This window comes from Pristiophorus japonicus, chromosome 15 (genome assembly GCF_044704955.1).
Source record: "Pristiophorus japonicus isolate sPriJap1 chromosome 15, sPriJap1.hap1, whole genome shotgun sequence".
Taxonomy (NCBI): domain Eukaryota; kingdom Metazoa; phylum Chordata; class Chondrichthyes; family Pristiophoridae; genus Pristiophorus; species Pristiophorus japonicus.
In genome coordinates, this window is record NC_091991.1 from 159,436,184 (window position 1) to 159,508,272 (window position 72,089).

Consider the following 72,089-nt stretch of genomic DNA (forward strand, 5'->3'; position numbering starts at 1 on the left):
TCCATGAGTTCTAACTCACATGCTGCAATGCTCAATTTCAATCAACAACATGTGTGGGAGTTTGGATGCATTTGAATAAATGCATGTCTAAAGATAGTAATATCAAGAGCTCAACTCATTCTAAAAATAAATAAATTGTGTTGGAAAACAAGAATAACACTCATTCACTGCATAAATAAACAGACATATTTGGAAACTAATGAGTGTTTATCAGCTTTGCTGTGTTTTGTTTTAATGTACTCTTTCTCTTCCTTTTGGCCCAAAGACTGATCCACTAGCTGAGAGGTAATCTTTGACCATTCCACTCATAGATGCGGCACTCGCTGTTAACATGCCAGATGTTTATTTCCATCTGCAATAAGCCAAACATCTGCACTTTGCCTTTTTCTGGAAAGCAACATCTGGGTTAAGATTCACTGATAAGCTGCTGCGTCTGCAAATAACTGTGTGTGACCTGGCATTGAATTACTTTATAGATAGATAGAATACAAGCTTGACTGAAAGAGATCCTGCAAAATGATAATAACGCTTTAGCTGTCCTAAATCATTTCTATTAAAAATTTCAAATAAAAGTTTCATAGAATCATAGAATGGTTACAGCACAGAAGAAGGCCATTCAGCCCATTGAGCCCGTGCTGGCTCGCTGCAAAGGCACTTTAGCTAGTCGCACTCCCTCACCCTTTCCCCGTAGCCCTGCAATTTTTTTCCCTTTAGGTACTATCCAATTCCCTTTTGAAAGCCGTGATTGAGTCTGCCTCCACCACCCTTTCAGGCTATGAATTCCAGAGCCTAAACACGCGCTGTGTAAAAAAGTATTTTCTTACATCGCCTTTGGTTCTTCTGCCAATCACCTTAAATCTGTGTCCTCTGGTTCTGTCCAGACCCCTCGTGATTTTGAACACCTCTATCAAATCTCCTCTCAATCTTCTCTGCTCTGAGGGTTTGATATAATATGAAATAGAGCCTTGGTGGTGGGAACAGCTGCTGACATAACGTCACAACGCCAGTAATGGCTGTATTCATGTGTAATCATCGGTGCTGCTGATCTGACTGTGTCTAGGTCAGCTTGATTCTGATATTCAGCAGGACAGTTCAGAATAGGCATGATTGAAATCACAAGTGTGCAGGAATGAGAGAAGGGAACTACTGTAGTTTGCAGTGAGAACATAGGAGTGACACAGTCCAAGAGAGGGAGAGGCAGTTGAGAGAACCTGCAGACATTTGCCATTCTGCAACTTGTACCTTCATTTCACTGTCATTGTTTATTATGCTCTTGCAGCAAAATTAATATGCACAAGAATAAATAAACTAAATAGAGAATAATGGATACCTAGGAGTGACTGAATCTAATATGGGATGCGTGTTCCCCTGTTGACTATTTTTTATTAAAAAATAAACATGCAATTATTGTGAGGCAGCGACTTTATCGTCACATCTTGTATTTCACTGCATAAATTGTGAGAAAAGCTCCAATATTTTCTAACCGTCATTGTGACCCAGAATTAGTGCCTTAATTACTGTTAATTTGATGAGAGCTTTTATCATTTTGAGGTCTGGTTTTGTGCTATTGCTGGCTGCCATTGCACTTTGAATAGCTGATATATGATGACATTCATTCTCATCCTTGTTTACAAATCCCTCCATGGCCTCATCCCCATCCTGTCTCTGTAATCTCCTCCAGCCCCACAACCTCCCACCCTCCCATGATATCTGCGCTCCTCTAATTCTGCCCTCTTGAGCATTCCTGATTATAATCGCTCAACCAATGGTGGCCGTGACTTCTGTTGCCTAGGCCCTAAGCTTTGCAATTCCCTGCCTAAATCTTTCTACCTCTCTTTCCTCCTTCAACACACTCCTTAAACCTACCTCATTGATCAAGCTTTTGGTCACCTGCCCTAATTTCTCCCTATGTGGCTCAGTGTCAATTTATTTTGTCTCATTATACTCCTGTGAAGCACCATGGGACATTTCACTACATTAAAGGCGCTATATAAATACAAGTTGTTGTTGAAGAACTGCCATGTCACTATTGAACATTTATTGGTGCTCAGAACCATTGGTGTTGAGCCTGCACTCACTGCTGTTCTTGTGCCCCTTGTAGTGTCCAGTCTCAAAAGTTGGCTGTCTTCTCTTTCAGTCACAGACTGTGTCTTTCATTGCACAGGGAGTTAGGGTGGGAGACGGAGAAAGAATTAGAAAGGAAAGGAATTTTCTCTCCTCTTTAACCCAAAATAAAATGCTGTGCATTTTGGTCAGCCGTGGTTCAGTTGGTAATGTTATGTTCAGAGTAACTCCACAAGACTGTATACTGTAAGCTCAAACTGTTGTGACTTTGGTCTCTTTAATGTAACTCCAGAGTGAGGAGGCAGTATGGTAGACTGCCTTTTATACCTGCTTGCCCACGGTGTGCAGGTGACCCTTGGGTCTCCCACAGGTGCGCCTCCTGGTGGCAAATCTTACATATTGGTAATGTTTACATACATATCATCATTCCTCTCCCCAAAGTCTTAGATACAAGTTATTTACAAGTTGAGGCGATCCGGGGCTCTGCGTTCCCAGGTTGATCGCCTGAGTTAAAGTCCTGGCATGGGTGAGTCGGTCGGATTATTGCTGCACTGCAGTGTGGCTGGTCTGATCAGACTGTCGGGCATGGTGGGTTCATCCTCATGGTTGACCGCGAGGTTGATTGCTGGTTGGGTGTGTGTGGGTGGATCAATGATGGTAATGTCCTCTTCAAACTATTCTTGGTTGTCAGTGAATCACAGTTTGGTCTGATCCAAGTGCTTCCTGCATGTTTGTCCATTCAAAAGTTTGACAACAAACACTCTATTCCCCTCCTTGGCTAACACAATGCCAGCAACCCATTTGGGACCATGACCATAATTAAGGGCAGGGTCATTAATCTCAATGTCACGTGATACAGCCGTGCGATCGTGGTACACGTTATGTTGGTGACGCCGGGTTTCAAGATGATCATTGAGATCCGGGTGGACTGGTTTTGAGTGCTCTCTTCATTAGCAATTCTGCAGGGGGAACCCCGGTAAGCGAGTGGCGTCACGTGCGATAGCTGAGCAGGATCCGAGATAATCGGGTCTGCAGAGAACCGTCCGTCACGTGTTTCTGGTTTGGACTGTGCCTTTCCGCTTGACCATTGGATGCGGGCTTAAACGGCACAGATCTGACATGCTTGATGCCATTGCAGGTCATGAACTCGTTGAATTCCGAGCTGGTGAAACATGGTCCATTGTCACTAACAAGGACATCGGGCAAACCATGAGTGGCGAACATGGCCCGGAGGCTTTCAATGGTGGCAGTGGACGTACATGACATTATTGTACATTCAATCCATTTAGAGTAAGCATCCACTACTACTAGGAACATTTTTCCTAGAAAGGTGCCAGCGAAATCTACATGGACCCTGGACCACGGTTTGGGGGGCAATGACCACAGACTCAGTGGGACCTCCCTTGGTGCATTGCTCAACTGTGAGCAAGTGTTACATTGGTTTACGCATGACTCCAATTCCAGGTCAATGCCGGGCCACCAAACGTGCGACCTGGCGATAGCCTTCATCATGATTATGCCTGGGGGGTGGGTACTGTGTGGGTCGCATATAAACGTTTCCCTGCCTTTTTTTGGCAAAACTACACGATTTCCCCATAGGAGACAGTCCGAATGGATGGACATTTCATCCTTGCATCGGTGAAACGGTTTAATTTCGCCTTGCATTTCCCTGGGAACCGCCGACCAGCTCCCATTGAGGACGCCCTGATCTGGCGAGCCTTGACGGGTGACCCCTCGCTCTCAAAAGCATCCATTACAAAAAGCAAGTCTACGGGTTGCGCCATTTCCACCCCGGTGGTGGGCAGTGGTAGCCGACTGAGGGCATCAGCACAGTTCTCAGTGCCTGGTCTGTGACGGATTACATAGTAATAACCAGATAACGTTAGTGCCCATCTTTGGATGCGGGACGAAGCATTGGAGTTAATACCTTTGCTTTCTGAGAACAGCAAAATGAGCAGCTTTTGGTCGGTTTCGAGCTTGAACCGGATTCCTAATAGGTATTGGTGCATTTTCTTAACCCCGTATGCGCATGCTATAATGCTTCTTTCTCAACCATACTATAGGCTCTTTCAGCCTTAGATAAACTTCTGGACGCATATGCAACCGGTTGCAGTTTGCCTGGCACACAACCGATCCCGTACGAAGATGCATCACAAGCTAGCACTAAACGTTTACATGGGTCATACAATACAAGTAACTTGTTAGAATATAGCAGGTTTCTGGCCTTCTTAAAGGTTGTCTGTTGAGATTTACCCTAAACCCAGTCATCATTCTTGTGTAGCAATAAATGCAATGGTTCCAGCAAAGTGCTCAACCCCGGTAGAAAGTTACCAAAATAGTTGAGGAGTCCCAGGAACGAATACAGCTCCATCACATTCTGCGATCTGGGTGCATTCTTGATGGCCTCTGTCTTGGAGTCCGTGGGTCTGATGCTGTCCGCTGCAATCTTTCTCCCCAGGAATTCGACCTCTGGCACCAGGAAAACACACTTGGCGCGTTTCAGCCTGAGTCCCACTCTGTCCAATCGCTTTAGAACCTCTTCCAGGTTGTGCAAGTGTTCGATGGTATTGCGGCCAGTGATCAAGATGTCGTCTTGAAACACCATGGTGCACGGAACTGATTTCAGCAGACTCTCCATGTTCCTCTGGAAGATGGCTGCACCCGAGTGAATCCCAAAGGGGCGTCTGTGGTATATGAATATTCTTTTGTGCGTGTTGATGCACGTCAATTTTTTCGAAGGTTCAACCAGCTCCTGTGTCATGTAAGCAGAGCTTAGATCCAGCTTGGTGAATGATTTCCCCCCCTGCTAGCATTGCAAACAGCTCATCTGCTTTGGGTAGTGGGTACTGGTCCTGTAACAAGACTCGGTTGATCGTTACCTTGTAGTCCCCGCAGATTCTGACCGTCCCATCGCTTCTCAACACTGGAACAATTGGACTGGTCCACTCATTGAACTTGACTGGCGATATGATCCCCTCTCATTGAAGTCTGTCCAGCTCGATCTCGACTTTCTCTTGCATTATGTATGGAACCGCTCGGGCCTTGTGATGAACGGGTTGCGCATCAGGGACTAGATGGATCTGCACTTTGGCGCCTGTGAATTTGCCGATGCCTGGCTCGAATAACGACGGGAATTTGTTTAGCACTTGGGCACATGAGGCGTCATCCACTGAAAACAGTGCTTTGATGTCGTCCCAGTTCCATCGGATCTTTTCTAGCCAGCTTCTGCCGAACAGCGTTGGGCCATCGACTGGTACAATCCATCGTGGTAAATCATGCACAGCTCCATCATACGATACCTTCACTGCCGCACTGCCAATGACTGGTATGAGCTCTTTGGTGTTAGTGTGCAGCTTGGTGTGGATCAGGCTTGGTTTTGGCCTTTGTGCCTTGTTGCCCCACAGTTTCTCAAAAGCCTTCTGGCTCATAATTGACTGACTCGCCCCCGTGTCCAATTCCATGGAAACTGGAATGCCGTTTAATTTGACTTTTAACATTAACGGAGGGCTTTTGGTGGTGAAGGTGTGTTCCCCATACACTTCCTCTTCAGCCTCGGGTTGAGTTGCCTCTTTTACTCGTTCAGCGTGATCCACGCCGGATCGGTCATCTTCTGCCGACTCTGCCACGTGGTGAGTCGCAGCGCGTCTGCACATTCGCTGGAGGTGCCCCATTGTTCCACAGCCCTTGCACACATAATGCTTGAATCGACATTGATGGGCTCGATGATTACCCCCGCAGCGCCAACATGGTGTTAATGGATTTGCATTCACGCCCCACAGCGGACTCTGAGTCATCCTAGATCTGGCTTCTGCGGGCATGTAGGCCCTGCCATGTACAGATCTGCCTGCTGAAGGTGTTATTTTATGCACATTACTTGCTAGTGAGCTTCGATGCTGCAATGATGTCTGTTTAGTATTATCGTTTGTGGACATGAAAGCCTGGGCTATCGTGATGGCCTTGCTCAGATCTAGGGATTCGGCAGGCAGCAGTTTGCGAAGAATGACCTCGTGGTCGATTCCAAGCATGAAAAAGTCCCGCAACACTTCCCCCCAAAAATCCAGCAAATACACACGGTCCTGCAAGGCGTCTTAGGTCGGCGACATAGCTCACCACGTCCTGGCCCTCGGAGCAGTGGTGCGTATAAAAGCAATACCTGGCCATCAAGATGCTCTCCTTCGGCTTGAGGTGTTCCCGAACCAACGTACACAATTCTTCATGTTTTCTCCATTGGTGTCATCGGTGCTAGCAGATTTTTGATGAGGCCATATATCGTGGACCCGCAAATGGTGAGGAGATTCGCCCTGTGCTTTCTTATCCAGCTCGTTGGCCATGAAGTACTGGTCAAGACGCTCAACGAAGGCTTCTCAATCATCCCCCTCAACAAATCTCTCAAGAATATCAACGGCAGCCATAGCCGCTTGAAAGTTTGTGATCTGTTACTCATCGCCAATTGTTATGTTCAGAATAACTCCACAAGACTGTATATTATAAGCTCAAACTGTTGTGACCTTAGTCTTTTTAATGTAACTCCAGAGTGAGTAGGCAGCATGATAGATTGCCTTTTATACCTGCTTGCCCAGGGTGTGCAGATGACCCTTGGGTCTCCCACAGGTGTGTCCCATGGTGGCAAGTCTTACACATTGATAATGTTTACATACATAACAGGTAACACTCTCACTTCTGAGTCACAAGGTGGTGAGTTCACTCCACTCCAGACACCTGAGCATAACATGTAGGCAGTACCGAGGGAGTGCTGCACTATCTGAAGTGCCATCTTTTGGATGAATTTGCACTCTCAGGTGAACGTAAAAGATCCCATGGCACTATTTCGAAGAAGAGCAGGGGAGGTCTCCCTGGTATCCTGACAAATATTTATCCTTCGACCAACATCGCCAAAAAAACAGATTTTATCTGGTTATTATCATATTGCTGTTTGTGGAACATTGCTGTGTGTAAAATTGACCGTGTTTCCGACATTACAACAGCGACTGGAACTCAAAAAGTATTTAATTGGCTTTAAAGCGTTTATTGACTTCCTGAGGTCTTAAAAGGCGCTATATAAATGCAAGTTCTTCTTATCAATACTGATCACGGGGAAATTTGATGGCAAGAATACATCCGAAGATTGTCTTTTACTTTTGTGTATTGTTTTTTCTGTACACGATAGAGGACAGCTCTTAATACCTCTCGTTCAGTATGGTTTTACAGTGAGCCTTTTTGGGCAGGATAGAAGAATAAAAGAATTGAAAACACTGCCTGAGTTTAGCCCTGACAATTGCTGTTGGATGGAGCAGTCAGACAAATCAGAGCAGGCATACCTTACTTCAAATACTTTGCCAGAATTTATGCTTTGATTTCAACCCAATCCTTTTTCAGTGCAGTAATCCATGAAACACAGCGAACCCGATGCTCCCATTTGTGAAATCCTCCACAGAATGCAGCAAAGTCCCTAGGTTCTCAAGCATTGAAATGCGTGAGACCGCTATTTTGCTGCAGTGTGTGAGAGTGGAGTCTGCTGTGTCGGAAACCTTGAATCTCGTGCCAGATTCATGAGACTGGTGGGGAGAGAGGGGCGATCTCTTCACAGAGTGGTAACTGATTCACTGTTTATCCATTTATGAATTTGACACGAAAATGAAATGAGATCATTGAAAAGGGATCCAGGGTACTATCAGCCTGCAGAGCGACTGCATTTTACAGCCTTTGCAAGAATGTTGGCTTTTACCCTAGTGTGATTAAGTTCACGAAACCTTGCTTAACCATTTTCTCTTATTTTGTTGCACAATTTTCGTTGTAAACTATTGAACAATAATTTGATTTGCATCAGAATATCTGGGTCAGACAGCTTATATTTCCCAAAGTTAAATTTTTTTTTATCTTACTTTGCATTCATAAGTTCTCTATGCTCATTTGCTTCACTGAAACAATATCTCGGTGAGAATGAAGTGCCTTAAACAGGCATGATCGTGTTTTTATTGCTAGTGATAAAAGGGAAAATGGCGTCGGGCTGGTTTATTAAGAAAATGTGCTGCCAATGTGGCACTCAGCCATTCAGATCAGAAGGCCCCAATGTTCAATCCCAAGCCTGTGCTGAGTTATCTGATCTCAGCTGGGGTGATGGTTGTAGTGTTACAATTGAACATAGTGCTTTGTACTGGTGGGGGGCAGTGCGGGGTGGTGGGGGGGAGGCGGTTGAGGGGGCGGGGGGGGGGTGGTGTGTGGAGAACATCACCCATTCCTGAACCACTGTCCCCTCTGGAATGTGTGAGTGTGGAACGTCGGCTGAGGACAGCGTTAATATGTCCTTGACAGATGTTCTTCTGGGGGAGTGTTTGCTAGTGCTGTTGGGGAGGAGTTAAACTAATATGGCAGGGGGATGGGAACCAATGCAGGGAGACAGAGGGAAACAAAATGGAGATAAAAGCAAAAGACAGAAAGGAGATGAGTAAAAGTGGAGGGCAGAGAAACCCAAGGCAAAAACAAAAAGGGCCACTGTACAGCAAAATTCTAAATGGTCAAAGTGTAATAATAAGGCAAGCATGAAAGCTCGGTGCCTCAATTCGAGGAGTATTCGGATCCCAGGAGAGGGCTCTGAGCTAGTTAGAGTGGGTGAAAGCTCAGATGAACAGGACCCCAAGAAAGAATGCAAAAGGCAGGAGGCAACAGAGCAGAGTAGCACTGGGGTAAGTGTAAACCACAAGGTGATAGGAAGGGACAATATGTATGAATATAAAGGGGCTGCAGGAGGGGTCAAAACTAAAAATCATGGTTTAAAAACTAGTATTAAAGCACTGTACCTAAACGCACGCAGCATTCGAAATAAAGTAAATGAGTTGACGGCACAAATCATTACAACTGGGTATGATTTGGTGACCATTTCAGAATCGTGGTTGCAGGGTGGCCAAGACTGGGAATTAAACATACAGGGGTATCTGACAATTCGGAAAGATAGACAAGAAGGGAAAGGAGGTGGGGTAGCTCTGTTAATAAAGGATGATATCAGGGCAGTTGTGAGAGACGATATTGGCTCGAATGAACAAAATGTTGAATCATTGTGGGTGGAGATTAGAGATAGTAAGGGGAAAAAGTCACTGGTGGGCCTAGTTTATAGGCCCCCAAATAATAACTTCACAGTGGGGCAGGCAATAATCAAGGGAATAATGGAGGCATGTGAAAAAGGAACGGCAGTAATCATGGGGGATTTTAACCTACATATCGATTGGTCAAATCAAATCGCACGGGGTAACCTTGAGGAGGAATTCATAGAATGCATACGGGATTGTTTCTTAGAACAGTATGTTACAGAACCTACAAGGAAGCAAGCTATCTTAGATCTGGTCCTGTGTCATGAGACAGGAATAATAAACGATCTCCAAGTAAAAGATCCTCTCAAAATGAGTGATCACAGTATGGTTGAATTTGTAATACAGATTGAGGGTGAGGAAGTAGTGTCTCAAATGAGCGTACTATGCTTAAACAAAGGGGACTACAGTGGGATGAGGGCAGAGTTGACTAAAGTAGGCTGGAAACACAGACTAAACGGTGGCACAATTGAGGAACAGTGGAGGACTTTTAAGGAGCTCTTTCATAGTGCTCAACAAAAAGAAGGGTGGTAAGAGAAGGGATAACCAGCCGTGGATAACCAAGGAGAGTATCAAATTAAAAACCAATGCGTATAAGGTGGCCAAGGTTAGTGGGAAACTAGAAGATTGGGAAAATTTTAAACGACAGCAAAGAATGACGAAGAAAGCAATAAAGAAAGGAAAGATAGATTACGAAAGTAAACTTGCGCAAAACATAAAAACAGATAGTAAAAGCTTTTACCGATATATAAAACAGAAAAGAGTGACTAAAGTACATGTTGGTCCCTTAGAAGATGAGAAGGGGGATTTAATAATGGGAAATGTGGAAATGGCTGAGACCTTAAACAATTATTTTGCTTCGGTCTTCACAGTGGAAGACACTAAAACCATGCCAAAAATTGCTGGTCACGGGAATGTAGGAAGGGAGGACCTTGAGATAATCACTATTACTAGGGGGGTGGTGCTGGACAGGCTAATGGGACTCAAGGTAGACAAGTCCCCTGGTCTGGATGAAATGCATCCCAGGGTATTAAAAGAGATGGCAGAAGTTATAACAGATGCATTCGTTATAATCTACCAAAATTCTCTGGATTCTGGAGAGGTACCAGCGGATTGGAAAGCAGCTAATGTAACGCCTCTGTTTAAAAAAGGGGGCAGACAAAAGGCAGGTAAGTATAGGCCGGTTAGTTTAACATCTGTAGTGGGGAAAATGCTTGAAGCTATCATTAAGGAAGAAATAGCGGGACATCTAGATAGGAATAGTGCAATCAAGCACACGCAACATGGATTCATGAAGGGGAAATCATGTTTAACTAATTTACTGGAATTCTTTGAGGATATAATGAGCATGGTGGATAGAGGTGTACCGATGGATGTGGTGTATTTAGATTTCCAAAAGGCATTCGATAAGGTGCCACACAAAAGGTTACTGCAGAAGATAAAGGTACGCGGAGTTAGAGGAAATGTATTAGCATGGATAGAGAATTGGCTGGCTAACAGAAAGCAGAGAGTCGGGATAAATGGGTCCTTTTCGGGTTGGAAATCGGTGGTTAGTGGTGTGCCACAGGGATCGGTGCTGGGACCACAACTGTTTACAATATACATAGATGACCTGGAAGAGGGGACAGAGTGTAGTGTAACAAAATTTGCAGATGACACAAAGATTAGTGGGAAAGCGGGTTGTGTAGAGGACACAGAGAGGCTGCAAAGAGATTTAGATAGGTTAAGCGAATGGGCTAAGGTTTGGCAGATGGAATACAATGTCGGAAAATGTGAGGTCATCCACCTTGGAAAAAAAAACAGTAAAAGGGAATATTATTTGAATGGGGAGAAATTACAACATGCTGCGGTGCAGAGGGACCTGGGGGTCCTTATGCATGAATCCCAAAAAGTTAGTTTGCAGGTGCAGCAGGTAATCAGGAAGGTGAATGGAATGTTGGCCTTCATTGTGAGAGGGATGGAGTACAAAAGCAGGGAGGTCCTGCTGCAACTGTACAGGGTATTAGTGAGGCCGCATCTGGAGTACTGCGTGCAGTTTTGGTCACCTTACTTAAGGAAGGATATACTAGCTTTGGAGGGGGTACAGAGACGATTCACTAGGCTGATTCCGGAGATGAGAGGGTTACCTTATGATGATAGATTGAGTAGACTGGGTCTTTACTCGTTGGAGTTCAGAAGGATGAGGGGTGATCTTATAGAAACATTTAAAATAATGAAAGGGATAGACAAGATAGAGGCAGAGAGGTTGTTTCCACTGGTCGGGGAGACTCGAACTAGGGGGCACAGCCTCAAAATATGGGGGAGCCAATTTAAAACCGAGTTGAGAAGGAATTTCTTCTCCCAGAGGGTTGTGAATCTGTGGAATTCTCTGCCCAAGGAAGCAGTTGAGGCTAGCTCATTGAATGTATTCAAGTCACAGATAGATAGATTTTTAACCAATAAGGGAATTAAGGGTTACAGGGAGCGGGCGGGTAAGTGGAGCTGAGTCCACGGCCAGATCAGCCATGATCTTATTGAATGGCGGAGCAGGCTCGAGGGGCTAGATGGCCTACTCCTGTTCCTAATTCTTATGTTCTTATGTTCCGGTAATTGGGAAAAATTCTAAAGAAAGGATTGTTTTGGCTAGTAGAAGTTAATTATTTTGAATTGCAGCGCCTGATTCCAACACTGGAACCCGGACAGCAGTCCTCCCAACCCTTGAGGCTTTAAAGCATGCCCATGCTGTGTGCCGGAGGGGGACAGTTCTGCATTCGATGTATTGATTCAGTTGTTGGAGGATGTGAAATAGTGCGCTGCCTCTGCAACACAAATCATGGAGATCAGTACCTGCTAGCGCGCCTCCCCAGTCCATAACAACCCTGTGTGAAGCCTTATGGAAGATTTACAGTCCTGAAGTATTTCCCACGATATGAAAAAACGGGAGAGCTGCCAACAAATGCTGCGTTTTTGTTTTCCACTACTGCAGATGTCTCATTTGATAAATTTATTAGAAACTGTACGGAGCTTTATCTGAAGCCCCTTTATCATACCTCTTAACTTGTTGATTTAACAGAACAGTGATTTGTCTTGTGTAGCCAGCGGCACAGAAGCGGATTTTCCAGGCATATTAGATTACAGCCCTTGAGACTTAGCACTGAAACTTACTCCTGTGAATGACGCATCGTGCTCACTTTTTGTCAAGCATTTTGTAAAAAAGTTGTTTTAATATTAGGTTGTGGATGACAGATTTCACACCTAATTCTGCCCAATTGCAGTCTTGATAATTCAACTCCGCAAATTACACATTTCAATAGCCATACGTTATGACATTTAACGTTTGCATATTTTGAAAGGCCCAGCCTAATTCTGTAATATATTATTGCGCACAAGACTGCTTTAGGCATCAAAGCCAATCAGTCTTTGAAGCCTTAAACTGCGGCTTTCAGAGCTTACAACCTCAAATGTTTGAGTCAGCGTATTTGCCTTAAACACCGTGCAAATACTGTGCAAAAAATATACAGTGGTTAATGATTTCCTACTGTTAGTGACATTTTCTACTGTAGATTTATCATAACAGAGGATGACTGCACTACAAGGTGTGATACTGAGCCATACAGACCAGGAGGGTCCCAGTTTCAATCCCAAGTCACAGTTGGGTGAGCTGGTCAAAGTTAGGGTATTATTGAGGCACTTCAATTAGTTTCAATCTCGAGGGTCTGTGGAGGGCCAAAATATCAACCAGGTTTTCTGCACCACATTGCCACCTGGTGACCCCTGCTGGACAATTTGTGTGTGGGTGGGTTTGTTTGATGACAAGATCAGGCTTACTTATGTCGTCTCCCACAATTAAATAGCCTACCAATGCCCACTATCAGACTTGTGGTTTTATCTTCAGACAGTCTGGCAAGTAAAATAGGACGGGGGGGGGGGGCAGAAGAGGCCCTCCGCTGAAACTCCGCCCAGAAAAAATGGCCACTGCTATTTCCCTCCTGTAATCCCGCTATCATCTTGAGCTGCCAGCTAGGAGAGCATCCTGCTATATGTGAACGAAACAGAGTCGCGTAACCAAGTGCCCCACCGCACCCCCCCCCCCACCCCCCTCACCCCCAAGACTTCTCAGAGCGAAACTTTCAACTACAACCAGGGCAGGGGTAAAATGGGTGACAATGGATAGGTCGCTCAATATACACCCTGCCTATGGACTTCAATCAAAGGGAAAATCGGGCAAGTGTATATCGGGCGGACACTCGGAACCTGCTGCTTTACACCGAAGTTGAAAGTTCCACCCTTTGTGTTTCCACCCATTTACCACCTCTGAAAATCACTACCGGTATAAAGCCTGCGTGGTGCACTACAGATGGGAAGAGATTAGGAAGGTGAATGGTCACGCAGGAATGTGACCCTGCAAGCCTGCTTTGGATGGGTGCCACTTCCATTACTTTGAAGCTGCAGTTTATGAGCATTTAATGGTACTTTGTGAAGCTTTTTAAGAATTTAAAAGGAGCTCTGCATAACAGCAACAACAGCAAATTGACTATTCCAACGCACTCCAAGTTGGCCTCCTACATTCTACCCTATGTAAACTAGAGGTGATCCAAAACTCGGTTGCCCGTGTCCTAACTCGCACCAAGTCCCGCTCACCCATCACCCCTGACCTACACGAGGCTTATGTAACGCCTCGATTTCAAAATTATCATCTTTATTTTCAAATGCCTCCATGGCCTTGCCCCTCACTATCTCTGTAATCTCCTCCAGCCCCACAACCCCCCCCTGAGATGTCTGCACTCCTCTAATTCTATTCTCTTGAGCATCCCTGATTATAATCGCTCAACCATTGGTGGCTAGGCCCTAAACTCTGGAATTCCCTTCCTAAACCTCTCCGCCTCTCTACCTCTCTTTCGTCCTTTAAGATGCTCCTTAAAACCTTCCTCTTTGACCAAAGCTTTTGGTCACCTGCGCTAATTTCTATTTATGCAGCTCAGTGTCAGTTTTTTTTATCTTATAATACTTCTGTGAAGCGCCTTGGGACTTTTCACTACGTTAAAGGTGCTATATAAATACAAGATGTTGTTGTTGTCACAGGGTCTACACACCACGGAGGACCGATGGATTATTCCTGAGAAGTCTGCCTTTTCCACTGACAGAGACATGTCACCTTCTGGAACCTGACCTGTGACCTCCTTCCATCAGGTGTATGGCCTTGTCTGTGACTGTGAATTTGACAACCACACTTAATTTCTGCAAATCAGTGGTTCCAGGAAGCCTCTAGTTGCATTAGTCACATCAATCAGTCAGTAGTTCATCACTACATTGGACAGCTCAAGGAGGCCCCTTTTCAGGCACACCTCTGAGTTCAATCACTTCCATATGGATCCAGCAGAGCAGAGAAGACAAACCAGCAATTTCTTCCGAGTGGCTATATTCCCACAAATGCAGGATGCCATTGATGCCATCATTATAGTTGTAAAGGTCCATCTAAAAGCCCCATCAGCTTCATCCATAACAAGAACTTGCATTTATATAGTGCCTTTAATGTCATCATCATAGACAGTCCCTCGAAATCGAGAAAGAATTGCTTCCACTCTAAAAGTGAGTTCTCAGGTGGCTGTACAATCCAATATGGGAATCACAGTCTCTGTCACAGGTGGGACAGACAGTGGTTGAAGGGAAAGGGTGGGTGGGGAGTTTGGTTTGCTGCACGCTCCTTCCGCTGCCTGCGCTTGTTTTCTGCATACTCTCGGCAACGACATTCGAGGTGCTCAGTGCCCTCCCGGATGCTCTTCCTCCACTTAGGGCGGTCTTTGGCCAGGGACTCCCAGGTGTCGGTGGGGATGTTGCATTTTATCAAGGAGGCTTTGAGGGTATCCTTGAAACATTTCCTCTGCCCACCTGGGGCTCGCTTGCCGTGTAGGAGTTCAGAGTAGAGCGCTTGCTTTGGGAGTCTCGTGTCGGGCATGCGGACAATGTGGCCCGCCCAACGGAGCTGATCGAGTGTGGTTGCTTCGATGCTGGGGATGTTGGCCTGAATGAGGACACTAACGTTGGAGTGTCTGTCCTCCCAGTGGATTTGCAGGATCTTGCGGAGAAATGTAGTCAAAATATAGTAAAAACGTCACAAGGCGTTTCACAGGAGCTTTATCAAACATAATTTCACACTGAGCCACAGCAAGAGATATGAGGACGGGTGACCAAAAGCTTCATCAAAGAAGTAGGTTTAAAGGAACAACTTAAAGGAGGAGAGGTATAGGGTGGGAATTTCAGACCTTAGATGTAGGCAGCTGAAGGCACGGCCACCAATGGTGGGGCGAAGGAAATTGGGGATTCGCGGGAGGCCAGAATTGGAGGAGCGCGGAGATCTCGGAGGTTTGTGGGGCTGGAGGAGGTTACAGAGATAGGGAGGGGCGAGGCCATGGAGGGATTTGAACACAAGGATGAGAATTTTAAAATAGAGGCACTGCCAGATGGGAAGCCAATGCAGATCAGCGAGCACGGGGTGATTGATGGGTAACTGGGACTTGGTACGGGCAGCAGAGTTCTGGATAAGCTCAAGTTTACGGAGGGTGAAAGTTGGAAGGCCGGCCAGGAGAGCATTGGAATAGTTGAGTCAGGATTTAATTCCCTGAATGCTCCGGTAGTGAAGGAAGCTAGCCATCTCATTCTGCATGCCGATGCATGCCATCCAGTGAGTAGCCATGATTTTTTATGGTTAGGCAATCGAGGATACCTGGTGGCTGATTGGAGAAGAGGGCTACATGTTTCAGCCTTGGCTGATTAAACCTTTTCAGAATCCAAGGATTGAAATCAGGTTTAATAGGACCGTAGGTGTTACAAGGTTCATTGTGGAGCAGATATTGGGATTCTCATGTCGCGTTTCTGGTGCTTGGGTCAGTTTTATATATCCAGCAAGGGTTTCCAGAATTATTGCCTCCTTCATAATTAGATAATTATAAAAGGATTTTGCTTTCCAAGCACAGAAGGTGAAGAGATGAAGAAGCCCAGGAGAGAGGGGAGGTGTGTCAAGAGACCCTGCTCCCAGCAACATGTGCAATTGGGCAGAAGATCATCACCAATTTATTCCAGTACAGAGGATGCCCTTTATCTGCTTTCTGCCCTTATCTACGCCAGCATTTATCTCCACTGCAGCTTCTGAGAATCTTGATGCCTTGGTCACGACAGACACCCCGGATACTATTCCACCTTCTGCCATCACTTTCCAACCTTCAAGTGCAGCTCCAGCTCTCTGTCTCTACCTTTCTCCTCCTTCTGAGTCAACTGCTGTGCTTCTGGCCATTTCAGACACAGCAACCTTCTAACTGCTGTGGCTGGACCCGATTTCTCTCCCTCCCAGTGGTGGAGACCCAGTCAGGAGTGAGATCCTAACTGAAATCCCACATATTATATTCGCGCCCCCCCCCCCCCCCGCCAAAGAAAAATGTGATCAGATGCCAGTGGGATTGTGTAAGTGGGCAGACACAATTTCTCAGATGTAAAATCTAGCCCAGAGTGTCAACATCAAACATTCCCACCTCAGATGGGACACAGGCAGAGCAGCCATGATCTTATTGAATGGCGGGGAAAGCTCGAGGGGCCAAATGGCCTACTCCTGCTCCTATTTCTTATGTTCTTATGTTCTTATGTTAAATAATGTTCCCTCTACTGTGCCCTGACAACATAGCTACGCCCATACCTCAGGAGAGCACCCTTACTGCACAAATGTTACCTTCTTTCCAGATCAGCAATTCAGTGAGCTCCCTGAATGAGATTGTTAATTAATGCTGATTGAGGGAGGGTTTTGTGCTGTAGGTTCATGCCTACTAAGAGCTGGACTGCGACTGCCCAATCTCATTTCACATGGGTCCCTTACAGAAGAGAATTCCATTCCATGAGGGTCATTTTGATTTTGAGCAATAGTATAAAACGGATAGTATCGATTCAGCCGCCCATTATAAATCTCTGCTGATTTTGATTTCCATTGACTTCTGGTCTCCAGCCATAGAAATCACTCACATCCAGTCACAAAGTAACCAGGCCTGACAGCGGGAGTGCAAGAAATGAACCCTAATAACATAGCAAGTTGCTTATATTGTAAGAAAAATAATTAACAACAGCTTCATTAATGTGTTACAAAACTGTAATAGAATCTTGAGATTGAGATGACTTTATAAACTTTCCTTACTTTGCTGTTATTTTTTGTGATGTAATCAAGGCCTCCCCATCGTAATACAGCTTTAAGAACATAAGAAATAGGAGCAGGAATAGGCCACCTGGCCCCTCGAGCCTGCTTTGTGACAGACTACAAGATACTTAGTCTAAAATAGAATTACATAGTATTTACAGCACAGAAACAAGCCATTAGGCCCAACTGGTTTATGCTGGTGTTTATGTTAAACACCAGCCTCCTCCCACCTTACATCATCTCACCCGATCAATATATCCTTCAATTCCTTTCTCCCTCATGTACTTATCTAGTTTATGTCTATCTCGTCTAGTCTATGTGCAATGCATTGTTAGTCATGGAACTTTAAACGATTTGTAATAACTATCTTCTTGCTGTCAATAAGCATTGTCATGAGTTACTAAGTTATTATTTAGAATTTAGAATTGTGTTTTGCCCAATACTTATAACAGAGAAGAATGAAAAGGAAATGTGTCAGCTGTGGCTCAGTTGGTAGCATTCTTGTCTCTGGGTCAGAAGGTTGTGGGTTCAAGTCCCACACCAGGGACTTGAGTACAATCAATCTAGGTTGACGCTCCACTGAAGGAGTGCTGCACTGTTGGAGGTGCTGTCTTTCTGATGAGATGTTAAAACCGAGGCCCTGTCTGCCTGCTCAGATGGATGTAAAAGATCCCATGGTACTTCTTTGAAGGACAGCAGGGGAGTTATCCCTGGTGTTCTGCCAATATTTATCCTTCAATCAACATCTAAAACAGATTATCTGGTCATTATCACATTGCTGTTTGTGGGAGCTTGCTGTGCGCAAATTGGATGCTGCGTTTCCTACATTACAACAGTGACGACTCTTCAAAAGTACTTCATTGGCTGTAAAGTGCTTTGGGACATCCAGCGGTTGTGAAAAGTGCTATATAAATACAGGTCTTTCTTTCTTTTCACAAGCATTCCCAGAGGCAAATTGGCTTTACACGTGTAGGGCTAAAAATCCGAGGTTTTACTGGTGGCCGTTAAGTCCCGTTTCAGGGAAAAAAACGTGGGACCGCCGCACTTGCCCGCTGCCAGCAGGTCCTGGGGCGGCCACCATTTTCGGGAGGTCAGCAGCGCTGCCGTTGCCTGTGCTCACCGAAAATATTGAAATTAGTCAGAGCGCGATTCAATTGGCGTGCAGCAGTGAGTTGACGCCAAAATGCTGGTGCTGCCTGCGCTCCCTCAGCGGGTGGCCATTAGCCTTGGCCGGTGCTGTTACCAGCAGGCTTTCAGTGTACTGGAATTTCTAGTCCAATATATTGACTGCTGATGCAAATTTTTAAAGCAGACAAATATATTTCAGCTGAACTGATTCTAGTTACAGTGGAGAGATGAGGTTTTCGTTATGGGCCAATGTACAAAGGATCCCACAGAAAGTGTACAACTGGTAGGAGGTTTGTACAATTGGACGCTTAAAATCAGCTAAAATTACTCAATGTGTGGTTAGAATTCTTGTAGTACTTGTCTACTCCAGTAGACCCTTGAGACTTCGTATGCGAGAGGGAAACAGTACTGATCCTTCTGTCGGTTCCAATTCTCACCCACTTGATTCCGTGATAAAGATACCACACTCCTATTATTTCATTGGAAACAGGCATAGTCCTGTAATGCAGGTTTTTTTTCCTAAGTACGAAAACTGTACTGTGATCCCAGTGCTGCACTAAATGCATTCGTGTGTGAAATTTATTCATTGCCACAGCCTTTACAGTATGTGAGAAAGTCATCAGTGCAAAGGAAGGTAATGTTTTCAGTCGACGGGAGTGGGCAGATTTGAGGGAAGATTTTCTCCACTCACCACTTGGAGCAAAATCCTCAACATGGTGAACGGAAATTTCTTCCCCTGTGTTTAACATTGCTGGGGAATGGAAAAACAGCACAGCGACATGGACATTGGAGCACAACAGACAGTGTCACAAGATCACAAGATAACTACAGCCCATCTTGCTTCATTCATCCAGAGAGATACTAATATGCCCTGTATCTGTATCCCACTGATCACTAAAATGTAGTGGTCAGATACGAAAAAATAATGAAAATTAGCCTTTATAACTAGAGGGCTAGAATACAAAGGGGAGGAAGTTTTGTTACGGTTGTAGTAATTGTCTCATCATCATAGGCAGTCCCTCGGAATCGAGGAAGACTTGCTTCCACTCTTAAAGTGAGTCCTTAGGTGGCTGTACAGTCCAATACGAGAACCACAGTCCCTGTCACAGGGAAAGGGTGGGTGGGACAGATTTGTCGCACGCTCTTTCCGCAGCCTGCGCTTGCTTTCTGCATGCTCTCGGCGATGAGACTCGAGGTGCTCAGCGCCCTCCCGGATGCACTTCCTCCACTTCGGGGGTCTTTGGCCCGGGACTCCCAGGTGTCGGTGGGGATGTTGCACTTCATCAGGGAGACTTTGCGGGTGTCCTTGTAACGTTTCCTCTGCCCACCTTTGGCTTGGTTGCCGTGAAGGAGTTCCGAGTAGAGCACTTGCTTTGGGAGTCTCGTGTCTGGCATGCGAACAATGTGGCCCGCCCATTGGAGCTGATCAAGTGTGGTCAGTGCTTCAATGTTGGGGAAGTTGGCCTGGTCGAGGACGTTAATTGTCTACACCACTAATAACTAAGGCCCGGTTAGACCACATCTGGAGTACTGTGCACAGTTCTGGGCACCACACCTCAAACAGGATATACAGGGTATTGACTTTGGAAGGAGAGCAGCACAGAATCACCAGAATGTTACCAGGGCTCCAAGGGTTCGATTATGAGGAGAGATTACATAAACTAGGCTGGTATTCCCTGGAATATAGAAGGTTAAGGGTGATTTGATGAAAGTTTTTAGGGTTTTGAAAGGAATTGTTCGGGTAGATGGAGAGAAATTTCTTTCACTGGTGGGGGAGTCTAGGGCAAGGAGACATAAATAGAGTACTGTGTACAGTTCTGGGTCATCACATTACAGGAAAGATGTGATTGCAGTAGAGAGGGTACAAAGGAGATTTATGAGGATGTTCCCCGGACTGGAGAATTTTAGCTATGAGGAAAGATTGGATAGGCTGGGATTGTTTTACTGACCTGGTCAAGTAGTCCCAAAAAGGGCTGATGGGTTGTGGATTGAGGCAATGTCCCTTTATCTGCCAGTGGGGATTTGAAGGAAGTGAGTCTGTGGTGTCACATGTGGAATATGTTATACAGAGCTAGATCTTGGTCCAGTGGCAAGGATTACCCAAGACGACTGGAGACCCAGTTGTCTTGGGTAATCCTTGCCACTGGACCAAGACCTAGCTCTGTCGAGCTCGTGTGGTGGCTGGTGTGAAACGGCCGCCACACGTTAAAAAAATCCACACACAGGCATCTTCCACCCTTGAGGATGTAGTTCGGGTCCTTCATTCGAAACACCTGTGAACTCATCCTTTTTTTGGCGTGGAAGCAAGTCATCCTCGTTTTGAGGGACCACCTATGATGATGATGTTACACTTGAAGACGTTCAAGATGATTTGTGTTCTGAGGCCCATCGCAGCGGTCACTAAGAATTGCTCTGACTCTGAGTGATTATCATTGTGATGGCCTGCTCCATGGAGTTCAGGTCCCAGCTGAGCAATGACCTCCACACGAGCCACCTCATCATCCAGCCCTTCCTCAATTGTTGTGAAGGGCACGACTATTCTTGACATCTGGTCTGGAGCATACAACAGATTCTTACCATACCTGCCCGGGCACAGAAAGCCTGCTTTTAGAAACAAAGAAACATAGAAATCTACAGAGCAGAAGGAGGCTAGTTCAGCCCATCGTGTCCGCGCCGGCCGACAAAGTGCCACACGGCCTTCGGTCAGCAGCCCTGAAGGTTACATATAAACCTATGAACAATGAACAATGGCGGAAAGGTAAAGAGCATCCAGCCCAACCAGTTCGCCCCACACAACTGCGACATCCTTTACACTGAAACATTCTACACTCCACCTTAACCAGAGCCATGTGATCTCCTGGGAGAGGCAAAAACCAGATTAAAAACACAGGCCAATTGGGGGGAAAAAATCTGGGAAAATTCCTCTCCGACCCATCCAGGCGATTGAAACTAGTCCAGGAGATCACCCTGGCCGTATTCGATTCCCTACAGTACTTAGCATTTTAGCACCCTGGTGGCATCACAGCTGCTTCGCCACAGTCCTTCGCCCTGAGAATGAGGTCAGTGATGACATGGCAGGCAGAGGGAACTTAAGGGAAACATTTTAATAGCACAAATTAGTTAGGATGTTTCACCCAATTTACTTGCCTTAACAATTTCCTGTGCCTAATATGCTGCGAGTGGTGATCAAATTCCACCTCGCCCCCACCCAAAAGGCTATTTTATCCTGCGCCGATGTGGTGCAGACCTGCTTCACCGAACACTCTCGTGGCTGGTTTTAATTTCTCTAACTTTGCATTTTCCGGCAGGAATGGGGAGGTAGCCACTTTAGGGGGTCTTCAAAATAGGCAGTCAGTGCTCCCACCAAAAACCAGAGGGAGCCTCATTCCTACATGAAAATCAGGGTTCTATGAAGTTGCTAGGATCCCAATGTAAGGCCTCACCCAGTAGTCCTGGATAGTACAGGCCACAAACGAACAGTTCCATGAATGTAAAGAGCCACTCAGCTGAAAGTACTCAGTTCATTGCTGGAAGACATCTTGCTTGATTGATATGGATGTTTTTTGGCTTGGAAATCACTGCAATTTTGCTTTGAATTTGCTTCAAAGCCTTCAGGAAGCTCAGGCAGCTACTGACTCCGGCAGAAAATGGGAGCCATTTTGTGGTTGGAGGAAAGTGAGCAGATGCAACAACGAGGGGGAAACCACAGGGAGCTGCAGTTGGGACTGCAAGGGAGGAGGAGGCTGCTTACCCTGCTCCTGGGGTCTATAGGGTCATCCACCTCCAATTTACTGAGGGGTGGTGTGTAAGAAGACTGCACTTCTTTAGTGAGGCTGCCACAGATCTATGCAGCCTCTTACCACTTGGCCCAAATACAGGGTGTGATTGACTCCACCCATTTGGCACTGGGATTCTAGCAAACGAGGCAACAGCCTTCATGAACTGTTAGACCTTTTAATCCCGTAATCTCCAGCTGGTGTGTGACCACCACCAACAGAGCATGCAAATCTTTTAAATCACGTAATTGGTTTGCCCTCTGGTTACACATCTCTCTGGGTGCAAATGCAGAGGAGACTCTAGGCCAGGCAACAAATTGCCCATTGCTTACAGTTTTTACATAGAATTACATAGAGTCGACAGCTCAGAAACAGGCCATTCAGCCCAATTGGTCTATGCCGGAGTTTATGCTCCACACAAGCCTCCTCCCAACCCTCTTCATCAAATTAGCATTTTAACCACAAATTTATGTTTCAGTACTTTTCCTGAAAGGCAAACTGTGTAAACGAATACACTTTAGAATACAACCTTAAACCGCAACTCTTTTTCCAAATCCTTGCTGTGGAAAATTGGTTTAAAAAATCCTGAAATGTGACAGTCAGTTTATATTTAACGCACAACACTACAAAAGACAAATAATTGTGTAATTTAATTCAAATTAGTCTTCTTCTCAATTTAATATCATTCCCTAGTACTCATTCAGCATTTTAGGATCCACTTAACTACTAAACAATCAAATTGAATCTGTCCTGTCTGGGATAGGCTGATGACTCTGTAAAAGCAATGATTGTGGACAGAGTATAATTTAAAAGCTCTTTACAGACACAATTTGTTATCTCTGGATCCTTCAATGTCTCCCACTGATACCAAACCCGGTGTAGTGCAGACATGCAACATGTTTCATTCAACTGATCAGGATATAACTGTCAACAATGTGACCTGTTCTTCACCTGCTTCAAGCACCATCAGTATTCAGCTCTGTGCTGTAACAGAAACAGTCAACACCAGCCATGCTAATAACTTAACTGATGTGTCCTTACTATACAGTATAAATGCACACGAGACCCATACTTGCGAGAAAGTCACTCTGTGACCAGTTACCTTTATTACCAAGACCTCAAGTGATGAAGGTGGGTGGAGCTTCCCCTTTTATACCTGAAAGTCCAGGTTAGAAGTGTCTCCCACAAGTTTTCACCCCCTTGTGGTCAATGTTCTCAAGGTGTCGAACTTAGGTCAGCTTATACATGGGTTACAATGATAGTTGAATACATGACATTACCTCCCCCCCAAAGTCTTATTGGGATCACAGGTTAAGTCTCTCTGGTGGTTTACGCTCCCTTGTAGAGTGCCTGAGTTGGAGCTCCGGTTGTTGGGCGCTGGCCTGAGTGTCTGCTGTTTGCGGTGCCTCTGGCCTGTCCGGACTGCCCACAGTGACTGGACTCTCCTCCACTTGGTTCCGGTGTTCGGTCACCTGTAGTGGAGTAAACTCTACGTCGTGTTCTTCCTCTGCTCCTTCTATGGGGTTGCTGAACCTCCTTTTAGTTTGATCCACATGGTTGCGGCAGATTTGTCCATTGGTAAATTTAACTACCAAATCCCCATTCCCCTCTTTGCCAATCACAGTGCCTGCAAGCCATATGGGCCCTGCAGCGTAATTAAGGACAAAAACAGGGTCATTGACATCAATACATCGTGCCCTCACATTCCTGTCATGGTAGTCACATTGTGACTGACACCTGCTCTCAACAATTTCTTTCATAGTAGGGTGTATAAGGGATAACCTGGTTTTGAGCATCCTTTTCATTAGCAGCTCTTCGTGTGGAACCCCTGTGAGCGAGTGTGGTCGGGATCTATTGGTCAACAGGAGGTGTGATAAGCGGCTCTGTAGGGAACCCCCTTGGATTCTGAGCATCCCCTGTTTGATTATCTGCACTGCTCGTTCTGCCTGGCCGTTTGAGGCCGGCTTGAACGGTGCCGTTCTGATATGGTTGATTCCATTGCCTGCCATGAAGTCCTGGAATTCAGTGCTTGTGAAGCACGGGCCATTATCGCTGACCAAGACATCTGGTAGACCATGGGTGGCGAACATTGCCCTTGGACTTTCTACCATGGCAGAGGATGTGCTTGAATTTAAAATGGCACACTCAATCCATTTGGAGTAGGCGTCGACTACAACCAAAAACATTTTTCACAGGACAGAACCTGCGTAGTCCACATAGATGTGTGACCATGGCTTGGTGGGCCAGGACCAGGGGCTAAGGGGGGCTTCCCTAGGTGCGTTGCCCAGCTGAGCACACGTGTTGCACTTGCGAACACAAAGTTCCAGGTCTGCACCTATCCCTGGCCACCAAATGTGTGATCTGGCAATTGCCTTCATCATGACAATGCCCGGGTGCTCATTGTGAATTTCTCTGATAAACATCTCTCTGCCCATCCGGGGCATGACTACTCGGTTTCCCCACAATAGGCAATCGGCCTGAATCGAGAGTTCATCCTTGCGCCTGTGAAACGGTTTAAATTCCTCAGGGCATGCCCCGTACGTGGCTGCCCAGTCCCCATTCAGGACACATTTCTAAACTAAGGACAGTAGTGGGTCTTTACTTGTACAGACTTTAATCTGACGGGCTGTCACAGGTGAGCCTTTGCTTTCGAAAGCTTCAACAGCCATGACCATCTCAGCATCATGCTCAGTTGCCCCCTCAGTGGTGGCTAGTGGGAGCCTGCTGAGTGCATCGGCGCAGTTTTCAGTGCGCAGTCTGTGCTGAATTGTATAGTCATAGGCGGCTAACGTAAGTGCCCACCTCTGTATGCAGGCTGATGCATTCGCATTTATGGCCTTGTTGTTGGCCAAAAGGGATGTTGGGGGTTTGTGATCTGTCTCCAGCTCAAATTTCCTGCCAAGCAGGTACTGGTGCATTTTTTTTTACCGCATTTACACATGCTAGCGCTTCCTTTTCTACCATTCCATAGCCCCATTCTGCCTGGGACAGACTTCTGGAGGCATAAGCTACCGGCTGTAACTGACCATTGGCATTCACATTCTGCAACACACACCCGACCCCATAGGACAACACATCACACGTTAAAACAAGTTTCTTACATGGGTCATATAACGTTAACAATTTGTTGGAGCATAACAAATTGTGTGCTCTATCAACAGGCCTTTCCTGGCTGTCTCCCCAGACCCAATCGCGACCTTTGCATAGGAGCACGTGTAGCGGCTCTAACAGCGTGCTCAATTTGGGAAGAAAGTTACAAAAATAGTTCAGTAGCCCCAGGAATGAACGCAGCTCCGTCGTGTTACGGGGTCTGGGTGCTCTCTGGATCGCTTCTGTTTTGGACACAATAGGTCTGATCCCGTCTACTGCTACCCTCCTCCCCAGGAATTCTACCTCTGGAGCTAAGAAGACGCACTTCGCCTTTTTCAGTCACAGCCCTACCCAGTCCAGTCTGCTTAGCACCTCCTCCAGGTTGTGGAGGTGTTCTTCAGTATCGCGACCCATGATGAGGATGTCGTCTTGAAAAACCACCGTCCTTGGAATCGACTTGAGGAGGCTTTCCATATTTCGCTGAAAGATCACAACGGCCGAACGAATCCCGAACGGACATCTGTTAGACTCAAACAACCCCTTGAGTGTCGTGATGGTGGTCAGCTTCTTCGACTCACTTGCCAGCTCCTGGGTCATGTAAGCTGAGGTCAGGTCCAATATTGAAAAAAGTTTGCCACCGGATAGCGTCGCAAAGAGGTCCTTCGCTCTCAGTAGCAGGTACTGGTCTTGGAGTGACACCCGATTGATGCTGGCTTTGTAATCGCCACATATCCTGACCGACCCATCCGCCTTGAGCACCGGCACGATCGGGCTCGCCAATCACAGAATTCGACTGGCGAGATGATGCCTTCCCTCAGCAGGCGGTCCAATTCGCCTTCTATCTTTCCCGCATCACGTACGGCACCGCTCTGGCCTTGTGGTGTACTGGCCTGGTGTCCGGGTTTATGTGAATCATTACCTTGGCCCCCATGAAAGTGCTGATGCCGGGTTGAAATAATGAGTCAAATTTGTCCAGGACCTGTGAGCATGATACTCGCTCCACAGAAGAAATTGCATTGACATCGCCCCATTTCTAGTTCATGACAGCAAGCCAACTCCTCCCCAGTAGTGCGGGGCCATCCCCCGGGACAATCCAGAATGGCAACCTGTTCTCCAAATCTTTGTGGGTCACGACTACTGTGGCATTGCCTAGCACCAGAATGATCTCCTTTGTATATGTCCGTAGCTGTGCATCAATCGGCAATAATTTTGGCCTCCTGGCCTTGGACACCCACAATCTTTCGAACTGTTTGATACTCATCAGGGACTGGCTGGCCCCCGTGTCTAGCTCCATTGATACTGGGATGCCATTGAGGAGCACTTTCATCATTATCGGTGGCGTCCTGGTATATGAACTGTATATGTGCTCCACATGAACTCGCTGAACTTCAGCTTCCAGCGATTTCCCCCAGTATTCATTTGGCCTCATAGGGCTTACATCGGGCCCATCCTCCTCGTACATCAACCTGGCTGTAGGCTTCCTGCACATACGCGCCAAGTGACCGCTGACGTTGCAGTTTCTGCAGGTATATTGCTGGTACCTGCAAGCTCTGGCTGGGTGTTTGCCTCCACACCTCCAGCATGAGCTAGAGGCCCCGTTGTTGGAAACAAAAGGTCCATTACCAGTCGATCGTCTCTGACTGTCTCTGTAACTGTCCTTAAGCGCACCATTAACAGGTGTTGATGGCCCCATTACTGGCTGTATTGTCCATTGCGATGGCATGAATTGCCGTTCAGCTAGCCATTGTCTCTGTTGAATTCCCCCCTTGGGTTCGACTACAAACTGGGGCATGTCCGATTCCCCTTGCCTGCCTAGTGAACTGTGTGCTGCATTAACAATGTTGACTCCCTGGTCGTTTGCCGCATTTGAGCCAAGATTTTTGTCATACATCATTCTGGTCTCGTCCTTCCCTGAGATAAATGTCTGGGCTATCAGAGCCGCCGTTTCCAGGGTCAAGTCTTTGGTCTCAATCAGTTTCCTGAAAACCCCAGCGTGCCCGATGCCCTGAATAAAAAAGTCTTGCAGCATCTCCACTCTGCATGCATCTGGAAACTTACTCGCCAGTCGCCGGAGATCTGCCACGAAGTCTGGAACACTTTGCCCTTCTCGCCACCGGTGCATGTAAAACCGATGTCTCGCCATGTGTATGCTGCTCGCCGGTTTAAGGTGTTCCCCGATCAACTTACTAAGCTCTTCAAACGTCTTGTCCGCTGGCTTCTCTGGGGCTAGGAGGTCCTGCATCAGGGAGTACGTTCTGGATCCACAAACCGTCAGGAGATGAGCCCTGCGTTTGTCGGCCGAATCCTGTCCCAACCATTCCTTAGTGACAAAACTTTGCTGTAGTCTCTTAATAAAGTCGTCCCAATCATCACCAACACAGTACCTCTCTTCTGTGTTGCTAGTGGCCATGCTCGCATGGTTTAAATCCCAGTTTCTTATCGCCAATGATATGTCCTTACTGTACAGTATAAATGCACATGAGGCCCATACTTGAGAGAAGGTCACTGTGTGACCAGTTACCTTTATTACCAAGACCTCAAGTGATGACGGTGGGTGGAGCTTCCCCTTTTATACCTGAAAGTCCAGGTTAGGAGTGTCTCCCACAAGTTCAACCCCTTGTGGCTTATACATGGGTTACAATGATAGTTGAATACTTGAAATTAACAACCATCTACAATTTGACATTTACACAGCCCATTTGCTGAAGTCCATCTGTTTGAGTGGAGTTAAACAGAATGAACTTCTGCTCATTACCTTCACTGCAATAGCATCTTACCATGATAAGCAGCAGACAGCAGTACTTCATTTTTTCATATAGAAGCGGTAAGGTATCCCGTTAACTCTGTCAGTGTTACATTGGTATAATCAAACCACTGTTGAAGTGGTATCTGTGTTATACAAGCACATTACAGCAGGATGCTCATGTGCAAAATGGCCAGTCAGTCTAGACAGCAATGACCATGCCTAAAGAAATCTCCTAGTGTAAAAAAACTGTTTCCACTGGCAGGAGCATCACTAGCCAGAGGACACAAATTTTACATAAGAACATAAGAACATAAGAATTATGAGCAGGAGTCAGCCATTCGGCCCCTCAAGCCTGTTCCGCATTCAATAAGATCATGGCTGATCTTCGACCTCAACTCCACTTTTCTGCACTACCCCATATCCCTTGATTCCCTTAATATCCACAAATCTATCGATCTCTGCCTTGAATATACTCAAAGACTGAGCCTCCACAGCCCTCTGGGGTAGAACATTCCAAAGATTCACCACCCTCTTAGTGAAGAAATTTCTCCTCATCTCAGTCCTAAATGGCCGATCCCTTATTGTAAGACTGTGACCCCTGGTTCTAGACTGCTCAACCAGGGGAAACATCCTCCCTGCATCCAACCTGTCAAGCCCTGTAAAAATGTTATATGTTTCAATTCGATAATTGGCAAAAGAATCAGATTTTCTTTATGCAGCGAGATATTATGATATGGAATGCACTGCTTGAAATTGAGTTGAAAGCAAATTCAGTAGTCACTTTCATAAGGAAATTAGATAAATACTTGAAAAGAAAAAAATCTTCAGGGTTACGGGGAAGAGCGGAGGAGTGGGACTAATTGATGACTTTTTCACATAGCTGGCACAGGTACGATGGCTGAATGGGCTCCATCAAGGAACCATTGTAGGTGAGGTATTGACCTGCAAATGGAAACCCTGCAAAACTTTTAGTGCTGGTGTGAAGCCAACATTCCAACCCACGCTTCGCAGTTCAGCTTCAAACCAATAACTGTCCAGCACACACACATAACAAGAAGTTTCAGGTAGCCTGGTCTTGCTTACAGGATTTATCACAAGGAACAAAGCAAGCTCTTTTTGATGAGGAGGCTGACCATTTGCAATTGGCTTATTACTCACTAATATACATTGCGACACAAATTGCCAGTTTCTTACAGCAGGTCTGTGGTGTCGCTACACAGGCATAAGAGTCAGTGAAACTGCTGGGAGCCAATGTGAGGAATGCAGTGTCAGAGCTCCATTGGGAAGAAGTACGGGAACATGGTAAAAATGTTGCAGAGTTATTAAAATAATAGACTGGTTACCTCCTGTCAATTCAAATAACATACTCTAGATGCTACTGCTCTGTACTACCCAGAAATTCCTGTTTGTAAACCAGTCCCAGAATCAGTGCGACCAAAAGGGTGGCTACAGTGAAAAGATCTGTCCAAGCCCATCTCCCGCTGCAAACAGTTGAAAAGTGCAGCCTTCACATAAATAAGAAGCATTTAATGCATTAGATGTTTTCTGGTATAGTGCAAATGTGTATTCGAACCCTACATAAAAATAGGAGCCAGGAGTAGGCCATTTGGCCCCTCGAGCCTGCTCCGCCATTCAATAAGATCATGGCTGATCTGATCTTGGGCTCAACTCCACGTCCCTGCTCACCCCCCATAACCCTTGACTCCCTTATCGCTCAAAAATCTGTCTTTCTCCACCTTAAATATATTCAATGACGCAGCCTCCGCAGCTCTCTGGGGTAGAGAATTGCAAAGATTCACGACCCTCTGAGAGAAGAAATTCCTCCTCATTTCCGTTTTAAATGGACAACCCCTTATTCTGAAAGTGTGCCCCCTAGCTTTAGATTCTCCCACGAGGGGAAGCATCCTCTCTGCATCTACCCTGTCAAGCCCCCTTAGAATCTTATACATTTCAATAAGATCACCTCTCATTCTTCTAAACTCCAATGAGTATAGGCCCAACCTGCCTATACTCATATAATCTAATAATGTTAGAGGAAATATTTTAACTCATATTCATCTTGAAATAAAAATAAAGGTGTTCAGGTTGAGCTGAGTCTCTGGGATTATATAATCAGGTAGTTGATGCTCATTGGCATTGACCAGCAATAGGATTTCAGGGCTGTCACAATCACAGTACGTGCAGTAGCTGTATTCTGGCGGATCTGCGTGGGAGGTTTCCTCCCTTCATTTTTGGCGGAGTGGTGGGGGGGTGTCTTTAATGATTAGGTTAATGCTAAATCCATTCAGCAAGCAAAAGCACTATCAGGAAATACAAGAAATGATTACCGATGATGAGCTTAGTTTACACATTAGCCACAGATCCCATAGACTTTCCTTTTGTTTACCTAACAACCTTGTGTTCTGTGTTGCAAAGGCTCCAAATTTTTAAAAAGCTGTGGCCATGAACCCCTGGCAGAGACACGTGATCCTGCATGCTAATTCCAAGCTTTAGCATGTGTTAATATATTATCTTATTTGAAGCATTGGATGAAAACAAAATCGTGTTTTTCTGTTCAGAACTACGAACAAAGTTATTTTCATTCAAAGCTGCCTGCTAAGGGAAAAAAAATGTACAAGAGGTATTTAATCCCTCGTAAAATGCCACAGAATGAACAAAACTATAATCCTATTTCAGCCACCCGGTTGCTCACGTTAAGAACGATCAGCGGGGTCTGCAATTCCCCTGGTTTTGACTTCTTCTTTTGGGTCCCGATGATAAATTGAGTCATGGGATCTAGAACAAAAATTGAAAACACAAAGTAAAAGCAGCTGTTATGTCAATCACCTTTTCAACATGTGTAAGGCCCCATTTATTCTCGAGCAGCCAAATTCAAGCCCCATGTTCTTTTCCCAGGACAGAACCAGCAGTAGGTACAGGACACTGATATGAGGAAACGTTTCAAAGGAGACCACAGTCTGTGCAGAAATGTAAAGGAATGTGCTGCTGAAGCAAAAGGAACAATGATGATTCTTTTCAGATTATTGGTTTCTCTGGAGTGTTGTTGGGCCAGATTTTTCTAACTATTTTCTAAACACATAAAGGAATCATGCCATTCATGCCAAAGATTATTGGTGTAAATTTTTGTCTTCGCTTCCTGGGCAGTAATCTGGTGAAGTGGGCTCTTCACCACTTGGGTTTTCTATTGTGTTCCTAACACAGATGAGGCTGCACACGGGGAGGTTAAAGTAACAGTGACTTCAGTCTTTATTAAGACACTCCAGAGTGAGGAACAGGCCTTAGGGGCTGGCTTATATACAGTGCTCTCAAGGGATGCTGGGATCCCTTGGGACTTCAGGGGATACACTCCCTGGTGGCGGAACATGAGAGTGCATGCTTTACAGATACATAACATCACTCCCCCCCAAAGTCAACGTGAAAACTATTTACAAGGTGAGGCAGTCAGGAGCTTTTCTTTCCCTGCTGGACTGCCTCGGTACAAATGTCTGTTCTGGTGTGTTGGCTGTGACCTCGCTGGGCTGGCGTGTTGTTGGCCCTGCAGGGCTGCTGGGTGAGCCAGGCCTTGCTGGGTTGTTGGGCATGATGGGTTCAATTTCCTGGTCCGGCGTGGTGTTGTTGTTTCTTTGGGTGTGTGTTGTGGGCTCGAAAAAGATGGTGTCTGCTGTGGGTTGTTCAGGGCAGTCTGTGAACCGCAGCCTTGTTTGGTTCAGGTGCTTTCTGCAAATTTGTCCATTGTCTAGTTTGACTTCAAACACCCTACTCCCTTCTTTAGCTATTACCGTGCCCGCGATCCACTTGGGACCATGTCCATAGTTTAGCACATACACAGGGTCATTCAGATCAATTTCCCGTAACACAGTGGCGCGACCATCGTTTACATTTTGTTGCTGCCGCCTGCTCTCTACCTGATCATGTAGTTTGGGGTGAACCAGCGAGAGTCTGGTTTTAAGTGTCCTTTTCATGAGTAGCTCAGCCGGGGGCACCCCTGTGAGCGAGTGGGGTCTCGTGCGGTAGCTGAGCAGTACTCGGGACAGGCGGGTTTGGAGTGAGCCTTCTGTGACTTGTTTAAGACTCTGTTTGATTGTTTGTACTGCCCGCTCTGCCTGCCCATTGGAGGCTGGTTTAAACGGGGTTGAGGTGACATGTTTGATCCAATTGCGGGTCATGAATTCTTTAAATTCAGCACTGGTGAAACATGGCCCGTTGTCACTGACCAGTATGTCAGGCAGGCCGTGGGTGGAAAACATGGCCTCAGGCTTTCAATGGTGGTGGTGGCGGTGCTTCCCGACATTATTTCACATTCAATCCATTTTGAAAAAGCATTCACCACCACCAGGAACATTTTACGAGAAACGGGCCCGCATAGTCGACATGGATCCTTGACCATGGTCTGGAGGGCCAGGACCACAAACTTAGTGGTGCCTCTCTGGGCGCGTTGCTCAACTGAGCACACACGCTGCATTGCCGTACACAGGACTCTAAGTCAGAGTCGATACCGGGCCACCACACGTGGGATCTGGCTATCGCTTTCATCCTTACTATACCCGGGTGTGTGCTGTGGAGATCCGAGATGAACGTCTCCCTGCCCTTTTTGGGTAGCACTACGCGGTTACCCCACAACAGGCAGTCTGCCTGAATGGACAGCTCGTCCTCTCGCCGTTGGAATGGCTTGATTAGCTCTTGCATTTCAACGGGGATGTTGGCCCAGCTCCCATGCAGTACAGTTTTTTTACTAGAGACAGCAGAGGATCTTGGCTGGTCCAAGTCCTAATCTGGCGGGCCGTGACAGGTGATTTATCATTTTCAAACGCTTCCATGACCATCAACAAGTCTGCGGGCTGCGACAGCATCAACAAGTTTGCAGGCTGCGCCATTTCCACCCCCATGGTGGGCAATGGTAGCCAACTGAGAACATCCGCACAGTTCTTGGTGCCTGGCCTGTGGCGGATGGTATAGTTATACGCTGATAGCGTGAGTGCCCACCTTTGTATGCAGGCTGAGGTGTTAGTATTTATCCACTTGTTTTCAGCGAAAAGGGATATGAGGGGCTTGTGATCGGTTTCCAGCTCAAATTTTAGTCCAAGCAGGTACTGATGCATTTTCTTTACCCCGAACATACACGCTAATGCCTCTTTCTCAATCATGCTGTAGGCCCTCTTGGCCTTAAACAAGCTCCTGGAAGCATAGGCGACAGGTTGCAACTTCCCTCAACGTTAGCTTGTTGTAATACGCACCCAACTCCGTACGACAATGCATCACATGCTAGCACAAGTCTTTTACACGGGTTATACAATACAAGCAGCTTGTTGGAGCATAAAATGTTTCTGGCTTTCTCAAAAGCAATTACTTGGTTTTTTTCCCCATACCCAGTTCTCACCTTTACGCAATAACACATGTAGGGGCTCTAAGAGGGTGCTTAACCTCGGTAGGAAGTTACCAAAATAGTTGAGGAGTCCCAGGAACGACCGCAGCTCCATGATGTTCTGTGGCCTGGGCGCATTCCTGATAGCCTTTGTCTTGTCGTCTGTGGGCCGAATGCCGTCCGCCGCGATCTTTCTCCCCAAAAACTCCACTTCTGTTGCCATGAAGACACATTTCGACCTCTTCAGCCGCAGCCCTACGCGATCCAGTCGCTAGAGGACCTCTTCCAGGTTTTGTAGGTGCTCGTCGGTGTCCCGACCCGTGACCAATATGTTGTCCTGAAAAACCACCATGGTGGTACCAACTTGAGTAGTCTCTCCATGTTTCTCTGGAAGATCGCTGCAGCTGACCGAATTCCAAACGGGCATTTGTTGTAGATGAACAGTCCCTTGTGCGTGTTGATGCAGGTGAGGCCCTTCGAAGACTCCTCCAGCTCTTGCGTCATGTAGGCTGAAGTCAGGTCGAGCTTGGTGAACGTCTTGCCTCCTGCCAGCGTCGCAAATAGGTCGTCTGCCTTAGGTAGCGGGTATTGGTCCTGTAGCGAGAAACGATTAATAGTTATTTTATAATCGCCACAAATCCTGACCGTGCCATCACCTTTGAGTACTGGAACAATCGGGCTGGCCCACTCGCTGAATTCCACTGGGGAGATAATGCCCTCGCGTTGCAGCCTGTCCAGCTCGATTTCCACTCTCTCCCTCATCATGTGAGGTACCGCTCGTACCTTGTGGTGAATGGGTTGTGCCTCTGGGACCAAGTGGATCTGCATCTTTGCCCCGGAAAAGTTTCCAATGCCAGACTCAAAAAGGGAAGGAAATTTGTTCAGAACCTGGGTACATGAGGCCTCATTGACATGTGATAGCACGCGGATGTCATCCCAGTTCCAGCGGATTTTGCCCAGCCAGCTCCTTCCAAGCCCGGGACAATCCAGAGTGGCAGTTCGTGCACCGTGCCCTCGTAGGCGACCTTGACCATGGCGCTGCCCAGGACAGTGATAAGCTCTTTGGTGTACGGTCTCAGTTTCATGTGGATGGGGCTCAGGGCTGGTCTGAGTGCCTTATTGCACCACAGTCTTCAAACATCTTTTTACTCATGATGGATTGGCTGGCGCCTGTGTCCAGTTCCATGGCTATGGGTAAGACATTCAATTTTACATTTAGCATTATAGGTAGACATTTCGTTGAAAATGTGTGCACCCCATGTACTTCATCATCTGCCTCCTCTCTCTAAGGCTTGAAATTGCTTTGATCCACCATGGACCGATCTTCCTCTGCCACGTGGTGGTTAGCAGGTTTTGCAGAGCTTGCAGCTCATCTGCAAGCTTGTTGGAGGTGCCCCATTGTTCCACAGCTCTTGCAAACATACCCTTTGAAGCGGCATGAATAGGCTGAATGGAAGCCTCCACAACGCCAACAAGGTGTGAATTGCCTTGCATTCATCTTTTGTTGTGGACTCTGAGTCATCTGGGTCACCTGAGGCCTGCTGGCAGTTGCAGGCTCGTGGGTTCTACTCTGTACATTTCTGCTCGCAAACACAGTTCCAGTTAATTTATGAACATTGCTAGCACTTGTGTGCTGAGAGATTTGTTTGGTGTTATCACTGGTGGATATAAATGCCTGTGCTATCGCAATGGCCTTACTGAGGGTCAGTGTCTCTACAGTCAAAAGTTTTCATAGGATGATCTCGTGGCCAATGCCCAGTACAAAAAAGTCTCTGAGCATTTGCTCTAGGTAGCCATCAAACTCACATTATCCTGCAAGTCGACTTAGCTTGGCGACGTAGCTCGCCACTTCCTGACCTTCAGATCACTGGCACGTGTAGAACCGATACCTCGCCATCAGTACGCTTTCCCTCGGGTTAAGATGCTCCCGAACCAGTGTACACAGCTCCTCATATGACTTATCTATGGGTTTCACTGGAGCCAGAAGATTCTTCATGAGGGTGTAGGTCGGTGCCCCGCAGACCGTGAGGAGGACCGCTCTCATTTTTGCAGTGCTTCCTTCTCCGTCCAGCTCGTTGGCTACAAAGTACTGGTCTAGCCGTTCGACATATGCTTCCCAGTCCTCACCCTCCGAGAACTTCTCCAGGATGCCCACAGTTTTCTGCATCTTTGCGTTGGATTCGTATACTCGTCGCCAATTATTGTGTTCCTAACACAGATGAGACTGCACACAGGGAGGTTAAAGTAACAGTGACCTCAGTCTTTATTAGGACACTCCAGAGTGAGGAACAGGCCTAGGGCCGGCTTATATACAGTGCTCCCAAGGGATGCTGGGATCCCTTGGAACGTCAGGGGATGCGCTCCCTGGTGGTGGAACGTGGGAGTGCATACTTTACAGATACACAACATTTTCCTCACTTTATTTCTGAATCTGTTAGAGCATAAGAAATAGGAGCAAGAGTAGGCCATTGGGCCCTTCGAGCCTGTTCCGCCATTCAATATGATCATAGGTGATCTTCGCCCTCAGATTCCCGCCAGATTCCCATTTCCATTGATTATATTAGAATCCAAAAATCCAACACTCCCAGCCTTGAATGTACTCAATGACTGAGCATCCACAGCTCTATGGGCTAGAGAATTCCAAAATCTCACAAACCTCTGAGTGATGAAATTTCTCTTCATCTCAGTCCTAAAGAACCTCAAAATCGAGGAAGACTTGCTTCCACTCTAAAAGTGAGTTCTTAGGTGACTGTACAATCCAATACGAGAATTACAGTCTCTGTCGCAGGTGGGACAGAGAGTCGTTGAAGGAAAGGGCGGCTGGGGAGTCTGGTTTGCCGCATGCTCCTTCCGCTGTCTACGCTTGATTTCTGCATGCTCTCGGCAACCGAGATTCGAGGTGCTCAGCGCCCTCCCGGATGCTCTTCCTCCACTTAGGGTGGCCTTTGGCCAGGGATTCCCAGGTGTCGGTGGGGATGCTGCACTTTATCAAGGAGGCTTTGACCAGAATGGTGGAAGGCGAACTAGATGGACTGTGGTCTTTTGTCATCTAGCAATTCCTACATTCCTATGAGTGGATGGCCTGGATGGAAATGGGACAGGTTCTGCACTGGGCAGGTGATCCACTCCACCAGATTACTGCTCAGGCAGTGAAGATGAAAAGTTACCCCATCATTTCATCTTTAAAATGTCATTGTAAATGTCATGCAATTCATTATAATAAAGCTAGCTCAGTTGGTAAAGGCAGAGTGCAACACAAGCTATCTAGAGCAGAAGATGCTAGGTTCCTGTTTGATTCCTGGTTTGGAATAGGTTACATGATTATAGCAGCAATAGCAGTAGGATTATAGTTGAACATATGGGTCAAGACTAGGAAGGAGGAAAATGAGTCAGACAGGTTACTATTGCTAACTTCTTATCCAGTGACACCTGCTGGAGATTGTATATGTGAAGATGTTGGGTGAAGATAGAATTGGACTTGGCCCCTGTTCAAATAACCAACAAAGACTAACACATTAAAAATGGTCACTTGTGTGGGACATTGGAGGGTGTCCAATGCCCATGGAGCTGTACCCAGCATGAAGTCAACATCTTCAGGAGCAGAAGGAAGAAAAGCGGAGGGAAAATATTGGCAGAACCCTGTCAACTTTTTCCATCCCATAAGCGCATTAAAACAAAATGATTACAGCTGACATAATCAGTATTGTTTAATCCAAATAACCCTTACCAGGTGGAACCAGTCACGAAGAATGTTGGGGAGAAATTCTCCAGTGCCCCGGTTGGGGGCGGTAACCTGCTCGGGCCAGGACTTTCTGCAGCTAGTGCCCTTACCGAAATTGCCCTTACCGCCCCTCAGAGGAAGTGAAGTGCAATCTCGCGTGTATCACACCCTTTTGGGGCAGTTCCAGCGGCGCTCATGGGTCGGCATGCACGCCGATGACATCATTGCCAGTTGCGCGACGGCTCTGGTGCTACTGGTAGCGTGCGGTACTACCGTGGCAGCTCCTCCGCTAACTCCCATGCAGTTTCACGGGAGCCGGTAGCGCCTGTCACCCCTCCCGCCGCCCCCCCCTCCCCCCCACCCCTGCCACTGGCAAAAAGTGTTTCATGCCCCATCAGCGCCCAATGGAGGCGCTAATGTGCGTTGCAAAAAAGGAGCAATTTCGACCCCTATGTCTCTGATTTTGTTGTAGGCAGCACAACAAGGATATATTCCTCACTAGTTATTCATGAAATGACTCTACTGACAACGCAAACGTTCTACTCTATAAAGTCCAAATTTAACAGACACTGTAGGAATCTGTAGACCATTTGACATTTTATACTGATCTGTGCCATACTTTTCATGGGTTTCTATGAAATTATTTATTTTGTGACGAAAATCCCATAGGGTTGCTGTTCAGAAGGCCAAGAAAATATTTATTCTTTGGAATTTCTGCAACACACTTCAGTTACTTTATACTTACCCAATGCAACATAGCAGCTTTCACAATTTTATTACCATCTGACCCACAACACTTGTGTTAATAAGAAACACTAGAATATAATAAAAGAGAGAGAATTTTCCATGAAATGTAACTATAGACAGACGATTGAAACACTATATAGTCCCTTAACAGTTCCTCAAACTTGCCAGAAATTAATGAAAAGTTGCTGATAAATGTCTAGATTTTTGATAATGATCTCTGCCCACATATAAAAAATGGTAGGCTGGAACAAGACGAAAGAGAGAGCCAGCCAAGCTTCTGCTCACAGCCTGAAGACACCACGTGAATAATACCGTACTTATTAGAAAATCCTACAATCTTACCCAACTTCAATTGATTCTTCAGGGTCTTGTGAACCTTCTTCAAGTCCCGTTTGTTTTAAAATGTCAAGTTCTTGGTTGATTGGATGGCATGGCAGATTTGAACGCAGTGGTATTTGTTGGAATGGACGTTTCCCCAGGCCAGCTCGAATATTTCAGGAGATGAGCTTGTGGAGGTGTGACCCAGTCTCTAAATGGACATGGATCTACGTCAAATAAACAAAAATGCCCATAATTTGTCATGTGCACCTAAATGACAGTCTCAGTCAGAGATCCCCTAAGGATGGATTGTACAAATAATGAGGAAAGTCATCCGTCACTGGTGGTTATGAAAGAAAAGAAACACTTGCATTTATATAGCACCTTTCACGAACACTGGATGTCTCAAAGCACTTGGCAGCCAATGAAGTACTTTTGGAGTGTAGTCACTCTTGTAATGTGGCAAACGCAACAGCCAATTTGTACACAGCAAGCTCCCACAAATAGCAATGTGATAATGACCAGATAATCTGTTTTGTTATGTTGATTGAGGGATACATTTTGGCCCAGGACACCAGGGATAATTCCCCTGCTCTACTTTGAAATAGTGCTATGGGATCTTTTATGTCCACCTGAGAGAGCAGACAACGACCCGGTTTAACGTCTCAGCCAAAAGATAGCACCTCCAACAGTGCACTGGAGTGTCAGCCTAGATTTATGTGCTCAAGCCCTTGGAGTGGGACTTCAACCCACATCCTTCTGACTAGAAAGTGAGTGTGCTACCCACTGAGCCACAGCTGACACATTATTGAGGTAGTGTGAAAGAGATCTTTACATTGAATCTGATCTGTACTGTATCTGAGCAGGAATGTTCAATTCTGATACTGGATCACTTAGCACTGACCTCCCTCAACACTAAAATAAATCTTTAATCCCTCTTCCTGAACAATTAGTCATCCAACTCTTACTTAAATTATATCCACAGCTCTGAGGAAAAGAACTTTCTCATTTCAAGTCTTGCTTGAGGCTTCCTTGTCGATGTCCTCTGGTTTTCTACTTACAGTCTAAAGCTGCATTTGTATTGGCTTTTTAATGGAAAGCTCCTCGTGCAGCTGATAGCAACCCTAATATAAACTTGCTGATTCGCTCAGGACGGCAGTGAAAACAGATCTTCCCTGGCACCAGCCTCAATCCATAAGTTTGTTGTTGAGTTGTCAGCTGTGTGAGAAACTCTGCGGCGGGAGATTGCACCCGAGCTCTCTACTAAACACAAAACACTAACTTGTCTGTTCTCTCCACAGATATTGCCTTACCGACGGTGTGTTTCCAGAATGTTATGTTTATATTTCCAACAGTTAAATAACCTGCTTGCTGCTACGTTACCCATTGTGCGCAACGTTTTAAAAATCCTATAGCACGTCTTTATTCTGGTGAAGTCATCATCATCATCATAGACAGTCCCTCGGAATCGAGGAAGACTTGCTTCCACTCCTGAAGTCAGTTCTTTGATGGCTGAACAGTCCAATACGAGAGCCACAGACTCTGTCACAGGTGGGACAGATAGTTGTTGAGGGAAGGGGTGGGTGGGGCGTCTGGTTTTCCGCATGCTCTTTCCGCAGCCTGCGCTTGATTTCTGCATACTCTCCGTGTTGAGATTCGAGGTGCTCAGCGCCCTCTCGGATGCACTTCCTTCACTTAGGGCGGTCTTGGGCCAGGGACTCCCAGGTGTCAGTGGGGATGTCGCACTTTATCAGGGAGTCTTTGATGGTGTCCTTGTAGCGTGTCCGCTGCCCACCTTTGGCTCATTTGCCGTGAAGGAGCTCCGAGTAGAGCGTTTGCTTTGGGAGTCTCAAGTCTGGCATGCGAACTATGTGGCCTGCCCAGCAGAGCTGATCAAGTGTGGTCAGTGCTTCAATGCTGGGGATGTTAGCCTGGATGAGGACGCTGATGTTGGTGCGCCTGTCCTTCCAGGGGATTTGTAGGATCTTGCGGCGACATCGCTGGTGATATTTCTCCAGCAACTTGAGATGTCTACTGAACATGGTCCATGTCTCTGGGTCATACAGGAGAGCAGGTATTACTACAACCCTGTAGACCATGAGCTTGGTGACAGTTTTGAGGGCCTGGTCTTCAAACACTCTTTTCCTCAGGCGGTCCAAGACTGCACTGGCGCACTGGAGGCGGTGTTGGATCTAGTCATCGATGCCTACTCTTGTTGATAGGAGGCTCCCGAGATATGGAAAGTGGTCTACGGTGTCCAAGGCCGCGCCATGGCTCTTGATGACTGGGGGCAGTGCTATGCGGTAAGGACAGGCTGGTGGAGGACCTTTGTCTTACGGATGTTTAGCATAAGGCCCATGCTTTCATACGCCTCAGTAAATACGTCGATTATGTCCTAGAGTTCAGCCTCTGTATGTGCGCAGGCGCACACATCATCCGCGTACTGTAGCTCGATGACAGGTTGGGGTGGTCTTGGACCTGGCCTGGATACGGCGTAGGTTGAACAGTTTCCCACTGGTTCTGTAGTTTAGTTCCACTCCAGCGGAGAGCTTGTTGACAGTGAGGTGGAGCATGGCTGCGAGAAAGATTGAGAAGAGGGTTGGGGCGATGATGCAGTCCTGTTTGACCCCAGTCCGGATGTGGATTGAGTCTGTGATAGATCCATTGGTAAGGATCAGTGCTTGCATGTCGTTGTGGAGCAGGTGGAGGATGGTGGCGAACTTTTGGGGGCATCCGAAACGGAGGAGGATGCTCCATAGACCCTCGTGGTTGACAGTGTCAAAGGCCTTTGTAAGGTTGAAGAAGGCCATGTATAAGGGCTGGCGCTGCTCCCTGCATTTTTCCTGTAGTGGCGCTGTAAGAATCATGTCCGCTGTGCCCCATAGGGGACGAAATCCGCACTGTGACTCCGGGAGGAGTTCCTCGGCCACAGGGAGAAGACGGTTGAGGAGGACTCTAATGACGACTTTCCCAGTGGCCGATAGCAGGGAGATTCCCCTGTAGTTGCCACAGTCGGACTTGTGCTCTTTTTTAAAGGTGGTCACGATTACTGCATCTTTGAAATCCCCCGGCATGCTTTCCTCCCTCCAGAAGAGAGATGAGGTCGTATGTTCACGCCAGCAGTGCCTCTCTGTCAAACTTCAGTGCCTCAGCAGGGATTCCATCCACTCCCATAGCGCTTGTTGTTTTTTTAGCTGTCTTATGGCTTTTTCTACCTCGTGCAGTGTTGGGGTTTCACTGAGGTGGTGATGGGTAGCACACTGCGGGATGGAGTCGAGAACACTCGAGTCAAAGGCATGGTCTCGATTGAGGAGATCTTCATAGTGCTCCTTCCAGTGGGTCCTGACAGCCTCAGTGTCCTTGATGAGTGTTTCCCTGTTCTTGGCCAGCAGTGGGGTGGGGCCTTGTGTGTTTGGCCCGTAGGTGGCCTTGACTGCGATGAAGAATCCTCGCACATCATGGCTGTCGGCCAGCTGCTGTATTTCCTAAGCTTTCTCCATCCACCACCTGTTCTTTAGGTCCTGGGTTTTTTGTTGGACCTCAGCCTTGAGCCGTCTGTAATGTTGCTTTGCTGCTCCCGCGTTGGGTTGCTGTTTAAGGCTCAGAATTGCCCTGCGCTTGTGATCTATTAGCTCTTGGATCTCTTGATCATTCTCATCAAACCAGTCCTGGTGTTTCCTGGTCGAGTAGCCGAGTGTCTCTTTGTAGGCACTTGTTATGGAGGCCTGGAGGGCATACCAAGTGCTGTGGCCATTCTACGTCTTGGGGTCATCAAAGCACGCCAGGTTAGCTGTGAGGTGCTGGCTGGAAAGGGCTCTCTTAGCTGGGTCCTTAAGTGGTCCGGCATTGACTTTTTTGCGGCACTGCTTCTGCTGCCCCCTCCGCTTTGGGGCTATGATGATGTCGATGATGGATCGGATTAGGCGGTGGTCCATCCAGCAGTCATCGGCTCCTGTCATGGCGCAGGTGATGCGCACATCCTTGCGATCCCTGGCTCAGATGATGACATAGTCGAGCAGGTGCCAGTGCTTGGAGCGAGGGTGTTGCCATGATGCCTTGTATTTGTCCCTCTGGCGGAACAAGGTGTTGGTGATGACAAGTTCATGTTCTAGACATTTTGTCAGGAGTAGGGTACCACTGGAGTTGACTTTCCCTACCCTCTCTCTGACAATCACGCCTTTCCAGAGGTCTGTGTCCCTGCCGACCCTGGCATTGAAGTCACCGAGGAGGACCAGTTTGTCGCCCGCGTTGACGCAGAACAGGGATTTTTCGAGGTTGGTGTATTTTTCGAAGTACAGCTTGAACAGAACTGCGTTTGCCCTGTTTTTAGAGCAGGGCAGTACTATTGAGACATCGCAGCACATATACATCTTATGCCCAATCAGTAAATTGGTATCATAACACAGATGTGCAGCAGGATGTAAATGTAAAATCCTATGGCAGGATATCAATACTGATTCATACATGCTGCGCAGTTTAAACTTTGAACATACTCGCCTAGAAATTTGCCGTGGGCAGTGGGGCAAAACGGGTGGTATCGGATCAGCCGCCCGTTATACGCAGCACCTAATATTTTGTTCCATTGACTGCGCTGGAACTGGATATCGGGCACTGCTTATAATGGACGGTTGATCCGATACCAGCCATGTGATGCCACCTCCAGAGCCCACTGATATAAACCCAATTTGAGGAGATAAGTTTACATCTCCATTGTAAGAAAGGCTCCATCAGATCACCAATTGCAGTGGCTGCAGACTGTCAGTTGTGGGCTCTTATTCCTATCATCACTCTCCATCCAACCACAGCATTATTCAGGAGCATCCTGGGATCCTGCTGGTTGCTGATTTTTCCTCAATTTACTATTTTAAGTTGTTTCTGTCTGATGTCATTTGATTTATGTTTCCTCCTGGATGAACAATATAAAATATATGTAACAGAGAAGTATTATGATGTGTGAACTCTCGAAGGACTCTCCATTTCTTCATCTTGGACTGTTTGCCTCTCCGGGAGTCATCCACTGCATTTTGAGGCATCTTATAATATGAATTTGGATGATAGTATGAATTTTCTCTGGCCCTCAAAGTGCTGCACATTAATTATGACTGCACATTTTTCCTGGCACACTGCAATAGGATTGTTGGAAGGGATGATTTGTTTGGGATTAAGGCCCCAATATTGACTGGGTGGATTCAGTAAGCTGGGGGTGAGGGGGGTGGATCCGGATTTCCCAAACAAAAGTGTGGGAGGGTGGGTCCGATCTTCGTAAGTATGATTCCCGATCTGTGGCTGTCCGATACCCGATCTCAGTGTGTCCGATCCTGGTGGGGTGGGCTGGGGGGTGGAGGTGAGCCCCAATCCGGGGGGGGGACGGGGTGGGGTGTGCTAATCACAGGGTGTGGTTCTTTGAATGTGGTGGTGGCGGGGTGGGGGCTGATGGCCATGGTTGGGGTTTAATAGCGGCCAAGGAAGAAGGTAAGCTTGGGGGGATTGGAGGAATCACTCCTGCTTCTCTTGGCCCTCAAGCAGTGCTGTAAAGGCACCTTCCTTTTCCAGGAAGCAATCCTCACTTCCCTTTAGCTGCCGGGTTTCCAGAGAATCGGGAAACCCGTCCGGCCAGGGTTAAACATAGAAGAGAGGTCAAATTTGAGACACTCATTATAATATTTAAATGCCCAACCCACCCCCTGGGAGAAGGTTGGTCGTGCACCGCAGTCCTGCCTCCATTAAACCATAGCTAGAGGATTTGAGTATAGGAGCAGGGTGGTCTCACTGCAGTTGTACAGAGCCTTGGTGAGGCCACACCTGAAATATTGTGTTCAGTTTTGGTCTCCTAATCTGAGGAAGGATGTTCTTGCTATTGAGGGAGTACAGCGAAGATTTACCAGATTGATTCCCGGGATGGCAGGAATGATATATGAGGAGAGACGGGATCAACTGGGCTTGTATCCACTGGAGTTTAGAAGAATAAAGAGGAGGTCTCATAGAAACATATAAAATTCTGATGGGATTGGACAGGTTAGAGGCAGGAAGAATGTTCCCGTTGCTGGGGAGTTCCAGAACCAGGGGTCACAGTCTAAGAATAAGGGGTAAGCCATTTAAGACTGAGATGAGGAGAAACTTCTTCACTCAGAGAGTGATTAACTGTAGAATTCTCTACCACAGAAAGTTGTTGAGGCCAGTTTGTTAGATATATTCAAAAGGGAGTTAGATATGGTCGTTACGGCCAAAGGGATCAAGGGGTATGGAGAGAAAGCAGGAAAGGGGTACTGAGGTTGAATGATCAGCTGTGATCTTATTGAATGGTGGTGCAGGCTCGAAGGTTTGAATGGCCTGCTCCTGCACCTAATTTCTATGTTTCTATGTTTTTATGTAAAAGGGTAGGTGGGTTCGAGCCGGGTTGGGGTCATGTTTGAGTTTTTAAAAATTTTAACATCTCACCTGACCTCAACTCAGCCATTTTTGGGGGTTAAAATTACCCCTGAAGTTTAGATCTATATTGTGAAACAGGGTTAAACCGATGCCGATACTGAAAACAACTTAAAAGTGGGTTTGAATGGAATAACTTCCATTGCTGGTTAGCTAAAGTTCAATATTAAAGCCAAGGATAATCTACAATTTAATTTATGAAAGTGAAACTCTGGTAGAGTAACTTAAAAAGCTGAGTGAATTAACTCGCAGGTTCACGTACCTCCAAATTAATTTGTACAACGACAAAATTAACTTTTATATCTACCTCATGGTTGCCTGTGGGGTAACATACATCTGTGGGTGGTGATGGCGGGAATAGTGGGGAGTCAGCCTGCTCACTGTGTAGTTCAAATATTCAAGTTCAGTTGTTTTGGGTCCAAAGTGGCATAAAATGTTAACATTTGCAAACAAAAGTAGCAGGATTCTAAACACACTTAATATGGTTGCAAGCTCACTGAATGCCATTGTCAGTGAAAGAAAAAATAAAGGAAAGAAAGAGAAAAAGCCAGTGAGATATTTTTGAAGTGTAGTTATTGTTGCAATGTAGGAAAAGCAACAGCTAAGTTTAACTATGTCCATAATGCCAGCAGGAAAAGTTGATGTCTTGAAGTCAAAATGCAATCAAAATACAGATATTGTAGATGTCAGTTGTAGATGTACATATGAGTGACAGGATGACCAAGAACCTTTAAAACTAGTAGTTGGAGATAGGAGAAGTGTTCTGGCCTTGTATATGATAAATCTCGATCAGAAACAGTGACAATGTGAAACTCAGAATGAATCCAAAATTCACAGCTGCCCTGTAAGGGGCCCATGAGTCATGGCTGAGAAGTAGGCAGTGGGTGGATAATTTGTGAACACATTGGTATACTGTGCTATTATATACTCAACAGAGATGAAAGAGGGGTCAGGTTTACATAAAGCCACAGACTGCAGATGTTAGAAATCTGAAACAAAAACAGAAAATGCTGCAAACACTTAGTAGGTCAGGCAGCAACTGTGGAGAGAACAGGTGCAATAATGGCTCCGATTTTAACTTCCCCCACCTGGCGGAAACCGGGCAGGGCGGCAGTTAAAATGAGGCCAGTCACTTACCCCCTCTGATCCCGTTGCCTTCCCACCATGGCCTGATCTTAACCTGCTCTCAACCGGAGCTGGATCGTGGGCCAAAAGAGGCCCAGCAGGTGAGTTTTTAAATTTTACTTTAGGTTTCCTTGCAGGGCAGGAGAAGCAGGAGTGCTCCTCTAAGCCTCAACAAAGAAGCCTTGGACCTCCCTTGCCCTGGGCTCCACCCTTCATCCCCGGCATTAAAGGCCTCACCCCCCTCCCCCCCCCCCCCCCCCCCACCTATGAGGAGGAGACCACAGAGCATTCAGAGGCCCATAGCTGTAGCCATGGGAGATGGTGAGATCGGTGAGGGGCATTGCACACTTAGGCCGTCACCATGGCATCTCTGTGACACAGCAGACAGTCACACCCTTCTCTGTCACCTTACACTCAGCTAGTCCTAGTTTATATACTCCTTCCCTGTAGACCAACCACAGCAATGGGGGAGCAGGGAAGTAGGAAGGTGATGATGTGACGGTGATGAAGAACAGGAGGAGCAGCAGGGAAGGACATGTTTCTAGTTGACTATGATGATGATGGTGGGGATAATAATGATGATGGTAAGGATGATAATGATGATGGAGAAGACATGAAGGACAAGCCCAACCCTTTAGCAAATCATGGCCCCATATTCCAGCACTATCTGTGTAAAAAGTAAAAATAGCTCTCCAGTAATCTGTCGATAAAGTTTCAGCACTCTTCAGTCTCAAAGGTTCCTGATTTCTTGATTTCTTACAGTCTCTGCTGTTATGGGAACCAGGCTTATAACCACCTTATAAAACTCTTTTGCATTTAACTTCCATCATTTTGAGTGCACCAATGCCCGCACTCACATTTTTGTGAATTAGCTCCATGGGGACTCGGTGGTTGGATCATGATGATGCCCAAAACATGGTGGGAAAATTGGCTGCATCAATTTTAGGCTGGAAACACCAGTGGAAGTGGTTTTCCACTCTACTTTGCACACCAGTTATTTCAAATGTGCTAATTCTAAGCCCCAGGAATGCTAAAAATGACAAGAAATGTCAGTGTCTATGGCCTAGAAATTCGGGTGTGCCCATTTCTGGGCCTAAAGGAGAGTGCAGATAAACCCTTTCACCTGAACGTTAAAGACCAAGGTGTACCCGATATTAGGCCTTGGGCTTCAATTCCATCCAGCCGCTGACAGTATCAGGCAGCGCGCTGGTGAAGTTTGGACCATGGTGACAGCAGCACCGGCCTTCGGTTAAGTGGTGAAGGGAGGCGACTGGAAAATGGGTCAGTCGGGAAGTGGGTGAATGGGAAAGGGGGCAATTAGGAAGGGGGCAGTTGGGAATGGGGTGTGCAATCGGGAAAGTGGACGACCAGATTAGAAAGGAAGCGGTGGCTGGGGGGATGGTAGCGGAGATTCCGACGCATCACGGCTCCACATTCAGGCAAGAATAAAACCTTACCTTGTTGGTCACGGCCTACACATGTAGGCCCGGATTTCCTGAATGCAGTCGGCACTGGCTGCCTTGGAGCAAACCAATCTTGAAGTTGAAGCCTCAAACCGGTGCTAGGCCTTTTATTTGCATATTCAATAGGGCTGCCAACTCTGGTTCGACATAATCCATGACCTCCCATCCCCAACTACCTCACACATTCATACAGCCTTTCTCTCTACCCCATCTCCAATATTTATATAACTAAGAAACAAAACTGTTCAAAGAAAATGACAAAAACACATTTTTTAATGGCCCAATGATTTTTCTCCTGGGTTACTCGAAGCAATGTCCAGGAGTTTAATCTTTTGATTAATCCCGGAGACTCCAGGACAGCCCTGGAGGGTTGGTGACCTGCACGCCAATTTTATGGCTGTTATCAATATGGTCGATGACGCACTTCTGGCTCTTGATAAGCATGCGCTTCCTGCCCACCATACTGGAGGCTTAGGAGGCCGTTTAGTGCCTGATAAACAGGTGATACAGGCCAAATTTCTAGGCCTATGTGTCCGAGCCACGTATATGATTATTAGGGCTGGAGAGTGATGAGCATGCCCTTATATAGGTTGGCCCTATCAATGTTAGCACAGCAATGCACCTCAGCCATAGTTTCTACTTCCCCACAAACAGCATGGTTTCCACATTCAGTCATCTCTGTTCTGGAGTAACAACTTGCAAATCGATGTCAATTCGTGCAACGTTTTGGATAATGTGTTGTGGTGAACTGTCCATTGGAAACCAGACTGGTTAAATTTAAACTTAAGCTGCTGAGGTGATAAAAACAATTTCTAAGAGTGTTTTAATGTACAGTGTTATCCTGTTATTAAACAAATGTATTTGAATGATGACCTTGAATGCCAACTCCTGTAATAACAATTAAAATCTCCACATTAAGGCAGAACTTGCCCCTTCCATTTCAAGCTATTAGGGTCTTGTTTCACTCGCTGGCATATAACTAAGTAAAATTAAAATGCAGCAAACAATTGAAAGTGTTTTGTGTTCCCAGATTGATGTTTTTCTTCGTGCAGTGATGTTTCCTTTCAACAGCATTGATTGTGCCCTGGCCAGTGTCAATGGTTAGTGTGCTTTGGTACTTTGCCTGGAACACACTGCAAAACAATAAAGGTTTATTATTGTCTCCAAAAAATCCTCAGGGAGGGGCAACAAGGAAACAGTCACTACCAACGTTCCCTGTCATTTTCTTTTTGGGGCACTGCCCCTTTAACGGGCTGCACGGCTGATTCAGATTTCCGAGCATGCGCAGTTTCTTCTATTGAAAAGCTGATGAGTGGCCTGACCTGAACTTCCAGACTGCAGCTTAGTGGGAAGGTTGGTCACTCCCTAATTGGATGGAAGAGCTTCCGGGAGGGTGCTGAACACCTCGAATCTCGTCGCCGAGAGCATGCAGAAAACAAGCGCGGAAGGAGCGTGCAGCAAACCAGGCTCCCCACCCACCCTTTCCTTCAACCACTGTCTGTCCCACCTGTGACAGAGACTGTAATTCCAGTATTGGACTGCTCAGTCACCTGTGAACTCATTTTTAGAGTGAAAACAAGTCTTTCTCGATTTCGAGGGACTGCCTATGATGATGACTGGACTTCCAGACTGCAGCTTAGTGGGAACGTTGGTCATTACTGTCCAACTTTTAAAATAATCAATGTTAAAATACTGAACTTTGATTTGATAAATGTAAGCATTTGATAGCATGATATACTTTATGGGGCTGATTTACATCGCCACACTGGGCCAGGACAGGGGCAATAGTGCTATTAAAACAACAATGCAGCCTTTATCAATCCATTACTGCTAATATCCGGCTCTCTGCCTTTTCGCTTGGGGTTTGGAACCCATTGGCCCTTGGCATTGAGCAACCTTACCTAACGGTTCTCCAAGGGTTCGTTTGTAAATGATTTGTTAGGGGGTCAGGAGCAGCATTAATACTATTCCTGACTCCACAAAAATCGATACCAGACTCAGCCCTATCCTGGGATTGCTTCCTCCCCCACACCGCTCACCCCACCATCCCCCTGCGCCCCCCCCACCCACCCCCACTCCCCGCCCCACCCAGCTGCCCTTTACCTAGGCTGCCTAGACTCTGCAGTGGAGCCACTGAACTCCCAGTCCTCGACAATTGGAGAGCCGCTAAAAATGTGCTTCATGGATATAAGAATTGTGAGAGCTGTAAAACTGGCTGCCGACTCGCTATCACCCATTTGACACTCTCACATAACTTCAAGATCTACCCCAGAGAGTTAGGATAAAGGGAACGTCCTCAAATTGGTGGGATATGACAAGTGATGTTCTCCAGGGTTCTGATCTGGAGCCTTAGCTTTGTGACAACGACAACAACAACTTTTATTTATATAGCACCTTTAACGTAGTGAAACATCCAAAGGCGCTTCACAGGAGTATTATAAGACAAAAGAATTGACACCGAGCCACATAAGAAGAAATTCGGGCAGATGACCAAAAGTTTGGTCAAAGACGTAGATTTTAAGGAGCGTCTTAAAGGAGGAAAGAGAGGTAGAGAGGCGGAGAGGATTAGACAAGGAATTCCAGAGCTTAGGGCCTAGGCAACAGGAGACACGGCCACCAATGGTTGAGCTATTATAATTAAGGAACCACATATATTGATGACTTGGATGAATGACTGGAGAGTTATATATCCAAGTTTGCAGATTACACTAAATTAGGAGGGATGGTAAGTGTTGTCGATGGGAGCAGAAGGTTACAAAGGGACATAAACAGACTAAGCAAATGCAGTTAAAAGTGGGGAAGTGTGAGGTCATCCACTTTGGATCCCAAAAGGACAAAGGGATTTAGGTGCCCTTGTACATAAATCATTAAAGCTAGTGCATAGGTACAAAATGCAATCAAAAAGACTAATGGAAATTTGGGCTTTATTTCAAGGGAGTTGGAATCCAAAAGTGAGGAAGTGATGCTTCACTTGTGCAGAGCCTTTGCCAGACAACATCTGGAGTATTGTGTCCAGTTTTGGGCACCGAACCTTAGGACAGATATATTGGGCTTAAAGGGGCTACAGTGCAGATTCATCAGCATGATACCAGGCTTAAAGGGTTACATTTTGAGTTCAAGTTGCATAAACTTGGTTTGTATTCCCTTGGCTTTAGAAGTTTGAGGAGTGGTCCAGAAAGAAAAGAAAGACTTGCATTTCATGACCTCAGGACATTCCAAAGCGCTTTACTGCCAATGAAGTACTGTTAAGATGTAGGAGACCCGACAGCCAATGTCTGCACAACAAGGTCCCACAAACAAAAATTAGATAATGACCAGATAATTAGATGTTGGTTGAGGACTAAACATTGGCCAGGATGCTGGGGATCACTCCCCTGCTCTTCTTTGAAATAGTGCCATAGGATCTTTTATTTCCTCCCGAGAGTGCCTCAGTTTAAAGTCTCATCTGAAAGACGATACCTTTGACAGTACAGCACTCTCTCAGTGCTACACTGGAATGTCGGCCTAGATTTTGTGCTTAAGTCCCTGGAGTGGAACTTGAACCCACAACCTACTGACTAATCTCTAATCAATGTCTTCAAAATAATAAGGGGGTTCGAGAGGGTAGATACAGAGAAACTGGTGGGGGAACTCAGTATTTGTGGGCCTAATCTTAAAATTAGAGCTAGACCATTTAGGTGTGAAATTAGCAAATGCTTTTTCACACAATATTTAGAGGAAATAGGGAACTCACTTCCCAAAAGCTGTGGATGCTGGGTCAGTTGAAATTTCCAAGACTAAGATTGATAGACTTTTGTTAGGTAAGGATATCGAGAGATATGGAGCAACTTCGGAAAAACAGAGTACACATCCACCATGATCTACTACAACAACAACCTGTATTTTGTATTGATGGTCTAATTGGATGGTGCTACAGGCCTGGGGGCTGAATGGTCTACTCCATTTCCTGTGTTCCTATGTTTCAATATTCCAACATCATAAGAACATAAGAACATAAGAATTAGGAACATTTGGCCCCTCGAGCCTGCTCCGTCATTTAATAAGATCATGGCTGATCTGATCATGGGCTCAGCTCCACTTCACTACCCGCTCCCCATAACCCTTTTCTCCCTTATCGCTCAAAAATCTGTCTATCTCTGTCTTAAATATATTCAATGACCCAGCCTCCACAGCTCTCTGGGGCAGAGAACTCCACAGATTTACAACCCTCTGAGAGAAGAAATTCCTCCTCATCTCAGTTTTAAATGGGCGCCCCCTTATTATGAAACTACGCCCCCTAGTTTTAGTTTCCCCTATGAGTGAAAATATCCTCTCTGCATCCACCTTGTGGAGCCCCCTCATTATCTTATATGTTTCAATAAGATCACCTCTTATTCTTCTGAATTCCAATGTGTATAGGCCCAACCTACTCAACACTAATTCAGATCACTTCAGTAAATTCACTTGAGAGTCCACCAGTCTTACACTATAGTTACTGGATCATCTTCTGGTGTAATTGTAATGTTCTGTACTTCCTCTTTATTTCAGCAACACACACAAGGCACATTAAATGCAGCAAATAAATGCCTCTTTTACTGAAGCCACATTACTCCTGTGTGACCTTGGACATGATTATGATGAATTAAGTCAGAACAATACCTGTTCATTCCCCCCACCCCCCATCTTTAATCTAGAATGACGCACGAGTGTGATTGTGACAGTGAGTTATGTGGAGGTGATGAGTGACAGAAACTTCAAATATGCAACAGTTGGCAATTATGTTTTCCCTCTAACAAAGCAAATCACTTAGAAGCTTGACATTTCCATTGGATGCTATAAATTCCGATAGCAAAATTATATTTGGTTTGCAATTCATCCGGAGCATGTTTTGAAACTTTACGGTATTCTGTAGAATTCTTACACAAGCTATTTGGTGGGAACCTCTTTAGTCCAGTAACTGATGAAAATGGTACATTAGTTCTTAATACAATGACATAAACCTAAGGTTTCACTTCCTTATTGAACCTGTATGATATTGTACACATGAAGTGCATAAAAAACTGATGCAGCTCAATAAACTTGAAGCATTTATTTTAAAATGCATTGAATAATAAGAGCAGATTTCCAACAAGAACTTAAGCACCAGACTGGAACTTGGTGCTGCAATGCAAGTTCCTAACAAAACACAATTGGATAGAAAATTAGTTATCCCCTTTCAACTCCTGGACCTCTACAAGTAACACAGCAGTCTCCCTGTATGGAAATGATTTACCCTGATTATTAACCAACTGGAGTGAGCCTTTGGCCCAGTGCTAGCATGCCTGCCTCTGGGTCACGCCCCACTCTGGACAGTCCTGGCAAGTGGAGTCACAGCTCCGGCTCTGTAGTTCTGGGTTGACAACTAAATATATGCACCCATGGGTATACTCGCAGGCTGGTAGAGCTGTTGAGTTGTGAGTGGCTTAGCCAGTCACGTGATGCTCACAGGACTCAATAAAACCCCAGCCAGTTAGGTTCAGGGTGTCCACGATGAGGCAAGTGGTTTTGAGACAGGTGGATGAACTGGTAACGTGTAGTGTGATTGTTAAACCTTTGCTCATAAACCAACTAGTTCTTAATAGCAACGTGTTGCTCAGAATTCTTAAGCAAAGAACTCATGAAGCAAATACATTACAAGTTGAACCTCCTTTAACCAGTAACCTCGGGACCTGGCCTGTGCCGAATAAGGGATATTGCTGGATGAGAGGAGGTCAGCGGCCCGAGGTCGGGTTGGGGGGAGGAGGTCGGTGCCCCGGGCAGGCCCAAAGTGTCGGCGGGCCGTGAAGGAAGTGTCGGTGGGCCGAGTGTTGGTGCGGCCCCAACGGGTGTTGACGCAGCCCCAACGGGTGTTGGCGCAGCCCCAGCGGGCTGAGTGTCGACACTGGTCGAGTGGGCCGCGTGTCAGCACGGACCCAGTGGGCCGAGTGTCGGCGCGGGCCGAGTATCGGAGCAACCCCAAAGTCGGGGTGGAGGTCGGCTGTGTTCTGTACATGCGCCCCCAGAATTATGCCGAACGAGGGGTGGTGCCGGATAAGGGAGTCCCGGATAAGGGAGGTTCACTCTGTACCACAACTAGTGGGATACTCACATCCAGTGGTTGTGGGTGTGGGTGTGGGTGTGGGTGCCCCACCACCACCCCCTCATCATATGGGTTGTGGGAGCCCATAAAACTTTTCTGCTGTATCAGCTGGAATAAAGATGTCCAAGACGTCATTGGAAGAAGGGAGGCCAGGATATCGTTGATGGATGAAGGAAGGCCAGGACATCGCCGGAGGAAGGGAGGCCCGAACATCGCCGATGGATGGGTGAAGGCCCAGAGGGAAGGCTCGCGCATAAGGTAGGCCCAAACCTGTTTTTGAAGCTGGTCGAAGGCTCACCACCACTGAGATCGCCAGGGGTCGCTTGGAGCAGCTGAATTGTCTGTGGGGAGCGAGAAGCGAGGGTCCAACTGGAGGGACTTGGTAGCGAGGAGGTCGGCCTGGAAGGTAGGCTGCAGTTGAGGGGTAGAGAATGGGCAGTGGGCCCTTGCAGCATGGTTTAAGGGGTAGGTAGAGTACTTTGAGGGTCGGAGTTAGGACCAGAGGGGGCTTAGACAGTGAGGGAGGGGAGGTTTGAGGGAGAGAAGTGGAAGATGACATTAGATGGTCAGATGAAGGCTTGCAGGCCAACATCCCCAGCATCGAAGCACTGACCGCACTCGACCAGCTCCATTGGGCGGGCCACATTGTTCGCATGTCCGACACAAGTCTCCCAAAGCGAGCGCTCTACTCGGAACTCCTACACGGCAAGCGAGCCTCAGGTGGGCAGAGGAAACATTTCAAGGACACCCTCAAAGCCTCCTTGATAAAATGCAACATCCCCACCGACACCTGGGAGTCTTTGGCCAAAGACCCCCTTAAGTGGAGGAAGAGCATCCGGGAGGGCGCTGAGCAGCTCGATTCTCACTGCCGAGAGCATGCAGAAACCAAGCGCAGACAGCGGAAGGAGCGTGCGACAAACCAGTCCCACCCACCCTTTCCTTCAACGACTGTCTGTCCCACTTGTGACAGAGACTGTTCAGTCACCTGAGAACTCACTTTGAGTGGAAGCAAGTCTTCCTGGATTTTGAGGGACTGGCTATGATGATTATGAAGATGGTTATGGCTATGGAAGGTGTGTTAATGCGACGCAGTCAGACTGTTAATCAGCCTGCGAATCCTTCCACTACTTCACGCTGTTCCCCAAGGGAAGAGCGAGAAGACACAAAATGATGATGTTTGACCTACTTTACTGACAGTTAGACAATAGCCCAAGTTCAAAGATTAAAGAAACGGCAACTGAAGTTGCGCCAACATTTCTGAGAAGTTTGATCCATCTGTCCTTCTGATTTTTGTACTTCTAGGTAACAAAAGCCACAAAACCACTGGTGTCAAGTTAGTCTTAAAGGTTCAGAATGTTTTATTTCAAAGCTTGTCTACCCCAATTCAATTGTAATGGAAAAAAGTAGTAATAGGTAGCAAACATACATGTACCAAATCCTGTGATAGTCAGAGGCCTTTTAGGGTTAAGGTGAACTCATCAAATGTTGTGATTGCAAAGCAATTCTGTAAAAATCAGGCAAGATTTTCATGGCTCCTTCCTTAATCAAATAGAATATTAAGAGAGAAATTAGGAGAAATGTCTTTAAGAAAAGGGTTGTTCGAAAACGGCATCCGATACTACATAGTTCACTGTAATCATCTGTTGAGGTAGCTGTAGATAAACACTTGATGCTGAGATTTGAGGAGGACAGGCGGTGGGATTTGTTATGTCTATAATATACTTATGAATGACTCCACGAGGCAATGTGTTGTACTTGAACTGCAGTGACGTTGATCCTTTATTCCAAACTCCAGAGTGCTGTGCAAGCCTGGTGTGCAGCCTTTTATACAGGGCCCTGCCACCAGGGCAGGAAACCCCCGGTCTCCACCAGTTGCACTCTCTAGTGGTGCCAGAATATATGTACACAGTGTGAACTTTATTGATAGTACATCAGGTAAACACGTCTCCATCTCATACAATCTCACAGTGACTACACATAGAATACATCCATAGTCAGCATATACAACATCACTCTCCCCCAAGTTCTTTGTGTCAATTACTTTGTACTAGGTGCTTTAGCTTAGCTCTCCCCAGACTTGAGTGCCAATAGCCCTTGCACCTTGGCTGTACTTTGGCTTGGCTCTCTCCCTGTTAACCTCCAAGACCTTTTGCCACAACGTTGGGTAGTGGTTATCAGATTGGATGGTTTGATGATGCGGTGGAGGTTCCAGTGGGTTTTGGGTGTGATTCATGTGAGTCCATGGCTACATACATCCATTTCACCCCCCCTGCCACAGTGAGATCATACAGCTGGCCCATTATATTAACATACAGGATCAGACACAGTGCAAGTACAAAAAAAGGAACAAACATTTTTTTTTTCAATTTGTATTGTGGCACCTAGGTTCCATGACATACATTCGTTATGTTTTACGGTCGTGTGCCAGGATTGGGTAGATTGCAAGAATAGTTTAGTCATGGTCAGTACTGAGATAACAGGTATGCGAGGATGCTAGTTCCAGAGCAACCGGACGGGGTCCTCGTTGTCTGATGGCGGCGCTGTGCCCCCTGCTAGCGGGGTGGGCTTGGTGCGCTCAGGTTGTCAGGAAATAGGGCCTTTGGCGTTGCCTAGTGGTGTGTGGCCTCCCTGTTCTCCTTTGAGGGCTGCAGAGTCTTCTGCCTGCTCTCTAACGGTGTTGGGAACCTGGCTGTTCCAGGTCCCGTTTGGGGAACTCGTTGGTTCTGACCTTTCGCTCCTGGACATGGCCGAGGTAGTGACTGGGTCTGGGAGCTGCGCCGTCTCCACCCGGGTGATGGGCAACGGTGGCTGACTGCGCGTATTGGCGCCGTTTTTGTTTCCAGGTCCGTGGCGAATGGTGCCATCGGGTGCCTGCAGCGTGGGATAGACCTGGGGCAGGGTATCAGGCTCCACGCCTTTACCCTCCTGAATTCACTCGCTTGCTGCTTTAGGGGACACTTTATTCCCGACATCTGGCAATAACATTTGGTTCTTTGCATTAGGATTGGTACCGACATCTCGCAACAACATTCTGTTCACAATCTTAATCGGTTCGTTACTTTGATTACCATGCATACAATGTCCCTTTAAGTTCAGTTGGTTGCAGGTCTCCTTTAAGAGAACCTTGCTGGCTTTACCCCAATCAGATCCTTTGTTGGACCCCACGTGTTGGTCCCTCAGCGTTGCACCTCGTGATGTTGCCGTGGCCATCTTCCTTTTTCAGCTACGCTGCTCCTCGCTGCAGCAGGGACGCCATCTTGCCTCTGTCCTCGAGGTCGACTGCCTTGATCCTTCTCTCCCACGATTCTGCCACAAACGCTGGAAGGGTACTGTGATTTCGATCTTCCTCCCCAGGAGTCCTGCCACTGGAGCTGGGAAGGTATTTTTAGATCGTTCCGGTCGGATCATTGCTAAGCAGTCGTGATGGACGGTCTGTGCCTCAGGTGCTGCGCTGGTCTGTTCTCTGGTGCCTGGCCCAAGCGAAAGTGAGCATGGGGGACATCAATTACTGGAGTGAAGAGGTCTTCCCATTTCCACTGGATCTTCCCCATCCACCTTCTTCCGACTAGCGTTGGACCATCACCTGCAACAATCCACAGAGGTAACTTATGCACCACGCCATTATGGATTACACTTACATCCGCACTACCAAGGACTGGGATCGGCTTCTTGGTGTAGGTGCGTAACTTTTCCTGTGCTGGAACCAGCTCGGGTCATTTTTCATTCCACAGCCTCTCGAAGGCATTCTGGCTCATCACTGACTGGCTGGCTCCCGTGTCCACTTCCATGAAGACTGGAACACCATTTATCTTGACTTCCACCTTCACTGGAGGACAATCGGTGGTGCAGGTATACACTTCATACACTTCTTCTTGGGGCTGAGCTGCCTCTCTGGCCAAATCATCATACTCCCCGCTGGATTCAAAGTCATCTACCAACACCTCTGCTAGACGGTGAGTTGTATTTCTTTTACACATGCGCTGGAGGTGGCCCTTCATGTTACAGGCTTTGCATACGTACTCCACAAACCAACACTGGTGAGCCCTATGGTTTCCTCCGCAACATCAGCATGGTGCTATTCAATTAGCACCCCTCGACGGACTCTGAGTTCTGGCACCCTGAGATCTGTGCTCTCTGCCCTTGGGAGAGCCACGTCCTACAGTCTTGCCTGTGAAAGGCACCATTCTGTGTTCAGCACTTGCCGGGTTTGAGTCCACAGGATGAATAATTTACTTGGTACTGCAGGTCGAGGTCATGAACGCCTGACTGATGCTGATGGCCTTCTGCAGATTTACTGTGGTGTCAGCAGATAGTAGCTTGTGAAGGAAGCCCTCATGTCCAATTCCTATAACGAAGATGTCTCGCAATGCTTTGTTGAGGTGCGTGCCGAAATCACACGGTGCCGCAAGTCTCCTGAGGTCAGCAGCATATTTTGCAATCTCCTGGCCCTCAGATCTGTGGTGCGTGTAGAATCTGTGCCTGGCCATGAGGATGCTCTCTTTTGGTTTAAGTTGGTTGCTAATTAGTTCAGTCAATTCATCGTATGTCTTATCCTTGGCCTTCGTGGGTGCCAGCAAGTCCCTGACGAAGTGTTAGACCTCGAGCCCACAACTGGTCAGCAGTATAGCCTTGCGCTTCTCCGCCAATGTGTCTGTCTCCCCTGCCAGGTCGCTTGCCACGAAATATTGCTCAAACCTTTCCATGACGGCATCCCAATCATCACTCTCTGCAAAGTCTTTTAGTGTGCCAAAGGTAGCCATGATCGCATGAAAATCCTTATTCTCAACGTCAGTTGTTATGTCTATAATGTACTTATGAATGACTCCACAAGGCATTGTGTTGTACTTGAACTGTAGTGACATTGGTCCTTTATTCCAAACTCCAGAGTGCTATGCAAGCATGGTGTGCAGCCTTTTATCCTGCCCTGCCACCAGGGCAGGAAACCCCCAGTCTCCACCAGTTGCACCCTCTAGTGGTGCCAGCATCTATGTACACAGTGTGAACCTTATTGAAAGTACATCAGGTAAACAAGTCTCCACCTTATACAATCTCACAGTAACTACACATAGAGTACATCCATAGTCAGCATATACAACAGGATTAGTTTTAGATTGCTCTTGTGAAGAATTGGCACAGACACAATCCTGTCTCCTTAAAATCCAACCCAATGGGTCAAATGGCCTCCTCTTGTGCTTTAAGCATCTATGGTTCTATGTTTGCAACAGCACAACTTAAATACGGAGTTTAGTCACAATCCTAATCGAATCAAGTCCCACTATTGTTAGTGGTGTTTTTGAATCTCTGCGGTCATAAATTTAAATTAATCTGTTATCTCAAATAATAACGTATCAGTCAGCATGTAATAAAAAAACATTTCCCAAAACAATGGAGTGTAACCTGGTCCATGTATTGTACATTGAAAAAATTAGGAATATATTCTCTGTTTGAATAAACAAGATAACAGGGAATAACAGAATAATGCCACGCTCGGAGCCAGAAAGGAAAGTGTAGATACAAACAGGCAGCCTAACGCAAACTGATAGACATTAAACAGCAGAAACACCAAATGAAATCAATCCTCATTTCATTGAACCTGCACAGGAAGGCAAATATAAATCAAGCAGCTGGTTACACTGACCCAGCCAGGGAGGGAATGTCTGCCCTCGAGACAGAGTCCAGTCTCTACCGTCTACCAGTCTTTCCTGTACTGATGCATGTCTGCAATTGTGGTTAATTTAGCGCTATTCCCAGACACAGAGAGATAACAAGAGTTAACTCTGACATTCAACCTGCATAAGTGGTCAGCACCCACATAATAGTCACGTCAACAAGTAAGAATCATTTCACTTTGGTACTATTCACCGAATCAGGCTGATTCTACTCAGCTAGATAGACAGACAAATATTAAAATAGCTACCCTGCCCTGGTTCTAAAGCCACAGAGACCCATGAAATGCATACAAGTATTTAAAAGCATTTATAATAAATTTTATCAACCTAAGAGATTCTTTATAGCAGAACTAAAGATTGTTATAAACTTTTTTCCTAGTGTTTCTCTGAACTAGTTTGGCCTGTTTGGTGAGGAAAAGATTAGCAGTCGCTGTCATAACATTCTTGTGTCGTGCTGGCCAGGGCGTGAGACAGAACCTTATTATAGTGGTCAACTGTGTAGGAAGTCACAGCAACTGCAATCAAAGATGTATTCCATTCTCTACAGTCTATGGCCAGCGCATGCTGCGGGCAATTTCAGTTGACTGCTGCCCGCTTCGCACCTGAAAATAAGGTTGGGGGTGGGGCTTCAGACATCGCTTGGACACTCAGGCCCCAAGTTTCCACATGATTTGCTCCTGATTTTTAGGAGCAACTGGTGTAGAACGGAGTATCTTAGAAATCGGAATTCTCCACATTTAGTTTGCTCCAGTTCTAGTCAGGTAGAACAGTTTCACTTTGGAACAGAATTTTTTTTTCAAAAGGGGGCGTGTCCGGCCACTTACGCCTGATTTCAAAGTTTCGTCAGTGAAAACTTACTCCAAACTAACTTAGAATGGAGTAAGTGAAGATTTTTGTACGCTCAAAAAAACCTTGTCTACACTTTAGAAAATCAGGCGTAGGTTACAAATTAGGCGTAGGGAATGGTGGGGGGGAGGGGGGGAAGGGAAGTCATTAAATTCTACAATCAATCCTTAGTTATACTTATACAAATATTATACAAATAAATCCAACCTGAATAAAAATTTATAAGCAAAGAAAAGATTAAATAAACCATGTTTCTACCTGTGTGAAAGTGCTTCAGGCAGGCCTTTCATGTTGGAGATAGGCAGCGGTGTGGCATCAGTGTCTCGACGGCAGCGGCAGCAAGCTTCGAGCTGAGCTGCAGTGCTTGAGGCAGGCCTTCATTCTCTTCGTGGCTGGCCGCGAAGAAGCAGCACCGGACGGACCCGAGGCCATTCGGCCATGAGATATCAGCGGCATCAGTGTCTGGCCGGCAGCCGAAGAATCAGCGGACCGATGTGAGGCCATTCGGCCATGAGATAGCAGCGGCGTCAGTGGCTGGCCGGCAGCCGAAGAATCAACGCAGGACACACGCAGCTCATTAAGGTTCTTGAGGCCATTCGGCCACGCTTTAGGGGCGGCGTCAGTGGCTGGCCGGCAGCCAAAGAATCAGCAGCGGACGGACGTGAGGCCATTCGGCCATAGGATATCAGCGGCGTCAGTGGCTGGCCGGTAGCCGAAGATACAGCAGCAGCCTTCGAGCTGTGAGGGGGACTGAGGCCATTTGGACAGGGAGAGGCAGCCACATCGGCAGTTTTATATTTAAATTTGCAGAATGGGTGCTGCATTGTCAACACCACGTATTATTGCAAAGTTGAATTGGCACTCTTATTTCTCCAAACACACAGTCCTTACTTTGCATGCACCAATGCAGCACCGGTTCTGCAAGTTTAGCAGTGAAAAGCTGAACTCACTGATTTCAGCAGGTGATTTATTCAGCAGTGCTGCTAAAAGCACTCCCTCACACACAGAAATATCAACAAAAATTAAATTACAAGCCTTTGCAGGGGTCCAAGAAACAAATCTTCACTTTTTCTGCAGTATTTTTTAAAATGGCCGAGTGCCAATGTTTGTGTGAGACTGCGCGTGCGCGCACGCTCCAACGCGCACACGCAGGTTTGCCGGCAGCACGAAGGCTAATTTAAATTGTACCCACCCCCTGCTACTTAGAAAATTGGTGCGAGTGTTAGGCTCCGCCCCCTGCTGCGATGAGCGCACCACGCCAAGCAGACATCGAGCTCCAAGGAGCTCGAGAATATCGGACTTTTTTTTAGGCGCAGTTTTCGGCGCGAAAAACAGGCGCCCAGCTCGGAGGTGCGCCGTTTTCGCCGCGGCACGAAACTTGGGGCCTCAGTGTCCGCCTGATGCCATTTTCAGGTGGGCCTGTAACTGGGTGAAAAGCAGACCTGCCCAAAACAGTCTGTTCAATATGCCAAATCATAGTCTTAAGTCATTGCAAGACACAAGCATCCCCTGCACCCTATTGGAACTTTGAAGTACAATTCAGTGGAGCGCCACTCTGTCCATTTGTACGAGGCAGGGAGCAGCCTAGCCAGTGGTCCTTATAAGGGCACTCCACAAAAAATGAACAAGCTTTATCTACTTTTATTTTTGTGGCACGAGGAGAGCTGTACAAAAATATTGCAGAATTACAGCGTTAATCACTACCCGGCAATGGGGGCAGTGGCGGGCGAAGTGGAGTGGGGGGGGTGGGGGGGGGAACACAGAAGCAAACAATGCCGCACGGTAATATACAGTACTATACAGTAATATACAGTAATATACAGTAACACTCAGTAATATACACTGACACACAGTAATATACAGTAACATACAGTAACATACAGTAACATACAGTAACACACAGCAATATACAGTAACACACAGTAATATAGAGTACTATACAGTACTTTACAGTAACACACAGTAATATACAGTAATATACACTGACACACAGTAATATACAGTAACACAAAGCAATATACAGTAACACACAGTAACATACAGTAACACACAGCAATATATAGTAACACAGTAATATACAGTAATATACAGTACTATACAGTAACACACAGTAATATACAGTAACACACAGTAACACACAGAAATATACAGTACATACAGTAACACACAGTAATATACAACAACACACGGTAACACACAGTAATATACAGTAACACACAGTACACACAGTAATATACAGTCATATACAGTAACAGTGATATACAGTAATGTACAGTAACACACAATAATATACAGTAATATACAGTAATATACAGAAATATACAGTAATATACAGAAATATACAGTAATATACAGTGATATACAGGAATATATAGGAATATACAGGAATATACAGTAACACACAGTAACACACCACTGCAGCACCAGAAGAAAATGTGCAGGCACCAAAGCAGAAAGCTCTGAACATTCTTTCACGTGCACCTTATGTACAGAACAATCATCTCACTCCGAGTCACCAGGTGAGGCAGTTAGATCCATTTCATGTTCATGAGTCTTTTGGCTTAAATATCGAAGAAAAGCTACATTGCCAGTATTGCTACATTGTGAAGTGACTAACATCTTCAGCATGTCACAGCATTCTTCTCCTCCTTTTGTTGAAAAAGAAAAGATAACTTCAGAGAGAATAATGATACATAGACCAATGGTTTGTGAGAACTCCATGCCTTTAATTTGGCAAAGCTTTGTCTAGCTTGTAATAGAGCTACTGCTTTTACATTGCTGAACATTGTAATCCTGTTATATCACAGGATTCACTGACTCATGGTGGGCTGTGGCTCCACAGGTTCCTTCGACCTCTGGTTCTTGGCATAAGTGGTCATTCTTCATTGTGCGAGCAAAATTCGAAAGGGAGTCAAAAAGACAAGCCTGAAGGCTCTGTGCCTCAATGCGAGGAGTATTCGTAATAAGATGGACAAATTAACTGCACAGGCAGCTGTTAACAAACATGATATAATTGGGATTACGGAGACATGGCTCCAGGTTGACCAAGGCTGGGAACTCAACATCCAGGGATATTCAACATTCAGGAAGGATAGACAGAAAGGAAAAGGAGGTGGGGTGGCGTTGCTGGTTAAAGAGGAAATTAATGCAATAGTAAGGAAAGACATTAGCTTGGATGATGTGGAATCTGTATGGGTAGAGCTGTGGAATACCAAAAGGCAGAAACCGAAAGTGGGAGTTGTGGACAGACCACCAAACAGTAGTTGTGAGGTTGGGGCAGCATCAAACAAGAAATTAGGGATGCGTGCAATAAAGGTACAGCAGTTATCATGGGCGACTTTAATCTACATATAGATTGGGTTAACCAAACTGGTAGCAATACGGTGAAGGAGGATTTCCTGGAGTGTATTAGGGATGGTTTTCTAGACCAATATGTCGAGGAACCAACTAGAAGGCTAGCCATCCTAGACTGGGTGATGTGTAATGAGAAAGGACTAATTAGCAATTTTGTTGTGCGAGGCCCCTTGCGGAAGAGTGACCATAATATGGTAGAATTCTTTATTAAGATGGAGAGTGACACAGTTAATTCAAAGACTAGGGTCCTGAACTTAAGGAAAGGTAACTTCGATGATATGAGGCGTGAATTGGCTAGAATAGACTGGCGAATGATACTTAAAGGGTTGACGGTGGATAGGCAATGGCAAACATTTATAGATCACATGGATGAACTTCAACAATTGTACATCCCTGTCTGGAGTAAAAATAAAAGGGGGAAGGTGGTTCAACCGTAGCTAACAAGGGAAATTAAGATAGTGTTAAATCCAAGGAAGAGGCATATAAATTGGCCAGAAAAAGCAGCAAACCTGAGGACTGGGAGAAATTTAGAATCCAGCAGAGGAGGATAAAGTTTTTAATTAGGAGGGGGAAAATAGAGTATGAGAGGAAGCTTGCTGGGAACATAAAAACTGACTGCAAAAGCTTCAATAGATATGTGAAGAGAAAGAGATTAGTAGGTCCCTTGCAGTCAGAATCAGGTGAATTTATAATGGGGAACAAAAAAATGGCAGACCAATTGAACAAATACTTTGGTTCTGTCTTCACGAAGGAAGACACAAATAACCTTCCGGAAATACTAGGGGACCAAGGATCTAGCGAGAAGGAGGAACTGAAGGAAATCCTTATTAGTCAGGAAATTGTGTTCGGGAAATTGATGGGATTGAAGGCCAATAAATCCACAGAGCCTGATAGTCTGCATCCCAGAGTACTTAAGGAAGTGGCCCTAGAAATAGTGGATGCATTGGTGATCATTTTCCAACAGTCTATCGACTCTTGATCAGTTCCTATGGACTGGAGGGTAGCTAATGTAACCCCACTTTTTAAAAAAGGAGGGAGAGAGAAAACGGGGAATTATAGGCCAGTTAGCCAGACATCGGTAGTGGGGAAAATGTTGGAATCAATTATTAAAGATGAAATAGCAACGCATTTGGAAAGCAGTGATAGGATCGATCCAAGTCAGCATGGATTTATGAAAGGGAAATCATGCTTGACAAATCTTCTAGAATTTTTTGAGGATGTAACTAGTAGAGTGGACAAAGGAGAACCAGTGGATGTGGTGTATTTGGACTTTCAAAAAGCTTTTGACAAGGTCCCACATAAGAGTTTGTTGTGCAAAATTAAAGCACATGGTATTGGGCGTAATGTATTGACATGAATAGAGAACTGGTTGGCAGACAGGAAGCAGAGAGTCGGGATAAATGGGTCCTTTTCAGAGTGACTAGTGGGGTGCCGCAGGGTTCAATTATGGGACCCCAGCTATTTACAATATACATCAATGATTTAAATGAAGGAATTGAGTGTAATATCTCCAAGTTTGCAGATGACACTCAGCTGGGTGGCGGTGTGAGCTGTGAGGAGGTTGCTAAGAGGCTGCAGGGTGAATTGGACAGGTTAGGTGAGTGGGCAAATGCACGGCAGATGCAGTATAATGTGCATAAATGTGAGGTTATCCACTTTGGTGGCAAAAACATGAAGGCAGAATATTATCTGAATGGCGGCAGACTAGGAAAAGGGGAGGTGCAACAAGACCTGGATGTCATGGTACATCAGTCATTGAAAGTTGGCATGTAGGTACAGCAGGTGTTGAAGAAGGCAAATGGCATGTTGGCCTTCATAGCTAGGGGATTTGAGTATAGGAGCAGGGAGGTATTATTACAGTTGTACAGGGCCTTGGTGAGGCCTCACTTGGAATATTGTGTTCAGTTTTTGTCTCCTAATCTGAGGAAGGACGTTCTTGCTATTGAGGGAGTGCAGCGAAGGTTCACCAGACTGATTCCCGGGATAGCAGGACTGACATATGAGGAGAGATTGGATTGACTGGGCCTGTATTCACTGGAGTTTAGAAGAATGAGAGGGAATCTAATAGAAACATATAAAATTCTGACGGGACTGGACAGGTTAGATGCAGGAAGAATGTTCCCAATGTTGGGGAAGTCCAGAACCAGGGGTCTCAGTCTAAGGATAAGGAGTAAGACATTTAGGACTGAGATGAGGAGAAACTTCTTCACTCAGAGAATTGTGAACCTGTGGAATTCTTTACCGCAGAGAGTTGTTGATGCCAGTTCATTAGATATATTCAAGAGGGAGTTAGATATGCCCTTGTGGCTAAAGGGATCAAGGGGTATGGAGAGAAAGCAGGAAAGGGATACTGAGGTGAATGATCAGCCGTGATCTTATTGAATGGTGGTGCAGGCTCGAAGGGCCGAATTGCCTACTCCTGCACCTATTTTCTATATTTCTATCTTTCTATGAGACAGCAACTGTTCGCAGGCTTTTCAACGGTAGGAGACCTCACAGCTGACGCTGTCCTCCCGTACACTTACCAGCAGGGGTCACTGCTTCGTGACCAGGACAGGGTACCTTAGGTTAGAAGCCAAACATAACTCTTTCTGATTGGCAGATAGCCCACATGTGTTTCAGCCATGTGTTTGTTGTGGTTGCGGGTGCAGTTCTCCACAGAGGAACTGCTTCCCCGAGACACTCGTGACAAGCCATGCATGATCAGCCATGATCATATTGAATGATGGTACAGGCTCGAAGGGCCGAATGGCCTACTCCTGCACCTACTTTCTATGTTTCTATGTTTCTAAGCATCATGCAAGCCAGCTCATTGTAGGATGCTCCTATATCTCACTGGGATTGTGAGGCAGTCATGGCCCCACATCTAACTATTCTGGGCATTAGACTTCTCAGCCTACTATCTCGAATGGTTGGATGTGGTGCCATGACCAGAATATACACAAGAAGGTGCCCTTCTGGCCACAGCCCTTGCATCAATTAAAAAAAAATGTATTCGTTCACGGGATGTGGGCATAGCTGGCAAGCCATTTATTGCCACCCTTAATTGCCTTTGAGAAGGAGGTGATGAGCCGTCTTCTTGAACCGCTGCAGTCCTTGTATTGAAGGTACTCCCATAGTGCTGACTTTGTTGCAGCGGTTTAGTACAACTGAATGGCTTGCTAGGCTTTTTCAGGGGCCAGTTCAGAGTCAAGCACATTGTCTCATATGGAGGGGTGGAATTTGTGAAGACTGTGTAGGATGTGGTATGTGGATGATTTTGAATTGACCTCCTGCACCTTAGTGCTGGTGTGTAGGGTCTGAGCCCATACCTTTTGACCTTCCTTCTCTTTTAACGGCCAACCTAGGTCATGTTCCCTGACAACCTTCAGTCTTTCTGTTTCGTCCTTGGCCATTGATGTAATGTATGCACCTGTGAGTATGTAGAGCTGTTGAGTTGCGAGATGCCTAGCCAGTCACGTGATGTTCACAAGACTCAATAAAACCCCAGCCAGTTGGGTTCAGGGGATCCACGATGAGGCAGGTGGTTGTGAGACTAGTGGATGAACTGGTTATGTGTAGTGTGATTGTTAAACCTTTGCTCATAAACCATCTAGTTCTTAATAGCTATGCATTCTTAAGCAAAGAATCCATGAAGCAAATACATTACACTAGAGATAAAAGGGAAAACTTGCATTTATATTGTGTCTTTCGTGACCTCAGGACATGCCAAAGCCCTTCACAGAAAATTAAGTACTTTTGGAGTGTAGTCACTATTGAAATGTAGGAAATGTGGCAGCCAATGTGCGCTCAGCAAGCTCCCATTCTTGCGAGTGTTGTGAGGAGGAATTTCCACTCGGTTTAATTGAATGCCTTTTCCGCATTCAGGGAGAGCACCAGGGTAGGTGCACTGACAGGATTGCAGTGCTGCACGACATTGAATAGCCATCGGGTGTTGTCCCTCCTTCCTGGTGTTTATGACTCAGTTCCAAAGTGGGATGTCTTGGGGGTTAAGTTGACTCCACATAAAATGCCTAGAGTTGAAAGTTTGGAATCAAGTCACACTTCAGACATTCCAAGACTAGAACAAGTAAGTACCAGACTTGGTCACCTTGCACCCAAGCTAAGCATATTCACAGTAATCCATGGCGTCGTTGATGATGGCATGCGCACTAGGTTCGTGCAACAGAGCAGGTCTCCAGTCGTCCTGGTTAACCCTTGCCACTGGATAAAGGCCTAGCTCTGTCGAGCCCGTGTGGTGGCGTTACGCACATGGGGAAAGTAACACTCGGCGATAAGTTTCCGAAAAATGCCCGTCAGTTTCCATTTTGTGGCTAAATGAGCGATATATGGGCGTTATATATCATTTCAGCGGTAAAATGGATGTTAAGTGGGCGTTAAGCATGCAAAAAAAGTGGAAAATCTAGCCCTATGTTTTTATACACCAGCATGAGTCTCTATAGGGGAGATTTTCTGTGCACAAGGTGGGAGAATGAACACCCCCAGCCTGTGATCTGTTTTTTTTGCCCATTAATTTAACAGGTGGAAAATCACAGGCAGAGAATTTGCAAATTGCCAATATGCACCTCTGATATTGAAAATGGAAGTGGAAAACCACCTCTTATGAAACAGGTTCAAAGGCGCATATTTGAATTATTTATGACAAGACACCTTTTTATAATCTCTGTGTCAGCATAAATTGGTAATACGGCACCACTAGAAGCTTTCGGAACAACACAACCCTCGCTGACAAGTAGCTTTGTTGAAAGTTCGCTTTTGGTACAGCTCATCTTCATTCATTGACAAACTACTAAACTGGCATTTTAATGGTTTCACAGGTAAGGCAGCAGCCAAACCCGAATGCAAGTCCTGTTTACCTCAAAGCATGTTGGTTAAATCCTATTATGAACTGGTTATATCAGCAAAAGATTTAGCACATAATTGGTCTATTTACTGAAGGCAACGGAATGTGGATAAACTTGTAGCACACGATTCCCCAGCAGGTAGGTGTGCTGTGAAATGCTTTGTGGCTCCATTATCCTGTGTCTGATTCTCTAATAGATGTACCTTCCAGTGATGGTGCATGTAACATACACATACTTTCCTGATGACACATACATTTGTTATAATGAGGCGGGACAGGGTAATTGGGAGCAGTTAAGGGAAATGAACACGCAGTCCTGATTTTCATTGCATTTTCAAACAAAGGAGATTACTCAAAGGTTTTTCTTGCAAATTTTCTCCTCTCCCCATCTCGCGAGAAAGCATCAATTCCTTGCTGAGGTGCTTGTCCACCAGCTCTGGCCAACCTCAGGTACTTCACATAAGTGGCTACCATGTGTATGTGAGCCTTGATGGTGAGCGTTGCCATGGCGTTCGGTGCCGGCAGTATTACTGTGGCGCCTGTCCGCACCCAATGTGCACACATTTACTTCCAGAAGAGGTGATCAGGAGCTCACGGCTTTCGCATCTCCAGTCCAGAGCCGCTATGGCCAATTATGGCGCCCCAACTGCTGCCCCAGCCCAGATCTGCTAACAAAAAGGAAAAGAAAGACTTGCATTTATGCTTTCACAACCTCAGGAAGTCCGAAAGTGCATTACAGCCAATGAAGTCCATTTGAAGTCTCGACACTCTTGTAATGTTGGAAACGCAGTGGCAGATTTGCAAACTGCATTTCTAAACGTGTCCCCACCATTGACACTAAACTGACTATAGCAGTAGTAGTATAGTATTAGGCAGTCCCTCGTATCGAGGATGACCTGCTTCCACACCAATGACACACCAGCGAGTTCACACTGGGGAGAGGCCGTTTACCTGCTCCATGTGTGGGAAGGGATTCATTCAGTCATCCAGCCTGCTTACACACCAGCGAGTTCACACTGGGGAGAGGCTGTTTACCTGCGCTCAGTGTGGGAAGGGATTCACTCAGTCATCCAACCTGCTGACACACCAGTGAGTTCACACTGGGGAGAAACCTTTCACCGTCGTTCGATTCCTGAGGATCTGATTATCATCGGCCTTTAATTGTGGAAGGGGAAATGTTTGTCTGTTCTGTCTGGGAAAAGATTTCAAACATCAGTGTGACTGGAAAAGCACCGAGACACACACACACACCCGAGTGAGGGAGTTCCAGCGCACTGACTGTGGAAAGAGCTTTAACCAGTTACACAGCCTGAAAAAACATCGCACCAGCCACAGCGGGGAGAAACCGTACACGTGTTATGTGTGTGGACGAGGCTTCAATTGATCGTTCAACCCGGAGGGACACAAGGACACCCCTACCATGGAGAAACCGTGGGAATGTGGGGACTGTGGGAAGAGATTCAATTCCCCGTCTGACCTGGAAATTCATCCTCGCAGTCACACCGGGGAGAGGTCATTCACCTGCCCCGTGTGTGGGAAAGGGATTCACAAAGTCATATAACCTGCTGACACACCAGTGAGTTCACACTGGGGAGAGGCTATTCACCTGCTTAGAGTGTGGGTAGGGATTAAACTGACTGGCCTAGTAATTGTCAGGTTTATCCTTCTCACCTTTTTTGAACAAGGGTATATCATTTGTGATCCTCCAGTCCTCTGGCACCATCCCTGAATCTAAGAAGGATTGGATGATTGTGGCCAGCACCTTGCAATTTCTACCCTTACTTTCCTCAGCAACCTTGGATGCATCATGTCATGTATCCTACATGGCTACTGTTGGTACTATCACAAAGTTTGCCACCAGAGGGCACAGCAGTGGGAGACTTGTAGGTTACCTGTACAGATGTGCCTGGCCTAGTATAAAAGGCAGGCCACCAGGTGTGATCCTCACTCTGGAGTTAACAAAATAAAGGACTAAGGTCACTGCAGTTCAAGTACAACACACTGCCTCGTGGAGTCATTACTAGAGCATCTAAGGACATAACACATCCCTCCAGACTGAGTGACTTATCTACTTTAAGTACTGCCAGACTTTCTAATACCTCCTCTCTATCTATTTTTATCTCATCCAGTATCCCGACAACCTCCTCGTTTACGTGGCTTTGGAAAGGTCCTCTTCCTTGGTAAACAAAGATGCAAAGTACTCATTTGGTACCTCAGCCGTGTCGCCTGCCTCCACCAGCAGATCTGTTTACTGTTATTATTTCCATAGAAGGCCATTGGATTCCCTTTTATATTGGCCACAAAATAAGAACTGACATACATTTTCAAAGCCTTGTCCCCACAGAGAATGGAGTCTTGATCCAATGCCGTGACCCACTCAGCCACGCAACCATCTATGGCCATTTGACTTAGAGGCGAGAGTGCTGTCACTGAGCCATAGCTAACAGACTGGTAATCATTTAAATTCCTCTCTCTCCCACATGACTGAGTCAGTGGGATTAAATGCCAGCTCTGTATGTCAGTAGTATTGGTTCCAAATAGATTATTCTCTAGCCCTCCAACTGCACTGTGCTGTTGATCCAGATTTCCCTTCCCCAGGTTGCTGCCAGCAATTTTCTTATTTTCTGCTATTGAATTCCCAGACTACCACAACAACAACAACAACTTGTATTTATATAGCACCTTTAACGTAGTGAAACGCCCCAAGGCTTCACAGGAGTATTATGAGCTAAAAAATTTGACACCGAGCCACGTTAGGAGAAATTAGGGCAGGTGACCTAAAGCTTGATCACAGAGGTAGGTTTTAAGGAGCATCTCAAAGGAAGAAAGAGAGGTAGAGAGGTGGAGGGGTTCAGGCAGGGAGTTCCAGAGCTTGGGGCCCAGGCAACAGAAGGCACGGCCACCAATGGGTGAGCGATTATGATCAGGGATGCTCAAGAGGGCAGAATTAGAGGAGCGCAGACATGTCGGGGCTTTTGAGGCTGGAGGAGATTACAGAGATAGAGAGGGATGAGACATGGAGGGATTTGTAAACAAGGATGTGAATTTTGAAATCAAGGCATTGCTTAACCAGCAGCCAATGTAGGTCAGCGAGCACAGGGGTGATGGGTGATCGGGACTTGGTGCGTGTTAGGACACGGGCAGCCAAGTTTTGAATCATCTCTAGTTTACGTAGGGTAGAATGTGAGAGGCCAGCCAGGTGTGCGTTGGAATAGTCAAGTCTAGAGGTAACAAAGGCATGGGCATAATAGCTGAATAAAAACCTCACCAGCAAATACCTACTACAGATTGAGCGTTCGGAATCCGGAAACCTTGGGACCGAGGCCATTCCGGATTCCGGATATTTCCGGATTTTGGAACGTCTTTGCCTGGGTCGAGGTAGGTGGGAGAGGGAGGAGAAGGGGGGGGGGAGCCGGGGGCGGGGGGAGATCGGGCCGCCGAGGGCTGGGGCGGGCGAAGTCGCGGCGAAGTTGGGGCGGGCAAAGTCGCGTGAAGTCGGGCCGGAGGTCAGGCCACCGAGGGCTGGGGCACGGTCGGGCCGAGGTGAGGTTGGGGCCACCGAGGGCTGGGGCGAGGACGGGCCGAGATGAGGTTGGGGCCACCGAGGGCTGGGGCGAGGACGGGCCGAGATGAGGTTGGGGCCACCGAGGGCTGGGGCGAGGACGGGCCGAGATGAGGTTGGGGCCACCGAGGGCTGGGGCGAGGACGGGCCGAGATGAGGTTGGGGCCACCGAGGGCTGGGGCGAGGACGGGCCGAGGTGAGGTTGGGGCCACCGAGGGCTGGGGTGAGGACGGGCCGAGGTGAGGTCAGGCCACCGAGGCCTGGGGCGAGGTCGGGCCGCTGAGGGCTGGGGCGAGGTCGGGCCGAGGTGAGGTTGGGGCTACTGAGGGCATGGGCGAGGATGGGCCGAGGTGAGGTCGGGGCCACCGAGGGCTGGGGCGAGGACGGGCCGCTGAGGGCTGGGGCGAGGTCGGGCCGAGGTGAGGTTGGGGCCACCGAGGGCTGGGGCGATGTCGGGCCGCCAAGGTGGGGGGAGTCCGAATTTCGGAACATTTTCCGGTTTCCAGATGACCCCA